The following is a 71669-nucleotide window of genomic DNA, read 5'->3' as shown; positions in this document are numbered from 1 at the left end:
TTCTTGTGGATGCACATTTTTTTTGGAAAACCACAACTCTGCTTTTCACGAAATCAAATCTATGCCTTCATGATAAACACATATATGATCCCCGTGGACGTCCATATTTTTTTCTTTTTGATGTGCTTCTCATGGAAGCATAATCTTTTTCTTATGCAAAAATATATATCCAAAAAACTCCAAAACTTAGGAACAACTATAGGAAAATAGAAAAAACCAAACACACTATCTAAAACATGAAAATGCGTACAAGTAAAAACAAGATTTAGAAAGAGGGCCCAACACATGACATGTGGCCAGACACACCACTTGGCGTGTTTCCACAGCATCAAAAGTGACCATTGTGTAAAGACTTAGAGGTCACTTAGAAGGGGGGATATGCGCTTTGAAATAATTATGGTTTAGGCTTGGACAATTGCAGAATTAAACTAGCATTTAATTAGCAAGTATAAAACCTAAAATAGTTAGATTCACCTATATGCACCAATAGCTTATGCTAAGCAAGCTAAACAACTAAGTGATATCAAGAGATATAACATGAAATACTATGGCTCTCATAAAGTAAAGTGTATAAGTAAAGGGCTTAGGTAAGAGATAACCGAGGCACACATGGACGATGATGTATCCCGAAGTTCACACCCTTAAGGATGGTAATCTTCGTTTGAAACAGTGTGGAGACACAATGCTCCCCAAAATACCACCAGGGTCACCACAATCTCCTCACGCCCTCACACAATGCAAAATGTCGTGATTCCACTAATGGACACTTGATAACGGTCACCGGACCCGTACAAATGGCGACCCTTGGGGGTGGTCACAAAATCCGTAAAATTGGAAATCCATGGGGTGGTTACTAAACCTGTACAAATCGCTCATGGTGATCTCCACAGCTTAATTGGGACCTGAAAGCTTTGTCGAGAGATTTAAACCACAATGATTAAGCTCCAAGACACCATCAACCACCTAGGACACGCAAGAACCGAATAGGCACACGCTCTAGGGTGCCCAAACATCCAAGAGTAGTATGCTTCTCAATTTTTCACTTCCACTTATCACCCCGAAGAATTCAAACTGATGCAACTAATGTAATGACAAGAACATACGAAGTGCTCAAATCCATCACTCTCAAATCCCATCATAACAACAAAATCTATGAAGGACTATGTGAGGAAGAACAAGGAGAACGCAAAAAACTTCAATGTCTAGATCTAAGGGGTTCCCCTCACATAGAGCAGAAGTGACTGATGAAAATTTGGATCTAGATCTCCTCTCTCTTTTCCCTCAAGAAGAAGTAATCGTTGGAGAGACTGATAGATAGCAAGCTCAAAGAGGGTCAATAATGGTAGGGAAACACGAGATCAAAGATGAGATCCATTGGGGAAGAAGACCCCCTTTTAGAGTGGGACAAAAGTCCAACCGTTATCTGCTCAACCCGTAATAAAGCGGTACTACAGCTCCTATGACGGGTACTACCGCTTAAGGCGATAGTTCTTGAAGTAGCACAGTGAGCACGTGAAGTGCTGGTGTGGTAGTGCCATCGGAGCGGTACTACCATCCATCTATCAACAATATTACCATTTAGGATCACCTGATACAGAGGAACAACGATGCAGAGAGGAGCCAGAGCGGAAGTACCGCATGAAGCGGTACTACCGTCCTAGTACCTCTATAGTACCGTAAAAGATACAAAGGGCAATAGAATCCCCAAAATAAGAAATAGTGGTAGCGGTAGTAGAATGCCGAAGTACCGCAATAAGCGACACTACCGCTCTACTAGCATGCTACTTTTGTGAATTGTGGGAAGGCCTACAGAAGACCCAAAACAAGTGGAAGTGAGAACAATACTGGCCTATGGTAGTACCGCCATAAGAGGTATGACCATGGACCAGCGCGATATTACTGCTTAAGTGCTTCAAAACTATAGAAGCAAAAAACATATGGATGCAAGAAGACCAAAACTACCATAACTTCTGCAAACGAGCTCCGAAATCAACAAACTCAAGCTTGTTGGATAGAAGAGAACAAGTAATATGAACTCCATTTTTGATGAGCTTGACATTGACAAGAAGATGGACACAAACTTTAAATCCTCACATAGAGAAAATCCAAACAAAAACCAAGAAAGATGATGCCAGTGATGCAATGGTTCGAGCCTTTACGAACGATACGATCAAACTACTTGCTCGAGAGCCCCCCTTGATAGTATGACAATCTATCCTATAACTCGGCTTCCCGGCTAACACCATGAGACTGGTAAAATAGAAAACCTATTAAGGACAAAACTTTGCCTTGCGCATAATCCACTTGATCTAGATGATGACGATCTTGACCTTCTCAAGTTGGACCACCTTTCTGGACTGCGTATGCTCGGTGTAGACTTGTAGATTGCTCCACCATAGTTTATACGTATTCAACATATCCATAATTTATATTCATGCCATGTTCACAAAAAAATATGAGTTTGGTCAACTTTTATATGATTTTCATGAACTAACATATTAATCTAGTGCCCCATGTCACTTGTTGTTTTGTGGATGTTTTTGGTCTTCGAGAAAATCGATACCAAAAAAGTCAAACGCGGCAAAACTTTTTAAAGGTTTTTTTCCGGAACATAGGAGACCCACGAAGCTTCGGGGGAATACTAGAAGACCCACAAGGGCCCCACAAGGTAGGGAGCGCTCCTCCCCCTTGTGCGCCCCCTTGGGCACTTCCTGGTGTAATTCTGCCACTGAAAAATTCTTATATATTGTGAAACCCCCAAACGTTAACCTAGAACTTTTACTCCACCACACAAGCCTTTGTCCCGAAACGATCTCATTCAAAGCCTTTTTCCGGCACCCTGACGGAGGGGGAAACCATCACGAGAGTCCATTTTCACCATCCCGACGGTCTTCATGACAAGGAGGGAGCAGTTCACCCTCGGGGCTGAGGGTATATACGAGTAGCTATGTGTGTGAACTCCCCTTCTCTCTTGTGATCTTAATGTACCATGAGCTGTGTTGATATAGTTGAATCATATGGTTTTATTCTCCGTCTATGTTTGTTGTGATGAATTGAGTTCTACTCTTTGAAGTCTTTTGTGTTGGATTGAATATTATGAATATGAAATTGTTTAATGCATATTGAATAATTAACTCGCGGGTAATCATGGTGACATTGGAGTATCTAGGTGAAATTAGAGTTTATTGATGCGTATCATATTGTGTTATTGTTAGTACGATCTCTAGGTCTGTTTGAGACATTTATAGGGATGGCCCAACAAATTGATTGGAAAGATAACTTTGAGGTGGTTTAGCTACCTACAACAGTTTCATATTATGTTCCCCACCATTGATAAGAACTTTGTTATCGTATGTTGAGGGGTTGTTATGTGATTCAATTATGTTAGTGATGTTGAGAGATTGCACTAATAAAAATATGAACCCTAGGCCTTATTTTCAAGCATTACAATATCGTTTGTGCTAACTTTTGTCACTTGTTACCTTGTTGTTTTATTATTTTGGATTACAAAAACCTATATCTACTATCCATACTACACTTGAATCACCATTTCTTCGCCGAACTAATACACCTATACAATTTGCCATTGCATTGGGTGTGTTGGGGAGACAAAATATTTCTTGTACTTGATTGAAGGGTTGTTTGATAGAGACCATCTTCATCCTATACCTCTCGTAGATTGATAAATCTTAGGTCATCCGTTTAAGGGAAATTTTCTATTGTCGTACAAAACTATGCGCTTGGAGGCCCAACATAGTCTACAAGAATAAAATTGTGTAGTAGACATCAATAGTCCATTAGGGTGAGCCTCTCTTAGGCACATCCTCACATGTACATTATCACGAGAATGGAAGGCAAGATTTAAGCATGAACTCTTCATGATGCTCCACTTGAACTTGCACACCGTTGTTAAGCTTCATACACTATCCAACACAACCAAAAGTACGAACTAATGGAAAGAGCTAGGCAATCCACATATACTTCAACACTGCCTATCATGTGTGACGCAGAAACTCAACATGAGTATAGACTGAGAGGTATGGTTCAAGATGCTTATACGTGGACAAAGGGGCAATAACATTTGTTTGGATAAACTTGAAAAGCCACGACCTGAACTCAAGACCCTAGACTCTCATACAATGTTAAGCTTCATGAACTAGCGAACGCAACCAAAAGTCCAAACTGATGAAAAGGGCTAGGCAATCCACATATACACTTCAACAATCGCAACCTTAATGACCATCATTACTTGATCTCATCCTTCATGGTTATATAATATCTTATTTTTGATACATGCCCATGAAAACATACCTAACCCCACAAAAAACTCTCACCTAGACCATGAGTTAGTATACAAAGTGTAATATACAATGATTACCATACCACGGGATCACTTTATACCACTCGGCACAACTTCTATGCTTTGTGTGTTGATCAACATGATTCACTCTTTTGACTTAGTCTTGATCGACCTTGTATCTCATCTTCTCCCTTCATAAAGATGATGTCTTGAAGATAAACATGAATGTTCGCACGATCTTTTTCTTCAAGACATGCTTGCAATAATGTTCTTCGAATAACCTTGAAACCAACAAATGGTCTTCAAGCAAAGCCTATGGACACACCCTTCAAATACGACCCAAGGCAACTATTAGTCCATAGGGATTGTCATCAATTACCAAAATCAAACACGAGGACACCATGCTCTTTCACTATTAGTCCATATTTAATTAGTTGATCATTTATAATGCGTTTAGTTTTGGTCACCATAAGCATTTCCGCGCACTATAATTCTTGATGGGCATAACATTGTAGCTAGTTTTTCTACTAGTTATACCGTTCGGTTTTTAACAATTTTGTTTTGTTTTGTTTTGTCATTTTCTGTTTCTCTCTTGTTTTGTCTGATTCTTTGTTGTTTCTAATGTGGTACTCTAGTTTTCTTTTTCTTTTCATTTTTATTATTTTATTTTTTGTTTGATTTATTTATCATTTTTATCTGTTTTGTTCACATTTTCTGTGATTTTTTACTTTTTCTTTTCCTTTTTCCTTATATTTTGTTTTCTTTTCTTTGATTCTTTCTGGGGTTGTTGAATACATGCCTATTTTTTCACACACTATGTATTTTTACATATACACTAGGAATATATTTTTATACATCTGGAACAATATGCATGTATAACATTTCTTAAATACCTTATTATCATTTTTCAAGTACATGTTTTTGATTTCTACTTTTCTTTCATACAAGCTTTACACTTTTCTATACATTATCAATATTGTTTATACATGTTTCTTATTTTTAAATACATGATTAATATTTTTAATGTAAGTGTTTGATGACTACTTTTTTCATACATATTGTATATTTTTAATACATAAAAAATTATATATGTTTAAAATTTCTCAAATATATGATTAACAGTTTTTTAGAATGCATGCTTATTTTTAACAGTTCTATAATTTATGATTTTTAACTACCTTTTTCAATGCACATTGTACATTGTTCGTATATACCAGTATCTCTTTTTTATACACGTTTAAAATTTTCAAATATATGATTAACATTTTTATGCACAATCCAAATTTTCTTAAATTTTGTTTTCATGTTCATTTTTGTAATATGCACGTTCTACATTTTTAATATGCATCCAAAACATTTTACATTATTATCATTTTTTCAAGTATATGTTTTTATGTCTATTTTTCTTTCATTATCAATATTGTTTGATACATGTTTCTCATTTTTAAATACCTGATTAATATTTTTAGTATAAGTGTTGGATGACTACTTTTTTCATACATATTGTACATTTTTGTATACATAAGAAACATTTTTATATATGTTTATTTTTTCTCAAATATATGATTAACATTTTGTTCAAATGCATTCTTATTTTTAACACTTTTAAAATTTATGATTTGTAACTATGTTTTTCAATTCACGTTGTATATTTTTCGTATATACCAGGATCCCTTTTTATACACGTTTAACTATTTTAAATATACGATTAACATTTTTTATGCACAATAAAAAATTTCTTATTTTTTATGTTTATTTTTTAATATCAACGTTCTACATTTTCAATATACATCCAAAACATTTTTAATACAAGTTTCACATTTTTAATACAGGATTAACATTTTCTCAAATGCATGTTGTGATGACTATTTTTTCATACACATTTTACATTTTTAGTGCACAACATGAACATTCTTCATGCACGTTTAATATTTACTAAATACATCATTCATATTTTTAAATGTGTGGTGAACAATTTAGAAAACTAAAAGGGAAAATGGAAATAAAATATATATTATATATATAAAATAAATAAATATTTGGTGTTATTATGACGTCAATGCTATTGGGCCGACCCTTGAACTGGCTGCCTACACACGAGGTGAGCTACTTCCTCCTACAAGGCGAGATATAATCCTCCCGCTGTCATCCGTCATCATAATATACCGTCTCCACCCATGACGTGTTGCCCACCTAGCCTCGCTGCACCGCACAACCTCCACAAGAACATGACAGGCTCGAACTATGACATATCGCTTGGAAGGATTCCATTTTCCAGTTGTTGGGATGAGCTCCTGGCGTGATGCCCCCGTAATGTCCTACCATGAGTCCATGCGGGGCCTTCATTCCTCGCATGATTTCCCTTGTTTGATCGTAGCGAGGTTTGGTTCTACCGGTGCCTCTTGGAAGAAAACCTCGTGAGTATTTCTCACCATGCTCTTCATTCCATTCAAACATCCATACTAGTATTAACCATTATTGTTCTTTCATAATATATAGTATCACATGGGAAGGCTTGTATAGTTATCCGAGGTATAGGTGTTAGACAATTAGACTTCGAGATTTAGGTTCAAATTGAAGTATCATAATCTAGGGTGGCGAACCCTATTGGAAGGAAACCTAAGGTGAAGCCTCCCACCTTTTGGAAGGACCAGCCTCATCGTGGTGGGAGAACTATCAAGTGATACACCATATTGAACAAGTGTCTTGGCTTTCTTTCAAAGAGGTGTTTCACACAACTCATGTTATAGCATGATCTATGAGCTTTAAGAAGATGAAATTCGAAAACATGCGCCACGGTGGACGCATAATTGCTGGTACGTCGAGGAATTCAACTAGCTTGCATGCTATGCACGAGAGGATGTCAAGATCGATGTAATTCAAAAGGAAAGATTCATGGAAGGATTGAATGACAAATCAAACTACAACTTGGAACTACACACCCACCCACTTACGAGGCATTACTAGAGATGATCACCATCAAAGATGATAAATATCAGCCGGATTGGAACCCACAAGAGGAAATTTACCTAGCGCAAGATTTATACAACACCACAACAAAAGACACTCTTACAACAAGGGAGGTGGAGACTATGGACAAAAATCACTAGAGGGCATGTTCACCACGGAGACCACGAAACACATGCAGTCAGCTCGAGGACATCACAACAACCCTGCACCAATGCCAACCCACGACAAGGAGAATCATAGGCTCGAAGGGACTGAAAGTGGCAATCACAACCCCGCATCGCCCAAGAAAGATATGATTGAGGTATAATGTTTTAAGTGCAGACAGATGGGACACTACACCAACAAATGCCCGAAGAAGAAAGAAGGGGATGATCCGACTCAACCCATTTCAGAAGGCCCATGTCAACCACATGAACATGGAGGAAGTGAACAATGAACCACACAGTGTCATGGGTAAACTTAGACCTAACTTATTCCCAACAATTGTTCTATTTGACTCTAGAGCATCACATTCATTCATTTAGGGAGAATATGTGGAGAAGTATAGAATACCCACCAAAATTCTTAGAAAACCCATTAGAGTGATCTCCTAGGAGAAGACGTAGAGTTCTTAATTGACTTAGCTAGTACCCGGAACATGACCCATAGCCAAGAGACCCTATAAAATGGCAGTATATGACACTCGTGCAGCGACGTCCTATAAAAACGGTTTAAATCCCTTTCCACGATGTAGTTTTAAATCGCCACATTGCGTGTGTGGGTGATAGGGGGGTCCGTCCCACACGACAAAAAAATCATAGGCAATGGTGACCAATGAACACAAACGTTTGGCAAAACTAAGCATATTGAATGTGCACATATGTCACAAACGAGAGTCATCGGCAACCCATTTGAGATATGTCATACTTTCCATACATCCCATCTTTCCTACTTATGTGGGATCACATTTAAATCGCACACGCTATTATGTGGTGCACCGTTTATGATGTGTGTCACATTAATACTTGTGATCTTCATTGGGTTTTCCTTGAAGAGGAATGGGTTATCACAACATAATGTGGGTAAGTATTTCCATTAGTTATGAAACCAAGGTTTATTGAACCAACAGGAATATAAACCACAACTATCTTTAGTGGCTGCACACAAAAGAACAAACAACTTGCACCCAACGCGGACAAGAGGGTTGTTAATCCTCTTGTCTTGTTATTTGCAAGCAAGTGAGGTGTGTAGATAATTGTAGATAGCAAGATAAAATAAAAACAAGTAAATGACATCAAGGTAATGAAGGTTTTATCAGTACATTGTGAATAGACCAGGGGGCCATAGCTTTCCCTAATGGCATCTCTCATGAAAAATAGCATACGGTGGGTAAACAAATTACTGTTGGGCAATTGATAGAAAAGCGGATAGTTGTGCGATATTCACGACAATTATCATGTTTATATAGGCATCACGTCCATAAACAAATAGGCCGACTCCTGCCTGCACCTGTTCTATTACTGCACTCATCGACCGCTATCCAACATGCATCTAGAGTATTAAGTAAACATAGTAATTCATGGAAAACAATGACATGTTGTAGACAAAGTAAACTCAAGCAATATGAATAAACTCCATCATTTTATCCTTAGTACTAGCAACACAAAGACGCATATTGTCCCCTTCTATCACACATATATAGAAATTCACCAGGTTGAACCTACCACAACACACCTCTCTCACCGAAGAAATATCGATCTAGTTGAACAAACGGTTTCGATAGATCACTGAGAATTACGAAGCTATTATAATCATGCACGTAATAATCATATAAGTATTTAGAGGAGACTCAAATATTTATCATTAATAATCTTAACATAAACCCACAATTCATCGGATCACAACAAACGCACCGCACAACATGAGTTACATCGTATGGATCAAAGCGAAGATGCGACGATCATTGTATTGAAGATCAAAAAGAGAGAGATTGCCATCTAGGTACCGGCCATGGACCCATAGGTCTGTGGTGAACTACTCACACATCATCGTGAGGGCAGCAAGGTTGATGAAGAGGCCTTCCTTGATCGATCCCCCCTCTGGCAGGGTGCTGGAATGGAGCTCGAGATGGCCTCCCGTCAGAACAGGGACTTGCGGTAGCGTTTTGAGACTCCCTCTGGTGTTTTTAGGGTAGATGAGAATTTATAAGCCAAAGAACAAAGTTGGGAGGGCCACGAGGGAGGCACAAGCCATCACAACTCCCCCTAGGCCATGCCTTGTTAGCTTGTGGGGCCCTCGTGAGGCCTCAAGCCTTCTTCCGATGCTCGTTGGTCTTATTTTGGTCTAGAAAAAAATGATAAAAAGTTTCAGGGCAATTGGACTTCGTTTGGTATGGAAAACCTGAAAAGTGAAAAACACGCAGAAAATAGCAACTAGCACTCGACACTGTGTCGATAGGTTAGTGCTAAAAATTAATATAAATTGGTGTATAAATACCCTAAAAGTATTCTATAATGATAATATATTAGCACGGAACAATAAAAAATATAGATACGTTGGAGACGTATCAAGCATCCCCAAGCTTAATTCCTGCTCGTCCTCGAGTAGGTAAATGATAAAAACAGAGTTTTGACATGACATGCTATCTATGATGAAACCTTATGCATGTATGCTCACTCAGAAACGATGAACTAACAAATATTAATAGAGCAATACTTCTATGTATAATTAACAAATCATTAATTTTTCAAAGTATACAATCCTCAAAGATTGTTTTACCCCCATCCATCTTTATTATATTAGCAAGGCATGTCTCGATCTTCACCACATTAATACAAATATCAAGCACCACGGTGTCCAAGTCAGGCAATTGGATCCTACTTTTTCAATATGCATCATCTTTTTATTCTTCATGCAACACATGAGCGCAAATCATTTGACATAACATAAAGGTGGAATAGAATATGGTGGTAGGTTTCAAAGTGGTAAAAATGGAGAAGACAGCCTCACATCAACTAGGCGTACCAACGAGCTATGGAGATGCCTGTCGATAGATATCAACGCGAGGAGTAGGGATTGCCATGCAAATGATACACAAGAGCTATAAGTGTATGGAATCTCCTTTGAATCTAAGTGGGATGTGAATCCAACTTGCTTGCTCATGAAGATCTCGGGTATTTGAGAAAGCCCGTCATCAGAATATACAAGATAAGTTTACGAAAAAGTGATTCCCACTAGCATATGAATGATATAACATGAGACTCTCTACATGAAGAACAAGGTGCCACTTTGAGGCACAAGTGTGGTAAAAGATAGTAGCAAATTCCCTTCTCTCTTTTTCTTTCATTCATTTTTTAAATTATGGTGGGATCATTTGGCCTCCCCCATTTTTATTTCCTCACTGGGACAATGCTCTAATAATGATGATCATCACACTTCTGTTTACTTACAACTCAATATGAAAACAGATAGGATGACATGACTCTGAATAAATGCCTATGGCAGTGTACTAGGATGTGCAAAGATCTAGCGTGACATGTATAAAAAATATGATGAATGGTGGCTTTGCCACAAATACTATGTCAGCTCTATATGATCATGCAAAGCATTATGATGATGAACGAACTAGTCATGTGAAGTGACGATGGCATTTGCATGGCAATATATCTCGGAATGACTATGGAAATGCCATGACAGGTAGGTATGGTGGCTGTTTTGAGGAGGATATAAAAAGGTTTAAGTGCAACAGAGCGTGTCATGTTATGGGGTTTGGATGCACCAGCGAAAGCTGCACCGATCCCCACGGTGAGAACGGGTGATGCATGGTACCGAAGAGGCTAGAAAATATGAGGTGGTGAGAGTGCGTATGTCCATGGTGTCATAGTAGTCATGAATAACTCATATACTTATTGCAAAGTTTTATTAATTTTATCACAAATCAAACACTACTCACATGCCCCGAGGGGGAGGGTTGGTAGGAGTTAACCATCACACGACTCCGACTCAAAACAACACTAAGATTTCAACAAGGAATAGAAATGCTCACACATCATCACCATGCCTTTTTAATTTTTTAAATGAACAAGAAGTTAAACATCTCTTAATATCGACACCTATCTGAATTATTAATAATTTCCTCACACCTTTTTCATCTCACCACATCAATATCATTAACCGACAATTTCTCTATATGTGCTAGATGATGGTTTTAATTATGACTTATTGAATACTCATTATTTTTTTATCTAGTCTTATGACCCATGCAAATTACCGTCACTATTTGTCCAGCTCTCAAACAAATATAAGTGAAGAACGAGAGCATAATATTTCTATAAAATCTACATGCCACCGTGCTAAAAAAATATATAAGTGAAGTACTAGAGCAACTACTATGCTCAAAAGATATAAGTCAAGCACATAGAGCATTCTTACAAATTATAATGATGTGGTATCTCTCTCAAATAGGTATGTCCAGCAAACAATGACCGTGTTAAACTGAAAGTAAAAGCAAACAAAATCAAACGACGCTCCAAGCAAAACTTATATCATGTGATGAATACAAATATAGCTCCAAGTAACATACCGATGGATTGAGACGAAAAGAGGGGATGCCTTTTGGGGCATCCCTGCTACGGCAACAAAAGTCCTTCCCCGGCAACGCCAGGAATTCTTCTTGCTACTTCTCTTGCTTGCGTTGGTTTTTCCCTTGAAGAGGAAAGGGTGATGCAGCACAGGAGCAGTAAGTATTTCCCTCAGTTTGAGAACCAAGGTATCAATCTAGTAGGAGAATATCGTCAAATCCAGAGTACCTGCACAAACACGAAGAGCTTGCACCCAAGGCTATAAAGGGGTTGTCAATCCCTTCAAGATTGATTGCAAAGTGAGATCTGAAGGCGGAAAGTGCAACAAAGAAAAAGTGTAAGGCTGAAAATATGGTGTGGAGTAGACCCCTGGGCCATAGTGTTCACTAGAGGCTTCTCTCAAAATAGCAAATATTACGGTGGGTGAACAAATTACTGTCAAGCAATTGATAGAACCGCGCAAAGTCATGACGATATCTAAGGCAATGATCATACATATAGGCATCACGTCCGAGACAAGTAGACCGATACTTTTTGCATCTACTACTATTACTCCACACATTGACCGCTATCCAACATGCATCTAGTGTATTGAGTTCATGACGAACAGAGTAACGCCTTAAGCAAGATGACATGATGTAGAGGGATAATCTCAAACCAATGATGAAAACCCCATCTTTTTACCCTTGATGGCAACAACACGATGCGTGCCTCGCTACCCCTTCTGTCACTGGGTGAGGTCACCGCACGGTATGAACCCAAAACCAAGCACTTCTCTCATTGCAAGAATCATAGATCTAGTTGGCCAGACAAAACCCACAACTTGAAGAGAATTACAAGGATATGAAATCATGCATAAGAGAGATAAGAAGAAACTCAAATAAGATTCATAGATAATCTGATCATAAATCCACAATTCATCGGATCTCGAGAAACACACCGCAAAAGAAGATTACATCGGATAGATCTCCATGAAGATCATGGAGAACTTTGTATTGAAGATCCAAGAGAGAGAAGAAGCCATCTAGCTACTAGCTATGGACCCATAGGTCTATAGTGAACTACTCACGCATCATCAAAGAGGTCATGGTGTTGATGAAGAAGCCCTCCATGTCTGAATCCCCCCTCCGGCAGGGCACCAGAACGTGCCCTAGATGGGATCCTGCAGAGACAGAAGCTTGCGGCCGCAGAAAAGTACTTTCGATAATCTCCTGATTTTTTCTAGAATTTTAGGGAATATATAGGCGCAAAACCTAGGGTAGAGGTGGCCCAGGTAGCCCACAAGCCAGGGAGGCGTGCCCCCTAGCCGCGGCTAGGGGGCTTGTGGGGTCCCTGCAGGCCCCCTGCCCTGATTCTCCGGCTTCCCGATCTTTTTGTGTTTCAGAAAAAATCTTTTTGGCAGTTTCGTTCCGTTTGGACTCCATTCAAAATCCTCCTCTGAAAGGGGTAAAAAACATGGAAAAAACAGGAACTAGCACTTGGCACTGAGTTAATAAGTTAGTCCCAAAAAATATATAAAAGGCATGCAAAACATCCAAAGTTTGACAAGATAATAGCATGAAACCATCAAAAATTATAGATACGTTGGAGACATATCAATCCCCAACCTTAGCGCTTGAGTCTTACTATAATATTACCTTGGAGTGCCTTGGGAATCCCTGAGCTTAGGCTTTTGCTGCTCCTCAATCCCTTGTCCATCGGGAAATACCAAAAATTTGAAAACTTCAATCACATAAAACTCAACAAAACTTCGTGAGATGCGTTAGTGTAAGCAACATGTCAAATACTTTCAGGTGTTGTTACAAGTTGATTCTTATTTTATTTTAGCATAGGGTACTGTATCTTAACTCCTCCATGGCTTATACCCCCGATACAATCCATAGCATCATCAAAACAAGCAAACTACATATGCAAAAACAGAATCTGACTGAAATAGAATAGTTTGTAGTAATCGATAATGAACCTATACTTCCATACATCCAAGAATTCTTAAAAATTAGGATGACCTGAGGAATTTGTATGGAAATAAGGTTTAAAAAATTCAGCTTAAAAAGTTCCAGTAAAATCAAAAAAATTCTGCATTGGAAGTCAAAGTTTGTGTTTTTGCATCGTATCAATTCTACTCATCATGCAAATCATCCCAAAGGATTTACTTGGGACAAACACTAATATAAAACATAAAACATAGTCATTACAAAGTAAACAATAATGTTATCACAAAATAACAAAAAGTAATGTGCAAAAATAAATATAACTATTGGGTTGCCTCCCAACAAGCGCCATTGTTTTACGCCCCTAGCTAGGCATATTGCATAGTTTCAAGTGTTGGATCCCATTATATCTTTGCACCCTTGTCCAAACTAGTTTAAGCATTCAAGTACTCAATATTTATACAATCATTGCTAATATAACTATCACCTAAGGGTTTTTCATATAAGGCATGGATTTCATCACTAATAGGTTCCCTAATAGTGTTTTCTTGCTAATCTTCACTAAACCCTTCATTAATTCCTTTAGGAATCCATTCAAATTTATCACAAGTGTTGATAAACAAAGATTGTGTTAACTCTTCGGGAAGCACACTCATCCTCATATTTATATCAAATCCGTGATAGTCATTAGATTCCAACCTACGCATAGCATCTTTATTATGGAGGATAGATTCTATGGGAGGATGTTCAGATTTATTCATAGAAGTTAAAAATTTCCTTTGCTAAACGCAAAATATAATCAAATTCATCAATAAGGACGGTGGTGGCAAATTCTTTAATCTCGGGATCATGCAAGCTAGGGAGTCCCAAGAATATCTTTTGAAGCATAGGATGGATATGCACAAATTTTCTTTCCAATTTCAAAATAAGCATAGTGATAGCATCCACACAACATTTTTTTCATCAAGTCTAGATCCTTTAACGAGAGGGGAAGCTAACGAATACACAAATAATTTTTGGGTGACGTTCTTTCCAATAATGTGCCCACTACCCACATGATAATTTTTAGAATTTAGGGTTGTGTGAGTGTTAATAGCAGGGACTTGATCTATAGGAGGGTCATGAGTGGGATCAAATTTTAATCCCGCTTCATCCAAGTCACTAGTGCTATCTTCAGTAGCACTTTCTGAAAGTGCATCATTGCCCTTAATTATTTTTGACATTTATGACAATTTAATTTGTGTTTTTAACCACATGCTCTAGTGTAAACAACATCGTAAAAATTAAAGTGAAGCATGGATGGTTACTTCCCCTCTACTCGGAAAAAGGAAAAAGGCAGAGTGGCATGATTGTTTTTCTTTCCTTTTTGAGTCCATAGGGCAGCCGCACTATTAAGAGGGGATGCATCATGAAATGATGTGGTAATCAACTCCACATACACATGTGATCTGGCAAAATCATTTCTCAAAGTTGGTGAAAATTGACGGTGCAATGTTTCTGTCTCGGCCGGAGCTTCCGGGATGGCCGAAACTTCCGAGGACCAGAAGGTCCGGGAAGCTCCCGGGCCACCCAAAGAAACTACCCTTTCGTGCAATCTTTCTGTGTAGGTCGGAACCTTGACGGACCCTGGTCGGAACTTCCGTCCCCCGGAACTTTCGGGAGCCGGAACTTCCGTCCTTCTTGTGGCAGCTTCCGGGGTACTCTAGAGAGGATGCAAACACTCTGTGTAAACCGGAACCTAGCTCACCTTTCGGTGTCCGTAACCTCTAGGCTTCCCCGGAACTTCCGGGCTTGGCAGGAATCTGGCCCCAACGACTGGATTTCATCCCCACCTATAAATAGTCTTCTTCTTCCCCACGAAGAAGGTGACGACTCCATTTCTCTCTCCACCATTTTCAGACCTCTATTTCTTGGAGTTCTACCTCCTTAGACAACCAAAGATCTTCATCTATTGAGAAGTGAAGGAGGAGTGCCCGCTCTACACATCCACCAAAGCAAAAGTTGATTCCCCCTTGTTTTCACGGTGCATCTTGTTACTCTTGGAGGTTGGAGACTCCTCGGCGGTAGGAGTACCCCGACGAGGAATCGTTCATTGTGATTACCCCTGGAAAATTTGTGAGGGTTTGGAGACCACCCCAAGGTCTACCACTAGTGGCTAAGAATCGCCTTCATGGTGTTGTCTCAAGGAGAGAATAAGGTGAGCCTTCGTGGCGTTGGTGTGCCTTCGTGGCAACATCCACCTCTCTAAATGGTGACGTAGCTTCCCTCCAAGGAAGTGAACATCGACATACATCATCGTCTCTCGGAGTTGTGGTTATCCCTAACCCCAACTCTCTACTTGTGGTTATTTGTCTTTGTGGTATTTCTTATATTACTTGTATTACATGTGCTTAACTATCTACTTATTTGTTGCCTTGCTCAGTACCCATAACACGACTATCATCTTTGCAATTGTTAGGCTCACTTTCATATTCTGCAATATTGACTAAATTTTGAAGTAACAAATAAAATTTGTAATTGTACCTATTCACCCCCCCTATAGGTTCATCTCCATCCTTTCAATTGGTATCAGAGCCTCATGCTCTAATCATGTGGCTTAACCGCCCTAGAGCGAGATGGATAAGGATGGGAACCCGCTGACTGCTCCTCCCCTTGAAAGTGGAGCTTCATCCACGGATGAAAGATATCCTTCACTTCTGAAGATCTCGAACGAGCCATTGCTAAGAAGAAAGAGGAGCATGATGCTTCTATTGAGGCTTTGGTCAAAATGATGTTGGATGCATTGGGTGTAAAAAATACACCACCGGAGAACCGAAATGGTGTGATAAAACAAGCAACTGCATCTCTCCCTAGTTTGGGCCAACAACCTCCAACTGACAACAACACCGGTGTTCCATGGCTATATGAAAAACCTACAGTGGATAAACCTAAGTATAATGCTAGGGGAAACCCTCGTTTACTTGATGACACTTCTAATTTTTCTTTGTGGAGAGTTGGTATGCAGGATCATCTTAGGTTTGCCAACAATGAGATGTCGGAGATCTTGGAGAAAGGTTACAACCCTGTGAACCCCAAGGACCTCACGCCGGGAGAAGTATATGACAAACACCTCAATGACACCACGATCATGCTCATAAGAAAGGGCATGTCCGACAAGGAGAAAGGCCTTACATTCACCTATCAAATGCAAAAGAACTCTGGATAGCATTATGATGACCAAGAAGGGAACATCCTCTCTTCGTCTTGCACAATATGAGATTGCGAAAGGGGCACTAAAATATTTATGCATGGAGAAAGGAGATAACGCCAAGCATCTTCTTGAAAGATTGATGAAACTTGCTGCCGACATAGAATCATATAATTGTGACAAGAGTCAAGATGGATTCAATATGATGAAATGGATTCTTGTGGATAAACTCCTAAATTCTCTTGCTCCATACCACCATCAAATGGTATGGGACATAAGGAGAGAACATGGTTTTAAGGACATGTCTCCCGACGATCATCTCAACCTTCCAATTATTCGAAGAATCAAAGGCCAATGCTACAAGGCGTTGCTACCTCTTGAGCTTGCGTTGGTTTTCCCTTGAAGAGGAAAGGGTGATGTAGCGAAGTAGATAAGTATTTTCCTCAGTTTGTTGAGAACCAAGGTATCAATCAAGTAGGAGGAACAAGCAAGGCCCCAATAGTAGTACCTACACAAATAATCAAACACTTGCACCCAACGCTATAAAGGGGTTGTCAATCCCTTCAGATTTATTTGCAAGGATGAGATTTGATAGAGATAGATATAAAAAATTGAGGAAACAAAAGTAAATAAATTGCAGCACAATATTTTTGGTATTTTTGGTTTATAGATCTGAAAATATAATATGAAAAATAGACCTGGGGGCCATAGGTTTCACTAGAGGCTTCTCTCATAAAGGAAAATAACACGGTGGGTGAACAAATTAATGTCGAGCAATTGATAGAAAAGCAAATAATTATGAAGATATCTAAGGCAATGATTATGCATATAGGCATCACGCTCGTATCAAGTAGACCGAAACAATTCTGCATCTACTACTATTACTCCACACATCTACTGACTCCTGCGTGCATCTAAAGTATTAAGTTCATGAAGAACAGAGTAACACATTAAGTAAAGTGACATGATGTAAAGGAATAAACTCAAGCAATATGATGAAAACCCCATCTTTTTATCCTTGATGGCAACAATAAAACACGTGCCTCGCTACCCCTACTTTGTCACTGGGTGAGGACACCGAAAGATTGAACCCAAAACTAAGCACTTCTCCCATTGCAAGAATTACCAATCTAGTTGGCCAAAGCAAACCAATAATTCAAAGAGACTTGCAAAGATATGAAATCATGCATATAAGAGTTCAGAAGAGACTCAAATAATATTCATAGATAATCTGAACATAAACTCAAAATTCATCGGATCTTGACAAATACACTGCAAAAGAGTATTACATCGTATAGATCTCCATGAAGATCATGAAGAACATGGTATTGAAGATCAAAGAGAGAGAAGAAGCCATCTAGCTACTAGCTATGGACCCGTAGGTCTGTGGTGAGCTACTAGCTACGTTAGTATAAGAAAAATAAATCACCACTTTAGGTACTGTTATGAACTCATTCTTTATTTATATTGATGTAATATTTACTGTATTCCAACTTCTCCATGGTTCATACCCCCCGATACAACCCATAGATTCATCAGAATAAGCAAACAACACAAAGAAAACAGAATCTGTCAAAAACAGAATAGTCTGTAGTAATATGTTTACTTTGAATACTTATGTAACTCCAAAAATTCTGAAAAATTAGGAAGATATGGGTAATTTGTAATCCAATCTTGTGTAAAAATACATATCAAAATCACGTTCCAGTGAATTTAAAAAATTCCTGGACTAAGAGCGAAAGTTTCTATTTTTCAACAAAATCAACTTGCAAACACCGTAGACCATCCCAAAGGTCTTACTTGGCTCAAGCACTAATTAAAACAAGAAAATAAAATTATTACAGAGGTAATAATGTGTGCAACACTCAAAAACAGAAGAAAAAACAAAAGCAAAACAAATAAAATTTGGTTGCCTCCCAACAAGCGCTATTGTTTAACGCCACTAGCTAGGCATAATGCAAAAGATCTAGGTATTGTCATAGTAGTAAGGGAGCTTATCAATGTTATTATCATACTCCCTTATTTCAGCAGAAAGTTTCCTTTGTGACAGGCAAAAGTAATGAAAAGGGCTGAATTTAATAGGATAAGGATAATTAAAATCAAGTGCGGGAGGAATAGGTTCCTCCTTCGGCCCTCTATAGTGTATGATCAATTCATCATTGTAGGATTTCCTTTGACGGAAGGTCATAAGTCTATCCCTTAATATGAACTCTAATCCATTATTTTGTATAGCGAAATCATCATTGAGTTCAGAAATCTTATCAACCAAAACCTCAATAGGAACCGTTTTTCTCAAATTTTCGTTATAAGCCACATAATCCGGGGACTACAATCTCATTATTTCTTGTTGGTTAAAAAGGATCTCCTCAATGGGGACATCCTCCATTAATTTTATAATGCGCAAAAATTTCACTAGCCTCTTTCATAATGAATCTAAACTCGTGGGCTAGAAATATAGTGGCGACACGCTTAACAGAAGCAAGCTGAATATTAGAGAACTCAAGAAAAATCCTTTATATGCAAGGGTGCATATGAACAAATTGTCTCTCAAGTTCAATTATTAGTAGTGTTATGGCGTCCGCAAGAATATTAGTTTTATTGAGGATAGACCCTCCTAAAGTAGGTAGCGTACTAGCACAATTAAGAAATCTTGAATAACACCTTTTCCAATGATATTGCCACTACCTATGCGGAGTTTTTTTGTATGAATGATAGTAGGTTCTCTATGGGAATCATTATTTTATTTAAAAATATTACTATCATTTTCAATGTAAACCTCCCCAGATCAGACATGGTGGCAACGGATAGATCTGGCACACAAGCGAGCGAACAAAAAGACGAACGGAAAATGGCGAATAAAAAGGAAAATCTTTTTGGTATTTTCTGAAAATCATTTTAGAAGTGGGGGGAGAGGAAAACGAGAAGCAAATGGAAAATAAAGTAAATGTAAAAGATGAGTTTGTGATGGGTACTTGGTAGGTGTGATCTTGCTATGTATCCTTCGTGGCAACAATGCCAGATATCCTTCTTGCTACCTCTTGAGCTTGCGTTGGTTTTCCCTTGAAGAGGAAAGGGTGATGCAGCAAAGTAGATAAGTATTTCCCTCAGTTTGTTGAGAACCAAGGTATCAATCCAATAGGAGGAACAAGCAAGGCCCCAATAGTAGTACCTACGCAAATAATCAAACACTTGCACCCAACGCTATAATGGGGTTGTCAATCCCTTCACAGTTATTTGCAAGAATGAGATCTGATAGAGATAGATATAAAAGATTGCGGAAACAAAAGTAAATAAATTGCAGCAAAGTATTTTTGGTATTTTTGGTTTATAGATCTGAAAATATAATATGGAAAATAGACCCGGGGCCATAGGTTTCACTAGAGGCTTCTCTCATAAAGGAAAATAATACGGTGGGTGAACAAATTACTGTCGAGCAATTGATAGAAAAGCAAATAATTATGAAGATATCTAAGTCAATGATTATGACCTTTACATTGTGTATGTTATTGTTGTAGAGTATTTATTACTTGCTTTAGTGGTTATAGTTGGTAGCATCATATAGGTTGCTCACCTAGTTGTCATTTTAGAGAACCTTTTTGTTGCTAACCCTAACTTGTGAAGAATAGCTAAAATTTGGTAGTTGCCTATTCACACACACACACACACCTCTAGTCCACCATATTGATCCTTTCAATTGGTATCAGAACCACGTCTCTTTATTAAGGGTTTCACCACCCGAAGAGTATGGATGATGAAGAGGGGGGAGTCCATGGACCACCCGAGGTTGTGGCCTTGACTTCGGTCACAAGGGACGACTTGAATGCAGCTATGACCAACCTTAGGACGTCCTTGACGAATGAAGTCAAGACCATGCTTAAAGAGTTAATTGAGGGGATTAAAAGTTCTCCCGAACCGGCGTTGGTGGTAAACCCGCCAACACGGATTCAGAGGCCAATTCCTCCAAGGAAGCGGCTAAAGGTATGCAACCTTCTTCCCCTCTCGACAATAATGGGACTGGAACCTATGCCTCAGTTCCACCTCCCCTCGTCTATGGAGAACCGGTTCCTACACCGCGTATTAATCATGTTGGTCCTCCTCCTAAGCTTGTTAAGGGTTTGCTAACTGGGTGTTTTCCATTAAGTCTCATTTGAATCACAGCTCAAAAAATTTATGGATAATAATTGAGCAAGGCTACTATCCGCATGACCCAAGCAACCTCACTCCAAGAGAACAAGAGGACAATCAATATAATCACTCCGCATTATTCATTCTCCAGTCCGCTGTGCCTCCTGAATATCTTCCTCACTTGCGCCCCTTCACTCTAGATAAGGACTGTTGGGAGCACATTATGGTGTTGTACAAGGGAAGCTCAAGCATTCAACGGTCCAACTATGAAGTGGTTCTTGATGAGGCCGATGAGTTTGTGATGAAGGAAGATGAGGACCCTCGAGATCTCTATCGAAGGGTGACTGCTATTGATGTTGCCCTCAAGGATCATGGAAGCAAGGATGTGGATGACACATGGATCAAGCGCAAGTTTCTCAAGTCCATCATGCCATTCAACAAAGCCATGTCATCCGTCATTCGCCAATGGCCGGATTTCCACTCCTTGTCCTCCAGTGAGGTGTTGGACGAATTCATTGCAATGTCAATCATGAACAAGACCGTTGAAAATGCTCTTGCTCGCGTTCGGTCAAAGACAGCTTCACCCAACCTTGCCTTAAAAGAAAAGGTTGCTTCTGAAGAAGAAGAGGAGGAGGAGGAAGAGGAAGGCTGCCCTGAAGACACTAAGTATGCTTATCACGAGCACATGGCTCTTGCGTCAAGGCAATTCTGGGGCAACAAGAGAAACTCAAGGCCCAATTTCTCCAAGAATAACTCACGTGGGTTCAAGACTAAGCAACGTGTGAGGACATGCTATAACTGCGGCAATGTGAGTCACTTCATGGCAGAGTGTCCCTATGAGAAGAGGGAAGACAACGGGGGCAAGCTCATTCGCAAAGACAAAGCCAAGTCTTTCCCAAACAAGAACAATTTTATCAAGAAACCCCATCCAAAGGGTATGGTGGCACTTGAAGAGTACCCCTCCGGTGATGATGACGATGATTATATGGTGGCAACGACTATTGTAGCCATTGCCACCCCCTCTCCCAAGGTGTCTCTTCGGCGCCCCCAACGATAACTGTTGGGGAACGTCGCATGGGAAACAAAAAATTTCCTACGCGCACGAAGACCTATCATGGTGATGTCCATCTACGAGAGGGGATGAGTGATCTACGTACCCTTGTAGATCATACAGCAGAAGCGTTAGTGAACGCGGTTGATGTAGTGGAACGTCCTCACGTCCCTCGATCCGCCCAGCGAACAATCCCGCGATCAGTCCCACGATCTAGTACCGAACGGACGGCACCTCCGCGTTCAGCACACGTACAGCTCGACGATGATCTCGGTCTTCTTGATCCAGCAAGAGAGACGGAGAGGTAGAAGAGTTCTCCGGCAGCGTGACGGTGCTCCGGAGGTTGGTGATGACCTTGTCTCAGCAGGGCTCCGCCCGAGCTCCACAGAAACGCGATCTAGAGGAAAAACCGTGGAGGTATGTGGTCGGGCTGTCGTGGAAAAGTCGTCTCAAATCAGCCCCAATACCTCCGTGTATATAGGTGGGAGGGAGGGGACCTTGCCTTGGGGCTCAAGGAGCCCCAAGGGGGTCGGCCGAGTCCAAGGGGGGAAGGCTCCCCCCCCCAAACCGAGTTGGACTTGGTTTGGTGGGTGGGAGTCCTTCCCTTCCTTCCCACCTCCCTTTTTTTCTTTCTCTTTGATTTTCCTTTGTATGGCGCATAGGGCCCTTTTGGGCTGTCCCACCAGCCCACTAAGGGCTGGTGCGCCACCCTTATGGCCTATGGGCTTCCTCGGGGTGGGTTCCCCCCCCCCCCCCCCCCGGTGAACTCCCGGAACCCATTCGTCATTCCCGGTACATTCCCGGTAACTCCGAAAACCTTCCGGTAATCAAATGAGGTCATCCTATATATCAATCTTCGTTTCCGGACTATTCCGGAAACCCTCGTGACGTCCGTGATCTCATCCGGGACTCCGAACAACATTCGGTAACCAACCATATAACTCAAATACGCATAAAACAACGTCGAACCTTAAGTGTGCAGACCCTGCGGGTTCGAGAACTATGTAGACATGACCCGAGAGACTCCTCGGTCAATATCCAATAGCGGGACCTGGATGCCCATATTGGATCCTACATATTCTACGAAGATCTTATCGTTTGAACCTCAGTGCCAAGGATTCATATAATCCCGTATATCATTCCCTTTGTCCTTCGGTATGTTACTTGCCCGAGATTCGATCGTCAGTATCCGCATACCTATTTCAATCTCGTTTACCGGCAAGTCTCTTTACTCGTTCCGTAATACAAGATCCCGCAACTTACACTTAGTCACATTGCTTGCAAGGCTTGTGTGTGATGTTGTATTACCGAGTGGGCCCCGAGATACCTCTCCGTCACACGGAGTGACAAATTCCAGTCTTGATCCATACTAACTCAACTAACACCTTCGGAGATACCTGTAGAGCATCTTTATAGTCACCCAGTTACGTTGCGACGTTTGATACACACAAAGTATTCCTCCGGTGTCAGTGAGTTATATGATATCATGGTCATAGGAATAAATACTTGACACGCAGAAAACAGTAGCAATAAAATGACACGATCAACATGCTACGTCTATTAGTTTGGGTCTAGTCCATCACGTGATTCTCCCAATGACGTGATCCAGTTATCAAGCAACAACACTTTGTTCACAATCAGAAGACACTGACTATCTTTGATCAACTGGCTAGCCAACTAGAGGCTTGCTAGGGACGGTGTTTTGTCTATGTATCCACACATGTAAATGAGTCTTCATTCAATACAATTATAGCATGGATAATAAACGATTATCTTGATACAGGAATTATAATAATAACTATATTTATTATTGCCTCTAGGGCATAATTCCAACAATAACCGCATCGCCAAGTGCCTTATGGCCAAAGGTATCGATCAGGTAACACCCAGCATTAAGACCACTATCACTACTGCTCCTTCATTGTTAAACTGTGTTGATGATAGTGATGTGGTGGAACTTAATGAGCATGATTTTGACAGATTTCTGTGTAAAATCAAAGGAGAATCCAAGAAGCACTTTGTTGCTCTTTTGGAACAACTGGATGAGGCTAATGACCTCATCGAGTCTCATGAGGAGACTATCTCTGAGCTGCAAGAACATAGTCGTGACTATGTCGATGAGATTGCTGAATTATCTATTGCTCTAGAAAAAGCGCGCAGTCTTAGTTTGGCTCTTGAGGAGTCACACAATGATGATTGTGCTAAATTACAAAAGGAGCTAGATCACGCTATTGTCCTTACATGTGTGCTTAAGTCTGAAAAGGCTGCACTTGGGGTTGGCCATGACAGACTCAAGGAGGAGTTTGATACACTTGACAAGGCTCACAAGGTCTTGAAAGGTGCTCATTTCTCCCTGAAAGAGTCTCATGATCAACTCCAAGCAAAGCTTACCAAGGAGGTCTCTACCTGTCCTCCTTTTGTTATAATTGATAATGCTTGTACAACTAACCCTTGTCGTGAGCATGTACATCTTGTGGAGGAAAATGCTAAGTTGAAGGATCAACTTGAGAAGGGCCTTATGTCATGCATCCAAGGCGAGAAGAACCTAAACGACCTTTCGAGTAATCAAAAGGGAGTTGTAGGAAAGGAGGGACTTGGACTTACATCCAAGTCGAAAAGGAAAAGGAAGAACAAGAACAAGCGATCTCCTACCCTCATAGACATCTTTGTCAAAGAGGACGAAGGGACTCAGAAGTAGAACATGAACAAGGTGGAGAATGGTAGCGTCAAGAAGGGCAAAACCATTCCTACAGCGCGTGCTCGAGCATGTCATGGGCCGGTGGGGTGAGGGGAGAGAGAGTGCAGTGCTTGGCTTCGGTGTGGCATAGTTCGAAAAGATTTTGTTTTCTTTTCTTTATTTAAAACGGGGTAAGGACCCGCTAAGCTCCTACTTTTTCATGTTTACAATCTGGTCCCTCCGATTACTATAGAGATGAACCCAATCCAGAATATGAACCATAAAAGTCACAAAAGGAAACTAAAAAAGGAGAACAAATAAAACTTCTACATAGGCATATAATATATAAAAATGATGAGGACAATAACTCATACAACATGAACTATTTTTGAGAGCCAAATAAAATAGTTAACTTTTTTTTGCAATAACTTCAAACTGGATTTGGATATGATTTTCAAATATTTTTCCAATAGACTTTCTATTTTATTTTTCACAAAAAGTTTGTAAATTCCCTCTGACTTTTTGAAGGGTCATATTCCTTCTTTCTTTATTTCTTTATCAAAACATTTTGAAAAGTTTTAAACCAATTTTTTAAATAGGGTTCAAATGGAAAATGGAAAGTTTCTTAGAGAAAATTTGAAAGTGCTTCCGACTGAAAGTTAAAAGCCTTCAAAATGAAAAGTCAAAAGTTCACAAAATGCAAGAATGAAAATTGGGGAAGTCCTTTTATTCCCTCTCATTTGATATATCTTTTTTAAAAAGTTTCAAATTCCACTCAATTTTACACAATCAACCACATAACAATCAAAGAAACAATAATTATTATTCGCTTAATATAACATTTCAAAAGTTAAGAATTTGGAATGTTACATTCAAGAACTATTTCGTGATCGCATATAATCACCTCCTGTGTTGTCCAACTTTACAAGATGAAAGCATTCCTATATAACGTTTGCAGACTACAAGGAATGACATGCAAGCCTTCCTAATAATCCCGTAAAACCATTTTTAAGGTAAGATTTTTACATGAGGTAATGGAGTTGCTCTTTGCCTGTTTGATTTGCACCATATACATTGGCCCAAAATCATCACTACTTGAGCTGTTCTTAGCATATTTGATTCGCGCCATATATATTGGCCCACCAAATGCAAGTGCAGACAAAAACAAGAACACTTAATCGTTAACTGAGTTAGTGACATTTTTGCATTTTTGAATGTTTATCACACTTAAGCAACTATATATATGATGGATGTTTATCACATTTAAGCAACTAACGAGTTAGTGACATTTTTGCAATAATCACCTTGCTGCTTTTGATAGACAGAAGAGAATGGGAAAATATAACAGTTCCCATATGGCAAGAACTGCAAGTGTAATCGATAACTGAGACACAGGCAAACATTAATTTCCACCTCAATATTTTGCAAACAGAAGCGATTATGGAGGCCAAATCACTAGCTTCAATAAGAAGCCAGCCAGCAGCAGTTAAACTGAATTGCAGGAAAGAGAAAAGAAAAAGGAAAACAAAACAAATAAGGAACGAATTCCCCTGACATTTGACATCTCTATACAGGTTCGTTTTGCAACAAAAACTGCCAGCAACACACAAGGGTTTGTTCACCAATGCTTATTTCTTCTCAATATCTCATCGTGTTAGAAGAAGATCGCTCATCTTCATCTTCAGGTTGGCGACCTATGGGAGTGTAGCTCTCAACTCCTTTCTGTCTGCGCCAAATGACTGCATCATCAAGAAGTGCGTGTTACAACTGGTTCATCAATCTCCTTGAATGTTAAAAGTGCAGCCATGGTTCAACCAGTACATAATCTATTATAGCACAATACAGAAGAAAACATGCTTCCAAGAAGCGGCGAAAATTGTCAGTTCTGACAAAAATCATAAAATTTTAGTACTCCATCTCGTTACTGTGCAACGGCAGTTATGATTCAATCCCTTGCGAGAACCTAAACTACTATAGTACAAAATGAGCAGAAACAAGACATTAGACTAAAATGCAAGTTGACAAGATAAAAGCGAGACCATCAGCTTGGCAAGTCCAGAATCACTTCAGACAGGATTAAAATGGTGAATTCACTTCGGAATAGCCTACATAAATTACTTCAGACATTAACTGACCTCAACGCCGAAACCCTTGACGTAGACATTTGTAAAGAGCTCAGAAGCATCAGGCATAGGACTTTCCTGGAGATATTAATAGATGTATATGTAAGTGGTAAGCACGAATAATTTAGAGTGCAGAAAAAGAGTATATCCAAATGCAATGGTAACCTTAGCTTTAGCAATCGCAGCATCGACTTCTTTCCTAATTTCTTTCTCCATGTCCTGAGATGAAAACATATTCATAGTAAGAATTAGAACATTCCTCTTATTTAAATGGTAATTCTGTATCTATGATTGTCACTTGCTATTTATATAGTAAGCATAACTGACATTTTTTAATACAATCTCATACATACCTTGAGCTCAGCAGGGGTTGCTAGGTCATGAGCCAAGATCAACTTTCTAACCCTTTCAATTGGATCACGCTCCTGTTGGTAGCACAAAACAAATTAACAGTCTGAAGTAGAAACATTTGGCATGAAACAGCGTTCAAACTAAAAGGTCACAACATTCCAACCTGTCTTACACCCGAGATTTCATCCCTGGTGCGGTAAGTGCTTCCTGGATCTGACATAGAGTGACCGTGGTACCTATAGGTGTCCATTTCAAGAACCTAAATAATGGGGAAAATGTTAGTAACTAGCATCACCTACTAACAAAATAACTCGACTCTACAGAACTATTATTTAGGTTCAGCAAATTATTAATGCCAGGCCAAATTCTTGGAGACACATCCAGCAAATTATTAATGTCAGCCATCAAGCAATAGACTGACAAGCAAGGCCTAATTCTTGGAGACACATCCAGCAAATTATTAATGTCAGGCAACATGTGACACCTGTGCTAGGCATAGCAGATGATCATTTTTCTGGAGAAAATGTGAGCGAATCAAGGAATTACAGTCTTAAGCATTTATCCTTTCTAAGAACCTAAGCAAGAAATATAAACATACGGCTAACAGCACCACAGAACTAGGACAACCCCTAACAAGCTATCAAACACTACACTGGTATGCATACACTTAAGTTATAGAAGAAACAAAAATTGTTGTACTCACAATTGGGCCATTTGCAATGGCATGCTCCTTCGCAAATTTGCATGCCTGCTTCACAGCAAGAACATCCATTCCATCGACCTACACCAAACATAATGCAAGGATGTTAACAGGACATAAACATGTAATGCAAGCTTATGATATCACCTCACATTCAAAGGGGTAACTGGCTCACAAATGCAAGGAAAAAGAAAGACATGCTTTGAAGTGTACCCATAGACAATAAGCTAGGAAAGATGAGGTTCTACTCCTAAGTATACGGTGTAACTCACATAGTAACTTACACCAATTTAACGCTGCCATCATAAATAGTGTAGCTCCTATACAAACATACTACTACTTCCTGTACATGCTGGAACAGCTAAGCATGCGTTAAAATACCATACTGAACCAATTATATATCCTTCGACCAAGGAAGGCCCTCTTCTGTAACTCAAAAACAGATACAGGGAATCTATGAGGTCAACCCTCCATTTAAAACACATCAAAAGCAATCAGACATACCACGCAGAGTAATAAAATTCACGTTGCTAATCAACCCTCATCAATCCAAGCACAATGATGAGCAAAATCAACCAAGAGGGATTTGAAATTACCTTCAATCCAGGCACATAGTCACCACGCTTGTAGTAGGAGGGGCTCTTGGCCGCCCTCCACTCAGCCGTTCCCATCCCATCTGCATAACGGAAATGGCGTCCAGATCGCGTCACGTCAGATGAACCAAACAGGTATCCAGATGCAATCCCAATTCCCTACGATCGGCGGACGAACTTACAATGGTTGTTCTCGCAGACCAGTATGGCAGGCAGCTTCCAGAGGGCCGAGATGTTGAGCGCCTCAAAGAGCTGGCCCTGGTTCGCGGCGCCGTCGCCGTAGAGCGAGAAGGAGACGGTGTCCTCCTTCCTGTACTTCTGCGCGAAGGCGAGGCCGCAGCCGAGGGGCACCTGGGCACCGACGATCCCGTGGCCTCCGTAGAAATTGGCGTCCTTCTTGTAGAAATGCATGGATCCGCCCTTGCCGCGGGAGCATCCGACCTGGCGGCCCATGAGCTCGGCGAAGGCGGTGACGAGGTCGCCGCCGCGGGAGAGGAAGATGCAGTGGTCGCGGTAGGCGGTGATGATGGAGTCCTTGCGGGTGATGGCGGCCTCCATGCCGGCGCAGACGGCCTCCTGGCCGTCGTAGAGGTGGCAGAATCCGCGGATGAGCTTGGCCTTGTAGAGCGAGTCGGCGGCGATCTCCATGCGGCGCATGAGGGACATGTCGTGGAAGAAGGCGACGAGCTCGGCGGGGGTGGTGGCGACGTCGCGGGAGGGCGGGTCGACGATGTGGGCCGTGAAAGGCATCGAGGTCTCGATGGTGAGCGGCGCCGTGGAGTCGGAGATCGCGCGCGCCGCCGCCATGAGCGGGGGGCGCGCGGCCGGGAGGCGGCGGAGGAGCGCGGCCGCGGCCATGGCTGGCTGGCTAGGGTTCCGGGGGGAGTCGGAGGCGAGGCGGGGCGGGGGCGGGGGGTGGGGGTGGGTGGGATGTGGGGGAGATAAAGGGAAGGAGGCGATTTTTCTTGTTGCCTCCTTATTAAGGGGAGGAGATGGTTGCAGCCTTGCAGGGGAGAAGGGGAAGGGAGAGGTTGGTGGCTGGCGGGCTGGCGGGCCGGCGGCGCAGCGCACAGGGCTCACGTCACGTCTAAAAAAAAACGTACAGCCTTGCTCGTGCGACGTGATCTTATTGGTTAGGGCCAGTTTGACTGCCACATAAGATAATGATAAATCTTGCAACATTGGTTAAGCTCCTCTAGAAAAATGACAATAATACGACGACTGGGACAGGATTTCTGTAGGGTTCTATTTTCTTTAGTTTAAGCACGATTGTTTCAGATTGATCTCGCATGGAATCTGATCTTCCTCCTAGTTTATTGGGGTGGTTGGCACTTGGCAGTATAATATTTGAAGGCCATTGTATGTTTTTGTCCTGGCGTTAATCCATTTTTATTATTAGTATGAACAAACTGGTAGTACGATGAGTAATAATTTATTTATTTTGCGGGGACGATGAGTAATAATTTTAATTAGAAGTTCATAATTGATGATTACGACTGGCGTAGCAATTTCGGTGTATCACTTGGTTGTCCCTGTAGCCACCAGAATTGTTTTATTCTCCATCACGAAAAAAAATTGTTCTTTTATTCTCCACCACGAAATAAAAAAAAGTTATACTCTACGTTCAACCAAAAAGATACTAGTTATTAAATGTAGTGCCGCTGTCATGACGCTGGGAATATTTGGTTAGTTAGTTATTATGAGGACAAAGCCAAGCCAACCAATCCTCTTGATCATAAACAAGTGAAACAACCCTGGCAATGTCCAGGGGCCACTTGGCTCAATCAACCATCCCTTTCGTACGCCGCTCCGTAATCTAGACCGAGCATTCTCACAATACTTAATCTTTTTTATTACTGTAATATTGTCAAAATAAAAAAAAAAAAAGTACAAGTGTTTTTTTAGAAAAAAAAAATGTAATGCTCAAACTAGGGATATAAACAGCTTCCTGTTTAAGCCCTATTAAATCCATTTATCGGTCAAACAGTTCAAAGAGAAAAAAAATTCTCAGGAAAATGAACTACCGAGCTAACAAAACGAGCCATGCGGCGCCGCTTATTGTGACATTTACATCCTAAGCTAAAACAAGTGCGAGTTTCAGCCCAGGCGTATGCAAATTTCCTAGCATAGCACACCCTGAAAATGTTATGATGTTTGCTTGAATTGAAAAATTACCAGTCCGGATGGAACTTGAGGCTTCGACTAGGTTTGCATTTGAATGAATTGTACAGCTAAAATGAGACCATCCAGGTTGTTGTATCATAAAAAAGGATACAACTCTGTCTGAACAATAGTGTTTTTGTGCCAGTTGATTGTCGCCAAAAGATATGCGCAAGAATGCAGAGGTAAGCACACTTGTAGGCGCAAGAATGAACAGCAGACAAGTTACACATTGACAGTGAGAAAATGTTCCCACTTGTGTTGGACTAGAAAAGCCTAACGATTTCCTGGATTGAGTAAATACAATGAACCCTAGGCCAAGCTGTCTATCTGTCTCCCCTCTTTTTCTATTTTGACAAATTGTACAGGTAAAACTTGTAGTTTGCCTACAAAAATCGGTTATTAACAGAGCTGCCCAGGTGTTGTTGCATAATGCTGCTACCTTGAGAAAATTCAGAGTACCACGACTTCCACGCATCCACGTAATGGGCAAAAAGGTCACCAAGTGCTGCATTCAGAAAAAATGGGGGAAGAAACTGTCAGTTCTTTTACATTGTATAATGAAGGAGATTCAGTGTCTCATAATGATCCAATGCTTGGAAGTTCAAGCAACAAAAACACATCAAAATGTGAAACTACAAGCTTGTTTCATTGAGAAATTCTCCAAAGAGGTCAGAGCTCTGCAATTGATGTAAATAATAGAATTGGCCAGTAAATACTAGTCTAACAAACAATTAACTTTTTTCCAGTCTATGAATCTAACATGATTTCCAAAATCACATAGATATGCATATTCATATATTATGGAGCTATGTGCATCTTCTTTCATGCTGGAAATTATTCAGAGAACTAACACTTGCATAGACCGAGTCTACTAACACACACCAACTAAAATATTACAGATACCAAATTATTAGCAGCCATGAAATCTAGTATGAGTCTAGCAACTGTAATAGTATTTCGTACATCTTACAGATAAGCATCCCGTACTACAAATACAGCATGATTAGTTTCATTTGGAAGGTTGATTCTGAATAACATGATTCACTTTATATGGCATATTTCTGCTCCTCAAGTACGCATAACAAATAAGAAGCATAGCAACCAAAGGCCTGTCAGGGAAGAATCAGTAGGCCTCATGCTGTAACTTCAGCTAGATTGCCAGTCATACTGCAACTACTATTTCCAGCATAATCAAACGACAAGTATTTTCCTATTAGAAATTAACATCTGCAGTGACAAAGTGATGGACTTCTCATCATCTAAAAAAGTAAGCAACTTTCTACAAGGAATAAAACCAGACCAAAGAAGTGCTGATAAATACCAACCTGGGTTCTGGTACTGTGGTCGAAATGAATCGGCAAGGCTCTCCCAATCATGGGGAGTCGCCCTTTGTCCAACATTATTACATTCATCAGGCTCCTGTTTTCTTGCACAAGAAGGGTGGAAAGGCCCATAAACAAAACCACTCTTGTTAACCTGCTCGGGCTGCTTCTGCGCGGCCACGTTGTAGCTCTTCAAGATATCAGCACCGCCCTGTGCCAGCTTCGGTTTCTTCTGGATTGTTGATTCCAGCTTGCTTCTATTTATACCAATGTTAGTGAGTTCAGTTCCAAAGACTCTCTTGTTTGACAGAATGCTCTTCCTTGCTGGGGATGCAACAACTGTGACACCATTTTCTGCTTTTGGTTTCCCCGCCATGCCTAACCACCGGAATGCAGGCTTCCTTGTGTCCACTTGTGTCTGCATGAAAAGATTCAAGAACAGATTCAGGAACATCGCTTATCATTTGTCATGCAACTAACTTTTCAAGACCATGCAAGAGAGAGCTGCATGTATAGATGTTGAGTGCAGCTATTTATTTTGTAACAGCGTACCTTCTCAATGAGCTTCAGTGAAGACAACACATTAGCAATGTCATATAATCTCCGGACTTTAGCTGTAGCACAAACATAAGAAATACTATTAGCCCTTGTTTCGATTGGTATTCATGCTCAGACAGCTGAAGGATTACGTAGAGGAAATAGTGCAAATACTAACTTCTCATATTGGACTCCTCATGGCCTTCTCCAAGGAGGAACTTTGCAGCTTCATCAAGTGAGATCATGCTAACCTGCTCGATGTACAGATTTCACACCCATCAACAACAGTTCCACAACTATAAACCTTCAAAACAGAAACAAAGAAATGCAGAATTTCCCACCTCCATGGTGAGGAACAGCTTCACAAAATTTTGAGTGAGCAACCCAAGAGACTTCTCCTTCCTATGATCTGAAAATGTGCCAACCAAAATTCTAAGCCTGGCACGACAAAAGTGAGACTAAAACCAGATAGCAAGCCAGCGTTAGAGCAGATAAGCAATCATACCAGATCTAAGCTGGCAGGGAGGTGCATCAGGCATGTCGGAGGGATTGTCAACTGTCTGGCTCAGCTTCTCGCCCTCAGTTTCAGCCTCCGGATCACCCAGCTTACCATCGTCTTCGTCGTCAGACATCTTTATTACATCAAATATAACAAGGGACAACATAGTCAGGAACTACATTGTTCACCAGTACCATGTGAGTAGATTCAAAGGCGAGACAACAAATCATACATTGGCAGCAGATATCTCCTCCACCGGCAGAGGAGCCAAGCCGGACTTCTCTCTCAATGCCCTTTCCTGATGAGCAAATACAGGCAGACAAAAGAACAGAATTGAGACGGATCACACTGACGGTTCTCGGCCGAAAGATGGCATGGAAATGCAGATGCAAACCTTGAGCTCTCGCAGCGCCATCGGGACCCCTCCGAAGCCTATCCAGGAGTAGCGGTTCTTGGCCTTCCTCGCAAGGATCTAGTCGCAGGGGGTTGATCCAAAGCAGAACTCAGGACCCCGTGAATGAAGATGGGCGGGCCTCGCCAAGAAGTCTATCCGGGAACAGGCAGAAGAAGAGGAGGAGGAGGAGCTCACCCCGACGCTCTCGAGCACGTTGACGATGTCGTAGATCCGGCGCCTCTCGACGCCGAGGCGGCTGGACGCGTCGTCCAGCCCGATGGACTCCACGCCGTCCCGGTCGTACAGGGCTACGAAGCTGCACAGGCACGCGCGCAAGAATTGGGTAAGGGGGACGCGGATCTCCGGATAAGGCCGCGGGGGGGAGAGAAGGGTGGCGGGGCACTCACTTGGAGCAGAGCAGGCCGAGCGACTTCTGCTTGCGGCTGTAGGCGTGGTGGCGCAGCCTGACGCCCCCGCCCTCCCCGAACACCGGCAGCGGCAGCGTGTTCGGAAGCCGCGGTACGGGCGCCGTCGTCGTCGTCTCCACGGCCGCGGGCGCGGAGGAGGGGGGCGCGGCCATCGTCGTCGCCGCCGCCGATCCGCGCGCGTGCGAGCGTGCGGGGAGGGGCAGGATCCGTGTCGCGTGGTGGGTGGTGGTATCGGATCGGAGGAGGGAATTGTGGCGGTGTTATTATAGATGGATGGATGGATGGATGGATGGATGGAGAAAAGATGGGTAGATCTGCGGGCGCGGGGGTGGGGGAGGGGGGCGCCGGCCGTTGAAAGGAATCCGGTGTGTGTGTGCTCGAACGAATTGGCGCGGCGGGTGGCGGCCTCCCCCCGCTTTTGAAATTTTCTCTTTCCGTTCGGTTCGGTGCGGCTGCGGCTGCGGCTCGTAGGGGAGGAGGAGGAGGAGGCGAGGAGCTGGCTCGCGTCGCCCCCGGTTTGAAATTTAAGCGGCCGTCGCGCGCCCGAGGGGCGACGGGGTGGGTGCTCTCCCCGTTTCCTGGCCGTCCGATCTGGCTGGGTCACGCCGCACTGGGCTTTGGAGATCGGCGCGCCCTGGGCTTGTGATTGGGCGGCTCAGGAGGGCGAGCGTGACGACACGTGCGTGCGGTGGGAGGGAGGGAGCGGAGGCGCGGCGCGTGATTGGCGCGCGCCCTCCGTGCCGTGGAGTCATGTGATGGCACCGCACCGCACCGCACCGCACCGCACACGAGAGCCTGACTACTGGCTATGCTTGCGCCCTGCTATGGCTTTACTTTGGACTCCTGGGTCAGTCAGGATGAGTGTATGTACTTATATATGTTGGTTATGTTGTGTTAAAAAAAACACGACAGAGTCCCAGCTAAATAGCGCGACGTCACACACGCGCATTGTCATTTTGTATATGGATAGAGACCGACTGATCCAAGTTCAGAACATCTATTTTTACAGTACAAAAGAAAACTCCGATGCGGCCGTTCCCGCCTACCCATGATCTGAAGCTCCGACTAAACAAAGATTGATTTGCGGTGCAAGATTAGACGCCAGGCATGAACAAAATCCAGTTCGTGGCTGTGGCCGTGGCTGTGGCCGACGAAGCGCAAGGCTTCATCTTCACGGTAGAGAGGTTGGGACTTGGGAGGATATATACAGCGTTGAAATGCAAAAGTGCTTTTCATGCTTCAAGCCTAAGAAGAAGGTGGCATCCAAGGCGAACGCTTCAGGCCTTGAATGGTTGTGAGCGAGCGCCACCGCCTCAATGCATTCTGGAGCGCCCCTCGAGGAATCTGGTACAACCGTGGAGTCTGCTCCTGGCACTGCTAGGAACAAAGAGGAAATCAATGTGTTATGCATTTATTTAAACTGCTAGCATAAGCAAGGTTGATTAGGCTGCTCATAATGGGGAGTAACTAGGAGTAGTAACATAATGTTGTTACTACTCTATGTTACTACCTCCATAGTGGGGAGTAACATACATGTGGTGTCATGCAAACTAGCATTTATTAGGTTATAGACACATAATGCATTGAAATATGTGATGTGATGGTAACTAGCTATGTTACTACCACCATCTCTCTCCGCATTAATTACTTGCCACGTCAGATTTTTTACCTACGCGGCGTTGATGTTACTACTTAGTTACTTCCCACTATGGCTAGTCTTAGAGGGTGCTTGGATCCAAGGGACTAAAACTAGTCTGACTAAAACTAGCCTCTTTAAGAGGCTAAAGTTCCAAGCACCCCTGACTAAAGAGAGGCTAAAACTAGTCTTGAGGCTAAAATCTTTTAGTCAGGGGTACCCCTACTAAAATGTGCATTAGTCCTCTCTCTCCTCATTTAACTCCTCATGCAAGTTCCGGATTGGAGGGTTTGGAGGATAATAAATGCTCATTAACTTGATTTTAGTCTCTTTAGTACTTGGATCCAAGCATGGGTGAGACTAGCAAGTTTTAGTCTCATTACTTTTAGTCATGGGACTAAAACGTATCCAAGCACCCTCTTAGCAGCAATGCCAGAGCACACAATGACACACACAATCAGCCAGCCACAAGCAAGAACATGATACTATTATTATTTTGTAGATGGGCATTTGTAGTTAAGTAGGCACAAAATGGGAACTTCACTTAATGAATGCGAAAACTCACCTCACGAAAAGTGGAATGAGCCATCATCCGTGTCTCCAAAACACCAACAATCATCAGAAATAACAGCAGATAGTGAACCTGCAGAAACTTCTGCCATGGCCAAAAGTGCAAAGGCATTCAAATTCCGTGAGCTAGCGACAGCCACCACGAACTTCCGTCTTGACTGCCTTCTTGTTCTGGGAGATGGTGTCTGGACAGGGTCAACAAGGGCCACCATGAAAATGGCCGGGTATACAATAACGCCTTGATGATAAACATCCTTCAGATAGTCTTGCTGGCTTGCTGCTTGCAACAAATTGCTCACTGCTTCAATTGTTATTTTTTATTCATAGCTTGTGGCTGTGAAGCAACTAGACCTTAACTGATTATAAGGCTACAGAGTTCCCAGTCAAGATCTTGATGTTCGGCCTCTTGTGCCATCCAAACTTGGTGAGCTTAGCAGGATACTGCGCAGAGGATCAAAGCCTACTGGTGTATCATTTATGATACAAGTACAAGAAATTATAAGTTGAACTGAAGTCATTGTTGATTACAATTCTGCTCCAATACCACTCAGCTGCATATCAGGATGAAGATAGGCCACATAACTGCTAGGGGGGTGGTCAAACACCGCCATGAGAAGATGAACTAGCTGGTCATCTACCGAGGTTTCAAGTCGCCCAACATCCTTGATGAGAAATACAACCATAAACTCCCAGGCTTTGGGCTCGCAAAGCTCGGACCGGTTTGGGAGAAGAGAAGACATAGTACATCTCAACTCGACTGATGGGCACATGTGGGTACTGCGCTGCAAAAATATACTCCCCTCTAAAGAATGCTTTGTTAGATTTTATTTGAAAATATGCTGGACAATATTTCTTTCCGACTGCTAAGCTAAATTCATGATTGATCAACAGACAAAGCCCTAGATCAAGGATAGGAGGAGGTACCGTGAGTTAGTAGGCCCTCTTCTTAGAGATGAACACCCAGAGGGAGATTTAAGACGGGCTATGGGCGTGCAGCAATGTGCCTACAGGAGGAAGCCTCTATTTTTAGATCCTACACAATACTCACCTCCTCTAGTTAGAAATATGGAGCCAACACCTGACTGCCAAAAGAATAGTTTCAGTCCTCTTTGAAGAGCTAATTGCCATTCTTCTGATCTCACTACAGTGCCAGCTCTAACCTCAAACGGTTTGCATCTTTCAGGAAAAGACCAGTTGGGTACTTATTTATGTATCCATTGCCTGCCATAAGGGAAGGTTTAAGATTAACTAGGGGATCAAAAAAGATGCATACTGCAACTCATTATGTCTTAAGAAGTTACAGATAGTAAATCATTTTAGACTGCTTGGATGACACAAGTGCATAATGTAGCAAGAACTTTTCCCAAGGAAGATAAAATGAGAGTGCTAGGATGATACAAAGTGCATAATGTAACAAGAATTTGCCTAGGGAAGATAAAATAAGAGTGCTTGGATGACACAAATGCAAAATTTGAGAAGTCAACTGTTATCTGTCCAAATATGGGCGGCATTCTACGGTACTTGATCGAATTTCAAATAAATATAATTAATAAAAAGGAACAACATACGCGACAAATTCATATGGAATGGACTGAAGGTCTTTATATCAAGTACCACTTGAGTTGTGCTATCAGCAGAGAAGAAAATGTGAAATTTGCTGGCCATATTGCTCCCTCTAGCGAAAATAAGGAAAACAACATCAAGGCATGCCTGCAAGAGCTCTTTCCAGATTAAGATCATACTCCCTCCGTCCCAAAAAATTTGTCTTATGTTTGTTTAGAAATGGATGTATCTAAATACTAAAACGTGGCTAGATACATTCATATTTAGACAAACCTAAGACAAGAATTTTAGGACGGAGGGAGTACATCATAACATAAATATCTGCACCAAGAAAATGTATCAAAAATATGACGGTATCTAGTTCATGAACTCATACAGTTTTTCTGGTGTATAATTACACATGCATCAAACTATAAACATGAAGATCTCAAAACAGCAACCAGAAATAAAATAGAAAAGGCCCTGGGGTACTAACACCCCTGGCATATTCTTAAGAGGAAGAGAGGATGCGGACCTTGTGGATGGAAATGACATGCAGATTAGGGGCGATGTCCATAGGATGCACGCCCAGCAGCCACATGCATCGGGCCAAAACGCTATGGTGGCACCAACACACAGCTCGATCTTGTGAGCGCATGGAAGAGAACTCATGTTGACATCATTGATAGGGAGCTCCAAACCATGCCAATGTTTATCTGCCTAATCCGGTGCATCAACTGACTCCGTTGAAAAAATGGTAATTTACAGGGAGCAAACTGATTTGTTGCCGATATTTCCCTTTACTTGAAAAGAGACACATCAACAGCGAAGTAGTTGAAGCTTCAAGTGAGATGCTCCTGCCATCAACTTTAGACATATACTTTCCAGCCTTGACAACGTCACCATTTTCCAATAATATTCTGATGATATTATTTATAAGACGAGAGTCTGGAGCACAACCACTCTTCTCCATTAATGAGAACATATTTTCAGCTTCTTCCACTGATCCTTCTTTTAGAAGATTTCCTATCATTACGTTGTAGGTAGAAGCATTAGGTACCATCCCACTGGCTGATATTGCAACAAACAAACCATTAGCTTCTTCTCTTCTTCGAACCTTGAACATGGCATTGATCATGGTATTGAGTATTTTAATATCAAACTTCACATTCATTGCTCCTAATTTCTGAAAGAGGGTGATCGCTTCGTCAGAACAATTATTCCTACAAAGTCCTCCAAGGATTATACTGTATGTGGAAATGCTCACTGTTACTCCCCTTTCGGTCATCTCATGGAATATTTTCTTTGCAGCAAATGTTCTCCCAGCACGAAATAACCCGTCCATTATGATGTTATACGTAATTGTTGTGGGTTTAGGTTTCTTATGCAACATTTCTCTGAATAGAATCAACCCATCATCAATCCTTCCACATCTACAATAGCCAGCAGCAAGTGTATTATATGTAAAAACATCAGCCTCAATGCCAGCTGATACCATGGAATCAAGTACTCCAAATGCTTTCTCCATATCACTGATTAAGCAATATCCATCAATCAGCGTATTAAACGTAATGATGTTAGGTTTCTCACCTATGTCTGTAACCAAGTTGAAGATATCATGTGCATCCATAACCCTTCCTTCTTTGCATAGACCGTCCATTATAGAAGTGAAGAATGCAATGTTTGGACAAGGAATACCTTTGTTCGTCATTTCATAAACCAACTCCTTGGCTTTCCTCAAATCACCATGTATAGAGAAACCCTGAATTAGGGAGTGATAAACAACTGTGTTCGGTTGTACTCCCTTACCAATCATCTGACTGAAGTTATCCATAGCATCAGCCAGTCTACCCATTCTGCAAAGTGCAGATATTAGAGTTGAATATGTCCATACATCCGGACACACTCCTTGTCCCTGCATTCCAGTAAATATGCGCATAGCTTCATCCATCATTCCGCGTTTAGCATGTGCATCAATTAAAATGTTCAAAACCTGACGATCGGGTACAATACCTTTGGTTGCCATTGAATTAAAGAGATTAATCATATCAGCATAGCATCCTTCGGTTGCATACCCATGGAGCAGAACATGATACATGACCAAATCAGGCTTGTGGCCCTTGGCAATCATGGAAACAAAAAAATCGGCAGCTTCTTTGGTTCTTCCATGCTTACAGAGAGAGGCCATGTACGAGGTCCAAGTAACAATATCTGGTACGAGACCCTGTCTTGTCATTTCTCTGAACATTTTACGCGCTTCTTTCCACTGGCCCAGAGTGGAATATCCATGGATCATGACATTATATGTCACATTGTTCGGTCGAACACCTTTATCAATCATTTGCCGGAGGAACAACTCTGCGTTGTCCATAGCTCTGGCCTTGCACAGCGCATCAATAATCAAGCTATATGTCACCACATTAGGCACAACCCCTTGCTGCACCATTTCATGGAATAGATTGCATGCCTTGCTTACTTCACCTTCCTTAAAGAATCCGCCGATGACCGTGTTATACGTCACTACGTTGGGAGAGCAGACACCTCGTTCTTTCTCCCACATCTGGAGCAGGTCGAGTGCTCGCTGGCTCCTGCTATCATCACATAAGCTCTTCAGAACAATGTTGTATGAGAAGGCATCAGCCACGCACCCGAGCTCGGACATCCGATGTAGCAGGATGTTCACAGCCTCATCTGTCCGTTTGGCGCCGCAGAGGCATTTGAGAACAGTGCTGACGACCACCACATTTGTCTTCAGGCCCATCCTGAGGACACGCCCGAATAAGGCAAGCCCAAGTTCCGGACGACGCGTGCGGCAGCAGCAGTTCATGAGGATGCCGTAGGTGAAGATTGTGGACGACACCACCCGGGAGACGGCCTCTTCTCTGCGGATGCGGTTGAAGAGGGCGAGGGCGAGGGCGGGGCCGTCTCTGCAGGATTCAGTGTCCGGCGCACGGGAGAGGGCCGTAAGTAAGCCGTTCAGGGAGCGCGCGGGGACCGGAGTGGCCTGCCGTAGCAATTTGTCGAACAGGTGGTGTGCGTCTTCCGGGGTGAGCGCCCCAGCCCGGGCGCGCTCTGTGGCAGCGGCAAAGGCGGCATGGGGATACCATGAGCGTGATGGCGGCGAGGTGGAGATGGAGGAGGAGCGGAGGTGGGGCACCGGCGCGATGGAGGTGGAGTGGCGGAGGCGGAGGCGGAGGCGGGACATCGGCTGCTGGAGGGGAGGATGCAAGTGTCAATTCAGCAAGACGGTGGCGGCTCCCCAAGTGGTCCTTCATTTTAATTATTAGTAAGTTTGCACGTGCACGAATAACCATACACAGAAAATTATCTGCTCATAATTAGCAAAAATCACATATCCAAGGCAATCAACATGATGAATTTCTCCGTAAAGAACATATGGAATATTTATTGTCTGTATACTCCCTTCATGCCTAAATATATGTCTTTTTGAAAAATTCTATGCACTAGATACGTATGCATATAGACATTTTTAGAGTGTAGATTTACTAATTTTGATCCATATATGATTTATATTCGAAAATTTAAAAAGATTTATAATTAGGAATGGAGGGAGTAGTTAAAATAGAATCAAATATTCCATAATGTTTCTTTTCTCTAATGCAAACTTCATAGGACTCATTAGAATTCAAAAAACTTACACGTCTCATTAGAATTCAAAAAATGAATTCCTAAATCTCACAGTTTCAATCTACAATATTTACAATCATGCATGTGGAATTATTTTGAAGTGCATCCATTTACTCCTTGAGTTTAAATCTTGTTGACTTATCCTTTTCTTAAACAAACGATGGGTATGTAATCGTGTACGTACAAACACACGTACTAATATATGCTATTTATGTGATTATAGAAGTACTAATTATGTATAAAGATCAACAGAGGTTCATAGAGCTCGCGTGTGGATCTGAAACCTCCATGCTCTATCCTTCTATAATATACAACTAAAAATAATATATATTTACGAAGACAAGAGAAAAGTCGGAAAAAGAAGAAAAATTCCCTTCTCTGATGACACAAACAGGTCAAGGTCAGACTACCATTTAGTGAGCAAGAAAGATTGATAGCATGACCAAAAATGATAGTTTGCAGACGGCAATTGAAGATATGATCTCAAGGGTCCATGCACAAAAGACTAACATTAAAGGTGAATAACAATGTATGATAAGAAGTGGTAGTAAATCTTAGGTCAAGAAAATTACCCAAGAGAAAATATGTACCGATTGTCGAAAGAGCCTGACCAGCAGCAAACATCCATGGGAGATTTTACCACTAAAGAAGCTGCTCCATTTGATATGCTCTAAAAAGACTAATGAAATTATGAATCACTCCTCCGCAACTTTGGAGATTTAGGTATACACACTGATTTTACAATGTGTCAGATATGTGACAAAAAAGCATAACCTACTGGAATAATGGAAGTACAAGTAAGTTATATGCATGAATAAAACAAAACCTACAAGAACATAGGGGCAAAAATTCAGAACACGGAAAATTTACATATGCCTAGAAGGTCACTGACCAAAGATTGAGATAAATGGTCAAGGATTCTTCTTAGTTGACCGGCGCTCGCTTTCTAGCTCACCCACCCGATCATGTGCTTGCCGGAGTTCCAACTGGAGGTTAGCAACATAAGATGCATCTTGCTGCTCATCCAGAAGATTTAGTTGGCTGGCTATCAAATAGGCATCATGTGATTCCATTCTTTTCATGTTATCAGGCTTCCATTTTGTTGCTTTCTCCATAGTGGTAACATGTAGCCTAGGTGAAGCACAATGAAACTGTACCTGCAGAATTAAATCCGTCAGTTCTTACAAAAAAAGTTGCATACCACTACATGTGAAATAGTCAAGATTATAGTTGACTTCTGACTCACCTTGTGAAGCTCTTCACTCTTTCGATCCAAAACAGAAATTGGGCTTGAAATCTCATTCTTAAGATTCTGGTGATGACCCAACGTATCTTGTTTAAGAAGCTGGACTTGTAGATGCCTCGGGATATGCTGTCGTATAGCAAATACAACCATTATAAGTCACGAGGAGAAGCTGGACTTGTAAATTTACATATGCCTAGAAGGTCACTGACCAAAGATTGAGATAAATGGTCAAGGATTCCCATCATTTAATTCCGTGAAAAATCCAAAAATATATCACTGAGGAAATCAAGTTTCATTGACCAAAAATATAGAAAAAAACACATTGCAAGATTGCATAGATAATTGTGTTCAGGAACTAATTAATAGTACTCCCTCTGTAAAGAAATATATAGTGATCTAAACGCTCATACATTCCTTTACAGAGGGAGTATATATACAAAGCATCATTGGAGAACTTCCAATCATATGTGATTTCTTTGCATCACTCAACAATGTAGTATGCAAACGACAATCTTCATTAGTAAATTCAGTGAGCAAAATATAGTAGTGTCATAGACCCACAATTTATAGGCATTGCCCTTGGCAGGTTTGAAACAAAAAATAATTAGTTGTGCATGGAAATTAAACTAACAAGTGAAATACAATCCAATATGACAAGACCGCGGGGCATGTTGAAACCCCATAACCAATTGCGCGACGGAGAAATCAAAATCTCCCATCCAAAACCCCTTTGGTATCGTCTCAATTGGTCATCCTTCATAAAACCTTATTAAAAGACACTGGAACAATATCAAAACAGTACATCTGAGTTGCATCAATCAATACCTTGTTGCGTGGATCACTTGTTTGTAGGAAAATTACACCAGAACTTCATGTGCCCATGACATTAAAGGTTCAAAGCTCACCCTAAGAGTAGTTTGAGAATCAATTAGGGAGAAGGATTTCAGAGTGATTTTGTCTGCATCTGTAGCTAAACCTGGACGCAACATTCAAAGAATTTGTGATTCATGTATAAATAAGTTAGACATGTCAGGTGCAACACATTAGTAACGAAACAATTTTGTGAAAGAATCAGCAAAGTAGAACTTATGAGGTTTTATTATGTACCTCCAAACAAATTCTCTAAAACAATTTTCCAGCTCTTGGTGGTTCTCTCGGGACTTGGTGGACGACCTTGTAACAAGAGCACAACCATAGATGAATCAATTAATAGAACAATAGGAAGATAAAAAATTATATCAAATAGCAAAGAACATGTAAGTTAACATGAAAGTAGGACGCCTTTCTAAATCATTACAATGTATCACTATATATAAATCAAATTAAGTGCTCCAAATTCTAAACCTGTAAAAGATAGTCAAATATTATTTATACAACAGGAACCATGTTAGGTTTCACCTCAATTTTCTCTACTAGTATGTATTCAACTCTACCGAAATCCAACATAATTTAGCATTAATTTTCAATCTCGTTTTTCACATCATGCACATCAAAGTGAGAAAATGTCCAATATCTTCTCCCCTCCAACTTCCCATAATTCCCTTTCTTTAAGTTGAGAACTCCATAGCACTGTATTTGTATTTCTTATAGGCTGAGAAACAATATATATAATTAGCATATGGACTATATGTAATCAAGTGGTCAATAACTCACATATATTGTGTAGATATCTTCAATACCCTTCGTGTATGACACATCAGACCCAGTAGAGTTTAAAAAGCTGAGAACTGATCCGATTAACACAAAGAATCAAACTAAATCTAGATTGATTTCTAAAGTGAAAAGGATAAGAGCAAGAGAGCATACAAACGATGTATGTTGCTTCCGTCTACTGCAGCATGCCTCAGCTGCACTTTGGTCTGTGGATTCGTGGAGCCGTGCGTCTGCGTCTGCGCCAGCGACTGTGTGGTGAACAATGTACGTGGGCTGCTCTGGCAAAACTTGAGGGATCGATCGCTAGCCTGCAACAAATTAGCTTCACCCTGATGCACCGCTACTTGTATTACCTCATGCAGATGCAGATTATAGCTCCTAGTTAGCACTAAACAAAATTATTTACTCTGATGCATGTGCATCAGGGAGTCACCAAGTACCTCTGGCCCGGACTGGCAGTGTGCGCTACCATCCTAAAAAACATAGACTGATGGATCGATCTCACACACTATATGCTATTTAACAGTTTAACAACATAAAATCTGCAAGCGTCTAATTTTGGGACGGAGGAAGTACTAATTATGTATAAAGATACAACCATACAAAACTACTGCAGTTTTATGATTTACAGGTCTGGCACAAGGGAAATATGTATGCTATTTAACAGTTTAACAATATCACTATGCAGTTTTCGCCTTTTGGGCCGAACATTAGTTATGAAGAACAAAGTTGAAACATGTAGCAGAAAATCAGGGGTAATAGACGCTCCTCATTTAGTGTAACATGCAGCAATGGTGGGAGATTGTCAGTTACATATCCAGAAGCTAACAACACCAGCATTATTACTAATTAGTATTGCAAAAGGCCATCACCTGTTGTGCCCATAGGCTCTTATCCTTGTCGACGGCCCCCTGTTCTTTCACCATTCGCTGCCTGGAGACCATCTTGGGGTAGAATGGATACCCCGCCGCGTTGGGCACCTCCCTCGTCTCCGCCGCCACAGGGTCGCTCCACGTCACCTGCCCCTTGTTGCCGCCCACCGCAGAGCTCGACTCCCCGCCTCCGAAGGCCCCGGCTTTTAGTGTCGTGGCGTAGTCGAGGGAAGGGGTGGAGGAGCTGCTGCTGCCTGCAGAGCTTGGAGGGGAAGGAATGACCTTGGGGGGCAGCATCCCCTTGCCCTTCCGGTTGAACCCAGTAGAGGAGGAGCTCGACCCATCGGAGTAGCCCCTGTTGGATCAATTCTAGTAACAGTGAACATGACAATTCAGAGCCACCAGGTAGAAATGATGCCCTGTGAACAGGACAATCCTCAACGAATATGCTCTGGATCTTGGGGTTTCTCTTACCGTCCATCTAGAAAAATCTCAGACGTTTATCCAGGCCTGCATCAAGCATCAGCAGTCCATTCTTGTGAAACTGCACGAAATTGATAGGTCCACTGGATGGCTCCTGCGCATTACCATCAAGCATCAACAAGCCTTGAGAAGTCCAATATGCCAGGCAGAAGCTTAGCAGTACTTTGACAACAAGCACATCGAAGAATATTGTCGACTCCGCTGTCCTCACCGGATTCATCATCGTACACCCCAGGGAGAGGAGCTTTACGGTCCATATATTCCCAGCCAGTGAAGGGGTTCAACTTGGCATGGTGACCGTGCAACCTAGCTTCACACTCTCTGCGCGAGATCACACGCTCATCAGCCTCCTTTCTCAACTTCCTCAATCTTGCAACCTTTAGGATGTCCACCACAGTCTGCTCCTCCTCGTCATCTACCCACGCAGGCTTCCTCCCCTAATTGACCATCTCATTTTCATCGACTTCACTGCAGAAGCTCTCCTCATGATCACCGTTACCGGCAGACCGATTCATGAAGAACAAAGGACCATCCCTGCCATGATCCGACGGCATAGCCCCAAATTTATTGCCAGACTTCAGTGGCGCATAGATCGGCCCAAACAACAAAACTTGTACATAGAAATCAACAACAAAACTTGTACAAAGGCATATGCTTACACGAGTAGTTTCTCAGAAGAATGGCTCATCATGTACAAGCAGAATAACAATCTTGATAATTAGGACGCAAGTATATGATACAAGATATTAAGAACACTGCTAATTAAATAAAAAAGTTTAAGAAAGGCAAGAAATAAAGGTACCTGGATGGCCGAGCGGGGCGAGCGGGGAGCGGCACGGCGGCGGCGGCGAAGCGGGGCGCGGCGTGGGGAGAGCACAGCGGGGCGCGGCACGGCGTGGGGAGAGCGGGGTGCGACGCGGGGCGAGCGGGATCAGCGCTGAGAGGAGGGCGGTGGTGGCGCGGCAGGGGGGCGGTGGCCAAGCGGGGCGCGGCGCGGGGCGGGGAGAGCGGGGTGCGACGCGGGGCGAGCGCAGCGGGGCGCGGGGAGCGGCGCGGGGCGAGCGGAAGCGGAGGGCGACGATGGTAGGGCGGGAGAGGAGGGCGGCGGTGGCGCGGGGCCAACGGTGGCGGTACTCGGCGATGGGAGAGGAGGGTCGCGGCGGCGGGTCGGGAGAGGAGGGCGGCTCGGGGGAGGGGAGCGGGGGGAGGGGTCGCGGCAGCTGGGCGAGCGGGAGCGGCGCGCGGGGGCGAGTAGGAGCGGCGGGCGATCGGGGTGAGCGGGGCGAGGGCTTGCGGGAGTAGTTCCAGATCGGGGTGAGGGGGAGGCGGACGGCGAGGGGGAGGAGGAGGCGGACGGGGAGGGGGAGTTTCGTTGGTGGAGTATGTTCAGCCAATTGTAATTGCTAAGTACACCCAGCAGACAGTGGATTAACGAGGGCTGTTAGATTAAGATCTGTGGGATTAATCGTGGGGTGCTGATTGGTTGTGGTTTTTTGTGGGGCGTTTGATGGGGTGTCTGTAGTGTAATTCTTGTTGGATTGTTTAATAGTAGTATAGAAGAGCATCCATCGTATATCATTCGCTGCGATCGGATGCACGATTAAAAACATACACGCGTTTAAAATATGTCTAATTTCTGAAATTGCTAAATCACAGAAAACTTAAAAGGAAAACCTATTCAGGCTGAATCCATTTATTGGGCTCAACGGTGCATGCGCCTAAATAATATGCAGCGCCTAGAACGCGAAATAGAGGCGGCAGGGGCTCACCTCGCGGCCATGGGTCGGCCTGGTGGGGAGGTGGAGCTGGGTCGTGGCCTGGCTGGAGGAGAGAGGGCGACGGGCCGCATTGGGCTGCTGGAGCTGGGCCGCTGAGGCCGGCTCGGGGCCCAGGCTGGCGAGGCCGGTCAACGGGCAGCTCAGATCCGATCGGGATTGAGCTCCCGACGGGAACTGGCGGCGGTTGGCGACGGCTGACGACGAGAGGCGGCGACCGGCGGGAGCTGGGGCTGGGGGCGCCGGGATCTAGCAAGGCTACTCCGGGCGACGACTCCTGTTGCGGCGAGGAGCTCCGGCAGCGGATGCACGGCAGCAACGCAGGTCGCCGGCGGGGCTGCAGCAAGCGGCATCAGGCGAGCGACGGCGCTAGGGCCACGCTATGGTTCTGGCGCGGGGCGACAGCAGGGCGCGGCGCTATCCCGCGAGGCTCCGGCGACTGCAGCGCGGGGCTGCAACACGGGAACTCGGGCATCTGCGGGGAGCTCGCGAGGAACGGGGCAACGACTGATCGATTCGGGCCCGACGGGCCTCAGATGGGCTCGTGCGGGCCCGCGACGGCTGGAGGCTGAGGAGAGAGGAGGCTGCTAGGGTTTGGGCACGGGAAACGAGGGGAGATTAGGGTTGGCTGCCTATTTATAGACAAACAGGGCTAGGGTTTGCCGCTTTCGTCCAAATTCAGACCACAGGATCGCGATCGGACGGCTCCGGTCATGAGCTCAGGCTAGGTTAGGTCTTAGTGGCTGTGTAGAGTGGCTAGATGGGGATAAGAGGGAAATAGTGCGGCCCGGCAACGATATTTTAAAACCGAAAAACGTTCGACGTAATACCGATGATGGTGCCGCTACGGACGACCGTTCGGGTACCAGACGGACTCTGATTACGACAAAAATTGGCAGACGGCCTACCTATATCTAAATAAGACCGCACGACAAGTTTCAACCAAATCCGAGAATATTTTATACACACTTTTAAAAACAATAATTTAACGATGTCGCGGGCGCGTGCGTGTGTGGTTGGTCTCAAAACGGTCAATGACGAACACGAAGAGAACCGGCAACTAATAACGGATGCAAGTTTTGAAAAATGACGGCAATGGAGTGCCGATGCAATGCGGATGATGCGAATGATGCGATGATGAATGCGACAAAAAATCTAATCGCACGGCGGCAACCAAATAAGAGGGGAATCTTCTGGAGCTTCGATCTCGGGCTATCACAAGTACCGCTCCCAAGAATGGTGGTACCGCTTATGCATTACTTGGGGGGTCTTCTTCCCCAGGTTGACCTACCTCTTTTGCCCCAAGCTCCATTTTTGCTCCTAAGCTTATTTTCGCCCGATCTCTCTCCCTAGCCATCGAATTTTGTTGATGCTCTAGGGTTTGGAGGAGAAGGCCTCGATCTACACTTTCACCAAGAGAAATTTGATTCCCCCCACTAATTCCTTGCGGATCTTGTTACTCTTGGGTGTTTAAGCACCCTAGATGGAAGAGGTCACCTCGAAGCAACAATCCATTATGGTGAAGCTTCATGGTGGTGTTGGGATCCTCCAATTAAGTTGTGGAGATTGCCGAACCTTGTTTGTAAAGGTTCGATCACCTCCATCAAGGGCACCACTAGTGGAATCACTACATCTCGCATTGTGTGAGGGCATGAGGAGAATACGGTAGCCCTAGTGGCTCCTTGGGGAGCATTGTGCCTCCACACCGCTCCAACGGAGACGTACTTCCTCGCAAAGGGAAAAAACTTCGGTAACATGTCTTCATCTCCATCGGTTCCAATTGTGGATACTTCTTACCTTTCCTTTGTGCAAGTATTTATTATGTTGTATCCTTTGCTTGCTTGCTACTGTTGTTGTTAGCATCATATGTTATTCACCTAGTTGCATATCTAGACAATCTTTTTGTTGCTAACCCTAATTTGTTTGAAATAGCTAAAAATTACTAGTTGCCTATTCACCCCCACCCCCCCCCCTCTAGTCAACCGTATCGATCCTTTCAGCAACCCTTCACTCCAACGACATGTCTTCCCTTGTCCGTTAGCCCGTTTGTCATACTGGCAGGAGTCTTGGAGGAATGTGCTTCACCGAGAGCGAAAGAAGATCCTTCATCTTCTCTTTGTTCTGTAGTGCCACTCATGGTAGGTCAACTTCCATGAAGCACGGGTTGCGGCAAGTTTTTGCGGCGGGGGCACCGATGATGTCTACTACGCAACCTTCTCCTTGTAGACGTTGTTGGGCCTCCAAGTGCAGAGGGTTGTAGGACAGTAGCAATTTTCCCTCAAGTGGGTGACCAAAGGTATGAAGATGCTCTTACCCCTCTCTCGTTGCTGGTCTCTCCATAGGAAGATCTGAATATGCGTAGGAAAATTTTGAATTTATGCTACGTTACCCAACAGTGGTATCAGAGCCAGGTTTTCTATGCGTAGATTCTATGCACGAGTAGAACACAAAAGTTGTGGGCGAGGGTTTGTCAATTTGCTTGCCGTTACTAGTCTTATTCTTTTCGGCGGTATTGTGGGATGAAGCGGCCCGGACTGACCTTACACGTACGCTTACGTGAGACTGGTTCCACCGACAGACATGCACATCGTGCATAAAGGTGGCTAGCGGGTGTCTGTCTCTCCTACTCTAGTCGGATTGGATTTGATGAAAAGGGTCCTTATGAAGGGTAAATAGCTTTGGCATATCATCGTTGTGGCTGTCACGTAGGTAAGAAGACTTTCTTGCTAGAAACTCAAATCAGCCACGTAAAACTTGCAACAACAATTAGAGGACGTCTAACTTGTTTTTGCAGGGTTTTGACATGTGATGTGATATGGCCAAAGTTGTGATGTTGCATGTATGATGTATGAGATGATCATGTTATTGTAATAGGTTTCACGACTTGCATGTCGATGAGTATGACAACCGGCAGGAGCCATAGGAGTTGTCTTAATTTATTGTATGAGATGCAACGCCATGTGCTTACTACTTTTACTTCATTGCTAACGGTTAGCCATAGTAGTAGTGATAGTAGTAGTTGGCGTGACGACTTCACGGAGACACGATGATGGAGATCATGGTGTCACGCCGGTGATGATGATGATCATGCGATGCCTGAAGATGGAGATCAAAAGAGCAAAGATGATAATGGCCATATCATGTCACTATATGATTGCATTGTGATGTTTATCATGTTTTACATCTTATTGCTTAAAACGACGGTAGCATAATAAGATGTTCCCTCTTAAAATTTCAAGAACGTATTCCCCTAAGTGTGCACCGTTGCGAAGGTTCGTTGTCTCGAAGCACCACGTGATGATCGGGTGTGATAGATTCTAACGTTCGCATACAACGGGTGTAAGCCAGATTTACACACGCGAAACACCTAGGTTGACTCGACGAGCTTAGCATGTACAGACATGACCTCGAATACAAGAGACCGAAAGGTCGAACATGAGTCGTATGGTTGAATACGATCAGCATGAAGTTGCTCACCATGGTGACTAGTCCGTCTCACGTGATGATCGGACACGGGTTAGTCAACATGGATCATGTAACACTTAGATGACTAGAGGGATGTCGATTTAAGTGGGAGTTCATACTTAATTTGATTAAATGAACTTAATTGTCATGAACTTAGTCTAAAAGTTGTCTTTATAAATATTGTAGATGTCCAACGTCAACCTCAACTTCAACGCATTCCTAGAGAAAAACAAGCTGAAAGATGATGGTAGCAACTATGCGGACTGGGTTCGCAACCTGAAGCTCATCCTTGAAGCAGCTAAAAAGGCTTATGTCCTTAATGCTCCGCTAGGTGAACCTCCCGCTCCCGCAGCAGCTCAGGACATTCTGAACGTCTGGCAAGCGCGGAGTGATGACTACTCTCTGGTCAGGTGTGGCATGTTATACAGTTTAGAAACGGGGCTCCAAAGGCGTTTTGAGCAACACGGGGCATATGAGATGTTCCAGGAGCTGAAGCTAGTTTTTCAAGCTCATGCCCGTGTCGAGAGATATGAAGTCTCCGACAAGTTCTTCAGCTGTAAGATGGAGGAGAACAGTTCTGTCAGTGAGCACATACTCAAAATGTCTGGGTTACACGGTCGTCTGACTTCACTTGGAGTCGAACTTCTGGATGATGCTATCATTGACAGAATCCTCCAGTCTCTCCCACCAAGCTACAAAGGCTTTGTGCTTAACTACAACATGCAAGGGATGGAGAAGACCATTCCCGAGTTGTACTCGATGCTCAAGTCTGCAGAAGTAGAAATCAAGAAGGAGCATCAAGTGTTGATGGTCAACAAGACCACTAGTTTCAAGAAAGGCAGGGGTAAGAAGAACTTCAAGAAAGACGGCAAAGCTGTTGCCGCGCCCGGTAAGCCAGATGCCGGGAAGAAGAAAAAGAACGGACCCAAGCCTGAGACTGAGTGCTTCTACTGCAAGGGAAAGGGTCACTGGAAGCGGAACTGCCCCAAATACTTAGCGGACAAGAAGGCCGGCAACGTTAAAGGTATATGTGATATACATGTTATTGATGTGTACCTTACCAGCGCTCGTAGTAGCTCCTGGGTATTTGATACCGGTGCTGTTGCTCACATTTGCAACTCAAAGCAGGAACTGCGGAATAAGCGGAGACTGGCCAAGGACGAGGTGACGATGCGCGTCGGGAATGGTTCAAAGGTCGATGTGATCGCCGTCGGCACGCTACCTCTACATCTACCGTCGGGATTAGTTTTAAACCTTAATAATTGTTATTTAGTACCAGCTTTAAGCATGAACATTGTATCAGGGTCTTGCTTAATGCGAGACGGCTACTCATTTAAGTCAGAGAATAATGGTTGTTCTATTTATATGAGTGATATGTTTTATGGTCATGCTCCGCTGGTGAATGGTTTATTCTTGATGAATCTCGATCGAGATGTTACACATATTCATAGTTTGAGTACCAAAAGATGCAAAGTTGATAATGATAATCCCACATACTTGTGGCACTGCCGCCTTGGTCATATCGGCGTTAAGCGCATGAAGAAGCTCCATACTGATGGGCTATTAGAGTCTCTTGACTTTGAATCATTTGACACATGCGAACCGTGCCTCATGGGCAAGATGACTAAGACTCCATTCTCAGGAATAATGGGGAGAGCAACCGACTTATTGGAAATAATACATACTGATGTGTGTGGTCCAATGAACGTTGAAGCTCGCGGTGGTTATCGTTATGTTCTCACTCTCACCGATGATTTGAGTAGGTATGGGTATATCTACTTGATGAAGCACAAGTCTGAGACGTTTGAAAAGTTCAAGGAATTTCAGAGTGAGGTTGAGAATCAACGTGACAGAAAAATTAAATGTCTACGATCTGATCGTGGAGGAGAATATTTGAGTCACGAGTTTGGCACACACCTAAGGAAGTGTGGAATCGTTTCACAACTGACGCCGCCTGGCACACCGCAGCGCAACAGAGTGTCTGAACGCCGTAATCGCACTTTATTAGATATGGTACGATCTATGATGTCTCTCACTGACTTACCGCTATCATTTTGGGGATACGCATTAGAAACCGCAGCATTCACTTTAAATAGGGCACCGTCTAAATCCGTTGAGACGACACCATATGAACTATGGTTTGGCAAGAAACCTAAGTTGTCGTTTCTTAAAGTTTGGGGCTGCGATGCTTATGTGAAGAAACTTCAACCAGAAAAGCTCGAACCCAAAGCGGAGAAATGCGTATTAATAGGATACCCTAAGGAAACTATTGGGTATACCTTCTATCTTAGATCCGAAGGTAAAACCTTTGTTGCCAAGAACGGATCCTTTCTAGAGAAAGAGTTTCTCTCGAAAGAAGTAAGTGGGAGGAAGGTAGAACTTGATGAGGTGATTACACCCCCTCTCGAACAGGAAAGTAGCGCAGCGCAAGAAGTTGTTCCTGTGGTGCCTACACCGGCTGAAGAGGAAGTTAATGATGATGTTCATGAAGCTTCGGATCAAGTTACTACTGAACCGCGAAGGTCCACAAGGGTACGCTCCGCACCAGAGTGGTATCGCAACCCTGTGATGGAAATCATGTTGTTAGACAACGATGAACCTTCGAACTATGAAGAAGCGATGGCGGGCCCGGATTCCAACAAATGGCTTGAGGCCATGAAATCTGAGATAGGATCCATGTATGAGAACAAAGTATGGACTTTGGTGGACTTGCCCGATGACCGGCGAGCCATAGAAAATAAATGGATCTTCAAGAAGAAGACTGATGCAAACGGTAATGTAACCGTTTACAAAGCTCGACTTGTCGCAAAGGGTTTTCGACAAATTCAAGGAGTTGACTACGAAGAGACTTTCTCTCCCGTAGCGAAGCTGAAATCAATCCGAATCATGTTAGCAATTGCCGCCTTTTACAATTATGAAATTTGGCAAATGGACGTCAAAACAGCGTTCCTTAACGGGAACCTTAAGGAAGAGTTGTATATGATGCAACCAGAAGGTTTTGTCGACCCTAAGGGTGCTAACAAAGTGTGCAAGCTCCAGCGCTCCATCTATGGGCTGGTGCAAGCATCTCGGAGTTGGAACATTCGCTTTAATGAGGTAATTAAAGCGTTTGGGTTCATACAGGTTTACGGAGAAGCCTGTCTGTACAAGAAATTGAGTGGGAGCTCTATAACTTTCCTCGTATTATATGTAGATGACATATTATTGATGGGGAATAATATAGAGATGTTGGAGAGCATAAAGGCCTATTTGAACAAGAGTTTTTCAATGAAGGACCTTGGAGAAGCTCCATACATATTAGGCATCAAGATCTATAGAGATAGATCGAGACGCCTCATAGGTCTTTCGCAAAGTACATACCTTGACAAGATATTGAAGAAGTTCAATATGGAAAACTCGAAGAAAGGGTTCTTGCCAGTTTTGCAAGGTATGAGATTGAGTAAGACTCAGTCGCCGACCACGGCAGCATATAGAGAGAAGATGAGTTCTGTCCCCTACGCTTCAGCCGTGGGCTCTCTAATGTATGCCATGCTGTGTACCAGACCTGATATAAACCTTGCCATAAGTTTGGTTGGGAGGTACCAAAGTGATCCCAGTACGGAACACTGGACAACGGTCAAGAATATCCTTAAGTACCTGAAAAGGACTAAGGAAATGTTTCTCGTTTATGGAGGTGACGAAGAGCTCGTCGTAAAGGGTTACGTCGACGCTAGCTTCAACACAGATCCGGATGACTCTAAGTCACGGACCGGATACGTATATGTGTTGAATGGTGGGGCAGTGAGCTGGTGCAGCAGCAAGCAAGAAGTCGTGGCAGCATCTACATGTGAAGCGGAGTACATAGCTGCTTCAGAAGCGGCTCATGAAGGAATTTGGATGAAGGAGCTCATCACCGACCTTGGAGTGGTTCCAAGCGCGTCGGGTCCTATGACACTCTTCTGTGATAACACTGGAGCCATTGCCATAGCCAAGGAGCCCAGGTTTCACCGGAAGACGAAGCACATCAAGCGCCGCTACAACTCCGTCCAGGACCATGTCCAGAGTGGAGTGATAGATATTTGTAAAGTACACACGGATCTGAATATTGCAGACCCGTTGACTAAACCTCTTCCACAAGCAAAACATGATCAACACCATAATGCTATGGGTGTTCGATACATCACAATGTAACTAGATTATTGACTCTAGTGCAAGTGGGAGACTGTTGGAAATATGCCCTAGAGGCAATAATAAAATGGTTATTATCATATTTCCTTGTTCATGATAATCGTCTATTGTTCATGCTATAATTGTATTAACAGGAAACAGTAATACATGTGTGAATGAATAGATCACAATGTGTCCCTAGCAAGCCTCTAGTTAGCTAGCTCGTTAGTCAATAGATGATCATGGTTTCCTGATCATGGGCATTAGATGTCATTGATAACGGGATCACATCATTGGGAGAATGATGTGATGGACAAGACCCAATCCTAAGCCTAGCACTAGATCGTATTGTTCGTATGCTAATGTTTTTCTAATGTCAAGTATCTTTTCCTTCGACCGTGAGATTGTGCAACTCCCGGATACCGTAGGAGTGCTTTGGGTGTATCAAACGTCACAACGTAACTGGGTGACTATAAAGGTGCACTACGGGTACCTCCGAAAGTGTCTGTTGGGTTGGTACGAATCGAGATCGGGATTTGTCACTCCGTGTGACGGAGAGGTATCTCTGGGCCCACTCGGTAGAACATCATCATGAGCTCAATGTGACTAAGGAGTTAGTCACACGATGACGTGCTACGGAACGAGTAAAGAGACTTACCGGTAACGAGATTGAACAAGGTATAGGTATACCGACGATCGAATCTCGGGCAAGTTCTATACCGACAAACAAAGGGAATCGTATACGGGATTGATTGAATCCTTGACATCGTGGTTCATCCGATGAGATCATCGTGGAGCTAGTGGGAGCCACCATGGGTATCCAGACCCCGCTGATGGTTATTGACCAGAGAGGTGTCTCGGTCATGTCTGCCTGTCTCCCGAACCCGTAGGGTCTACACACTTAAGGTTCGATGACGCTAGGGTTATAGGGAATTGTTGTACGAGGTTACCGAAAGTTGTTCGGAGTCCCGGACGTCACGAGGAGCTCCGGAATGGTCCGGAGGTAAAGATTGATATATAGGACGGATGGTTTTGGACATCGGAAGTGTTTCGGGCGTCACCGGTAATGTACCGGGACCACCGGGACCACCGAAGGGGGGCAACGACCCCGGGAGGCTAGATGGGCTAAGTGGGGAAGGGAACCAGCCCCTAGGTGGGCTGGTGCGCCCCCCACCCAGCCCATGCGCACCAGAGAAAAGGGGGAAGGGGGAACCCTAGCATAGGTGGGCCTAAGGCCCACCAGAGGGGTGCGCCACCCCTCCTCCCTGCCCTGGCCGCCGCCCCCTCTCCCATCTGGGGCTGCCGCACCCCTTGGGGGTGGGAACCCTAAGGGCTGCGCCCCCTCCCTCTCCCCCTATATATAGATGAGGGTTCGGGGCTGTTTGACACACGGTTTCATCTCTCTCTCGGCGCAACCCTGCTCCTCTCCCTCCTCCTCTCTGCCGGCGCTTGGCGAAGCCCTGCCGGGAGACCTCGTCTCTCCACCGACACCACGCCATCGTGTTGCTGGACTTCTTCCCCAACCTCTCCCTCCTCCTTGCTGGATCAAGGTGCGGGAGACGTCACCGGGCTGCACGTGTGTTGAACGCGGAGGTGCCGTTGTTCGGCACTAGATCGGAATCGCCGCGAGTACGACTCCATCAACCGCGTTCTAGCAACGCTTCCGCTTAGCAATCTTCAAAGGTATGAAGATGCTCTTACCCCTCTCTCGTTGTTGGTCTCTCCATAGGAAGATCTGAATATGCGTAGGAAAATTTTGAATTTATGCTACGTTACCCAACAATAACAAAGAGTCTCTTGTGTCTCCAACACACCCAATACAATGATAAGTTGTATAGGTGCACTAGTTCGGCAAAGAGATGGTGAAACAAGTGCAATATGGATGGTAGATATAGGTTTTTGTAATCTGAAATTACAAAAACAGCAAGGTAACAAATGGTAAAAGTGAGCACGAACGGTATTGCAATGCGTGGAAACAAGGCCTAGGGTTCATACTTTCACTAGTGAAGTTCTCTCAACAATGATAACATAATTGGATCATATAACTAGCCCTCAACATGCAACAAAGAGACACTCCAAAGTCACTAATAGCGGTGAACAAACAAAGAGACTATTGTCGGGTACGAAACCACCACAAAGTTATTCTTTCTGATCGATCTATTCAAGAGTCCGTAGTAAAATAACACGAAGCTATTCTTTCCGTTCGATCCATCATAGAGTTCGTACTAGAATAACACCTTAAGATACATATCAACCAAGACCCTAATATCACCTAGATACTCCATTGTCACCTCAAGTATCCGTGGGCATGATTATACGATATGCATCACATAATCTCAGAATCATCTATTCAACCAACACATAGAACTTCAAAGAGTGCCCCAAAGTTTCTACCACAGAGTCAAAACGTGTGCCAACCCCTGTGCATAGGTTCCCAATGTCACGAACCCGCAAGTTGATCACCAAAACATACATCAAGTACTCACATGAATCCACGTGTGCCAACCCATATGCATAGGTTTCCAATTGTCACAAACCCGCAAGTTGATCACAACAGATAGACACGTGCAAGACATATATCAAGTGTTCTCAAAGACTCAATCCGATAAGATAACTCCAAAGAGGAAACTCAATTCATTACAAGAAGGAGAGGGGGAAGAACATCATAATATCCAACTATAGTAGCAAAGCCCATGGTACATCGAGATCAAGACATCTCAAGAACACGAGAGAGAGAGATCAAACACATAGCTACTTGTACATACCCTCAGCCCCGAGGGATAACTACTCCCTCCTAGTCATGGAGATCGCCGGGATGATGAAGATGGTCACCGGAGATGGATTCCCCCTCCAGCAGGGTGCTGGAACGGGCTCCAGATTGGTTTTTGGTGGCTACAGAGGCTTGCGGCGGCGGAACTACCGATCTAGGTTTCTTTTTGGGGGTTTCTGAATTTATAGGAATTTATGGCGGTGGAATTGCGTCAGTTGGGCCCACGAGGAGGTCACAAGCCTGCTCGCCACCACCGGGGGTGGTGGTGGCGGCGTGAGGGCTTGTGACTCCCTCGTGGCCCATCTGGCCTTCTCCCAAAGCTTCGAGGGTCTCTTTTGGTCCAAAAAATAATCGTAAAGTTTCATTCCATTTGGACTCCGTCTGAAAATGGGCCAAAAACACGAAAAAAACAGAAACTGGCACTTGACACTGAGTTAATAGGTTAGTCCCAAAAAAGATATAAAATAGCATATTCATGCATATAAAACATCCAAAGTTGAGAAGATAATAGCATGGAACCATAAAAAATTATAGATACGTTGGAGACGTATCAACCGACTCTGGACGTTGGCGACGCGCCGGTCGTGGCCTTCCTGTGACCCAACCGACGACGGCTTCTCATGTTTTACTTTTCCACGTTGTTGGCGGGCGCCGCGAACGTGGTGGCCGCCACCTTGTCGATCTACGCATAGCCGTCTTCTTTCTCCGCTGGCATGGCATGGTTTCGCATATGTTGATGGTGGATGGAGCGATAGTGAGCACGGGAGGAGCGGACCTCGTCCACGGCAGCAACTCGCCACTCCTCCGCGGGCTGGCTTGAAGCACGAGTTGTTGAACCAATTGCTCCTCATGGAGCGGCAAGGGAGGTGGAGCAGCGAGTTGCCTGGCTTGTATCGGCAGGTTCGACGGTAACCCAGTCAGCTTCAATGTTGCTTTGGTGATGTTCATGGCTTCAGTGTTGGTATCAACGTTCCTTTGGTCGTTGGTATCTGATTTCCTTCATGTCCCCTCCAACAGTTCCTTGTGTGTTGCTCTAATTTGCAAGAGGTCCTTTTGTTCTTATCCGGTTCTGAATGCCATGTGATGAAGCAGGAGAAATCGAGAGAGTTGGCATGTGTTGTTTGGGTTCCAGCTCATTGGCAATGACGTTTGCAACGAGATCATCACTTCATTATCATTTCTTCTGGGCGAAGGGCGGCTACATATCTTTCTCCGAGGCAATGTGCAAAAAAGGAGGCAGCTCGGTTCCAGTTCAGGGTCCATGGCTTATATTCGCGAAGTGGGTTGCCGGGGACGAACCAGTGGAGGCCTTGGGATCTTGGAATCCCAAGTGGCCTCATCTCCTGCGGTGGCAAGGTTAATTTTGTGCAAGAGTTGTATGTGACGTGGACACATCTTTCATTCTCCGTTTAGGGTTCTTTTTGCATAACTTGGGGATTGGTTTGTACTACTTTAATGATCTAAGCGGTTGTATATTATTTACAAAAAGAGTAATATCTTAGCTTTTCTGGGTACAGTCGTAATCTGCAATGTACTTAGGCCCTGTTTGGAACCACCCAGATTATATAATCCAGTTTTTATAATCTATTCAGTCTTCAAACATGACAGTTTATGATGTAGATTATAAAAACTAGATGGATAGATTATTAAAAACTCATAATCTACTCTACACCAGCTAAAATCAGATTATGGATTGCTAATGACCCATTATCCTTGTAAAGTTGAAGATAATTACATTCCTACCAGCACCACTCTCCTCTTTTTTTAAAAAAAAGAGGGCAGACGGGTCATTATGCAATGTAAGACCTGGATTACAGTTTATATAATCTGGCCTCCAAACATGTTCACCTAGATTATTTCTATAAACCAGATTATATAATCTATCTTCATAATCCAGATTATCATAATCTATTATGGTTTCAAACAGGGCCTTATGCTTTATGTTTACCATGCAGTTGTTGATCCTCCCAGGCCCTTCTCGTTCAAAAAAGGAAAATATTGTGTAGAAGCATGCTCCTCCTGCCTCTTCGCACTTCGCAGAGTATCATCTCTCTTCTTGTCGGCCTATTTCTTTGAAATGGCAGAATTTGGCCGATTAGCCTATTTTATTAAAGTTAATCTTGTTTTCCGAAATCAAAATTGTCGAGTTGATTATAGCTAACTGGATGAAAACCCTCACAACCGCTGAGCGGCACACATAAGATACCCCACGTACGCCACTCCTAAGAATGCCTCGTTGAGACAGCACACACGTGTTATTATCATCACTCCTCCCCTAAAGACGTCATCGTCATTCCTAAACCCTGAGCAAACAACTCCGACTTCGATATACGCGATCGTCAACCCGACCCACATTATAGAGGTCGTGTGAAGGTGTCCCAAGATCGGCACGAGAACTTAGCCTATAAGAGCATCTGCAGCCGGACGTCTCAAATGATCCCTCATATGCCCGTGGACGCGCCCGTTAAGTGATCGGACAAGATAGAGAAGGAAAAATGACCAAAACGGACCCCTCGTATCATTCCTATATGTCCGTATTGTCCGCGAACCCTCATATCCATCTTAAATATAGGAAGGATATGAGATTTCGCGGACGGAACCTCACCCCGAATCACCTTTTAGTTTTCTTTTTTCATTCTTTTCTTTCTCTTTCTTCCTTTCTACCAAACGCGTGCAAGTGACCGGACATACGAGAGAGAAAATGAAAAGTGTGTTGCATGGACGGACAAATAATGAACACGTCCAGTCACTGACCGGGCGCCTTGTGGGCGTTTAGGGGGTCATATTTGCTATGTCCGGCTGTAGATGCTCTAAGAGCATTTACTGTCGGACCCTTTAAACGCCCACGGACGCGCCCGCTGATCGGACGCGCATTATTTTTTGCCTTCCACATCCGCATTCCTCATTTCCGAACCCTCATATCCATACAACGCATGCAACGTTGCGTAAAACCAGAGATATCATCTTCCATCAGATCGGATTGCTTCGCCGACCAAAAGGATCATAGTTCATCGGCAAATTCATACTACAAAGTACTTAAGCATAATTAAAATATGAACCAAACGTGGAAGGGCGGAGGAAAACACCATTTCCTCGCTGCCCCCTTCCCCTTCCGGTCATCCACGCCATTGTGCCCCTCCTTCGTGTAGGCGTCGGCGTGCGGTGGAGCGTCGGCGTGCGGTGGAACGTCGTCGTCATCATCATCGGAGCCGGACGTGGTGGAGACGTCGCTATCGTCCTCGTCCTTCGCGTGGCGGGTTGCTTTCGCCTTCGCCTTCGCCTCTTTCACTACCTCGCGCTCCGATAACTGGATGGCCAATCGGAGCGCTTCGGCGGCGCGGATCCGTCTCTGTCGTTGTCAGTGAGCGACGAAGGACGTCCGCGAGGAGCGTGTCCTCAGGGTCGACCGATGTGCTCGAGGTCGAACGCCGCGCGGCCAGCGCCTCCCCCCGTCCCTAGCCCGCTGCCGCTCGCGATGGGCTGCACACGCCTCGGATTCTGGCGTTCTCATGTGCCCCGTCCCCGACGCAGGCACGAGGACCCAGCAGTGGCCGGGCATCGCTTTCGAAGCAGAAGGTGGTGGAGGTGGGCGGCGTACCTGATCTAGAGCGGACCTCCCGGAGCGGGAGCTGCCGAAGTTGTGCGCCTGGCGAGAAGGGCCCGTGACATCGTCGGCGGACAACGGGCCTGGAGGATGCAGATCCACCGCCGTCGGCGCTCCGTTGGCGTGCGACGGCCCAAAGAATGCAGATCCACCACCACCGGGGCCTCCTTGGACCTGCATCGACCGGGCGCAACGCGATGCGGAGGGCCACCTCCTCCTCATCGACGTCCGACCCGTCGGAGCTGCTTCCATCGCCGGCCACTAAATCGGAGCGTGGGACGGACAGTGAACTGTCGAATGTCTAGGGTTTTCTCGATTCGGGTATTTAATGGGGTCGGTGGTGAGCCCGACTGACGGGTTCGGGTATTTAATGGGGTCGGTGGTGAGCCCGACTGACGGGTCGATGGTGGGCCAGGCAGTCGTGCACGGGCGCCCGGGTCCTCCACTCTACTCACAATGCTAATTGGAGGCAGCGGGTACCGATGCCACGCTAGGGAGTTCAGAGAGTACACGGAGGCAGTGAAGCAGCATTGATAACAAGTAACACAACCAAAATCACTGGGTGTGACACTGCCATCTCCTGAAGCTGTAAAACACACCTGAAACAACGGTGGATCACGGCCAAGCCAAGCTGTTTTATTATCCAAAAACTATATACATCCATAAGTTCCTTACGGTGATACATTGTGACTGAATTCTTACACCGAAATAGCCGTTCCGGAGTAGGGCAAGTAGTCTGGAGTGGAACGGAAATAAGACAACAGTCGTTCTCATCTCATGCCCCACCTCCTCGGAGACAGGTTTTGGTTAATAGAGGAGCTTCAGCCACTGTATCTTCAACCCCAAGTGAGGATGCAGCTCAAGAAGCCGAGTTCTACTTCAGACATAATGCCCAGCTCAGTGACTTTGACATTGCAAGCAGGATCTCTGTGATTCATGTACGCCACATGCTTTGAGCTGCGATAGAGGAGAAAAAACCCTCCAAAAGTCGCAGCAGAAGATGGAAATTTTACCTGCCTCGATGGTTATATGCTCTAACTGGAGCGGTTCATACATCAAACGAAATATCTTCATCTCACCTAACCAACCCTGAAATTATTTGGAGAAATAGAGAAATTAGTTGTCAAGTAGTTGGACAGAGAAGAATAATGCCAGGCAAATATAGAGATTTAAGCGTTGTTTGGTAGGAAATGATAAGGAAACCCCAGCAGTCTCGTAAAGGAAAGTTTCACCAATATGCATTGCGCACATAATATTGAGATGGCACCATAATTGGACTACCTAATAATAATCATCTTAATGTATTATATTATATGTATACAAAAGTACAGCTTTTGCTTTGATGTGTAATTGTCGGTTCGCAATTTGTCATATAAGGAAATCTGATTGTCCCAACCACCATTTTGATGTACTATATTATAAGTATATAAGAGAGGTACAACTTTTACGCTGATGTGTAATTGTCGGTTCGTAATTTGTCATATAGATAAAACTGATTGCTCCAACCACCATATCAGATCCCACTGACTAAATCGCAGACAGGTAGATAATCAGTCATGATTAGCACAAGAAAACAAATACCTTGACTTCTGTAAAGCCAAATCCTTCCTTCTGCCTTCTTGAGTAACCGCAGTTCTCCCAACAGAAGAAATATTTGGCTCGGCTAACGGGTTGGTGACAAATCCACCCTGAACTCCAAATTTCTGCCTTTCCCACTTGTAAGAAGTTCTGCTCCCCTCCGAGCTGTTTGGAACACTGGAGGCAGAAAATCTGGAGGAGTTTCTAACACCATCATGCCTTCTCCAGAATTTTGGGCTCAGAATGCAACAGGTGTTCACACGGGGTTCACTGCTTGACATCCTTTCTGAAGAAACTGCTAGGTCACGTGATATCTCATCCAATGCCATCTCTAGGCCATGGACCCTTGTCTCCAAAGAGTTCATGCCATTCTCAGATTTCCCCATAAATTTCTGATGAATAAGATGAATAAAATGTGTCAGATAAGCTTCCAACACACATGTAATGTATCAGAAGCATGCCAGGTGAGTTACTGCTTATAAGGCCCATGGCTACTAATTACGTAGGAGTACAAAGACTTGCAATTTGACATATCAAGTGATGGATGGCAGATGCAGATAAAATCAGCAAAATAAATAAATAAAATTGTACTTTTTTGCAAGGCCAGATTCAAATTGATGATAATTGCAGATTAAGACATTGTTTTTTTTTTTTGAGGAATCACCGCCGGGGGGGGGGGGGGGGGGAGTTCCCCCACCTGAATATATTGCTCAAAGGTAATGCAGCCGCGGCTGATTAAGACATTGTCATATAGCATAAGTCATGTTCCTGGCCAGGTTGCCTCTGTAATATGAAATTGTCAATGTCACAACTTGACTAGTGTCACGTAGACATATTCAAGTCATTTATACTGAAAGATAAGTGTACCTCTTCACACGACCAACACAAATATTTCAATTGAATATCTCAACTAGAGCCAGTTTAGGCCTAACTTAGCTTTCCTGAAGTTCATCACACTTGTAAAATAGCCAATGCCAATGAGGATCTTTTTTACTTACTAATTTCTGCAGACATTTTTCATGGTTACAAAACCTATAACCCTTGCAGAGAATGCCATATTGCCATGCATAAAGTTCTGGAGTTATTCAAAGGCCCAAAGATCGAGCGTACTGACCACCAGCCACTACCCACTTTTTAAAAGCAACTGTACATTCTTGCTAATAAATATGAGCCGACCAAACCCTAAGAACATGCTAAACCTGCTTGAACAGCTAGTACTGTCTGTTTTTTTTTTTTTGCCCTTAACACGAAATTTATGGTCCTAGTTGAATAGAATTGTAAATTATAATGTCCAACACACACAAAAGAAAATACCTGGAGAAGATCAAGCAAACCACTCTGCTGTTTCTCAATCTGAAGCAGCTGTGTCCTGATCTCTGACAAGCCCTCGTCTTTGAGGCCTGACTGAGCCCTCTCTGAACCACCTTCAACCTCAGAAATCTCTTCCAAGTTACCACCACATTCATACGGAACAACTCGCGAACCAGCCTTCGCTTCATTGCCCTGGAAAAGCGCCCTCCTTGTTTCCAGCCTAGATCTCAGATTGCCTCCTTTCAGAAGCTTCTCCTCCGTCACCTCTTTGATCGGGGTAGCATCAGGTGCAATTGCAGTGTCAGCCTTGTAGTCGCAATTCTTCGCTTGGCCTACCTTGCGGTTTGAAGGCGGTGACAGCCTCTTGTTTCTGATGGATGAGGGGCTGTTCTTTCTTGTGACACCAGGTAACACATCAGGAGGAGGCGACCTGCTCGTAGGTAATCTATTCTTCCTCGTCGCTGACTGGACGGAGTTTGAGCCCAAGGAAGCAGCTGGATATCTCCCATCACTTACACTCCCTGCTTGATCACAAGATGATTTGTGTCAAAAAAGAAAGAAACAGCAGAGCCCCAACAGTTCAGAGTTTTATTGGGAAATCAAATACAGTTAGTACAACACATGATTTTCCTATTCATAAATAAATCCACAATAATATGGCTCTTTTCTGTTAGCAGTATACTCGCTCCGTTCCTAAATATAGTTCTCTTTAGAGATTGCACTGCAGACTACATACAGAATAAAATAAATAAATCTACGCTCTAAAATATGTCTATATAGTCCGTAGTGAAATCTCTTTAAAAGACTTATATTTAGGAACGGAGGGAGTATAAACGACTACTTGAGCCAACCGTAAATTTATCAGATCTGCACAAGTAGCAACCAAAACTTGACATGTTCCACGTCAGGTGCATCACCTGCGAGAGAAGATCTTCGTTGTGAAAGTGACGCCGGCGCCGTACATGAGGATAATTCTTCCTCTTCGATGTCTGGTATCTCTTTCCACGCCTCGATCATCCTGCTCATCGAGTCCCGCACAATCTTGACCTACATTGAACACCGAAACGAAAATCTAAGCGTCGAACCACAGATCCAGAAAAACATGTCACACCACGCAGATCCAAGCAGACAGAGGACCAACCTTGTCAAACCTCCTAGCCTCGAAATAGGCGAGGCAAGAGGATTTGTGGGTCATGAGAAGATCCTTGTACTCTAGGGCAAATGCGGCAAGCGCCTCGGCCGCGGCCTTCCTCGCCGCCCAGTCGTCGCTGGCGATTGCGTCGCGGAGGCACGGGATGGAAGCGGTCACCTGGGCGTCGCCGGCCACGGCCGCGGAGGCGCCGATGAGGCTGATGAGGGCGGGCTTGGCCTTGAAGGCATTGCTGCGGAGGAGCTTGAGGAGGCGGGGTTGGAGCTTGTGGAGGTAGGAGGCGAGGTCGGCGGTGAGCGGGGATGCCTCGACGGCGGCGACGGTGGCGAGCGCGGCCGCGAGCTGCGCGCACTGGTCCTGCTCGTGGAGGAGCGCGTCCGCGAGCGGCCCGAGCGCGGCGGCGGCAGACGCGGACGCGGCCGCCGCGGCGCGGGCGGCGTCGACGAGCGCGCCGCGCACGGACGAGTCCTGGTCGCGGACGCGGCGGAGCGCGGCGGCGAGGATGCGCGGGACCAGGGGCGCGACGGCGTCGCGCGGGTGCGACGCGGCGACGAGCGCGAGGAGGCGGAGCGAGTGGCGCCGGAGCGGGGTCTTGTCGGTGGGGCGCGCGTCGGAGACGGCGGCGACGAAGGCCGCGAGCTCGTCGGCCGCCAGGGCGCGCGCGACGGCGTCGAGCTCGGCCGCCGCCATGGCCTCGGTGTCGCGGTCCGAGAGCCGGAGGAGGCAGCGGTTGACGCGCTGCTTCAGCGGCTCGGGGGCGCCGCGCGGGCGCGCGGCGGTGCCCATGGCGCGGGCGCGAACTCGAGCAGCACCTGGCGCGCGGTGGAGTGGCTCGGCGAGGAGCCAAGAAGTGGCGCCGGGTTATATTAATGGCGCGTGCGGTGCGGGGCGAGGGTGGTTAGGGGGGAGGAGGAGGCGGCACCGAGGAGTGGCATGGAAGCCAGCCACTGAGGAGCGACGCCGAATAGGTGGCGGGCGGTATCGTGGTAGGGGTAGAGGAAGGGGAGATCCAGGACGGATGGCGGGATGTATTTATGCTTTTCTTTTGTTTTTTATCCCTTTTAAGCCCTTTTCTTCTCCTGCTTTCTTCCCTTTGTATGCACCCAAGAGCAGCTTTGTCTGCCCATCAACCCGCCGGCATTGAGTAGAAATCTGTCCATGTCATCGTTAAGAGCAATTCACGTAATTAGACCCAAATAGGAAGATGCACCTTAGGGCATCTACAATGCATAACCTCAGAATGATGCCTCGTATGTCATGTAGGACCGAATGTTAAAAAAAAGGTTTGGATAAGTAATCAGGATTCTATGCAGGAGGTGAGTGTTTAAACAGAAAAGATGTAGTCCGATGTAAAAGGTTGAAAAAGTTAAAGTGAAAAGTAGATATGCATGTGTATTAGAATCTTAGATGAGACACCACGATGATAGCTTGCATTGAAGAGGAAAAGTTAATATAGATACCTCAAACTACTTTTTATGATGGGGCATCTATATCCATATGCCACTATTGTACATGCCTTTAGACCAAGTCAATAGAAAGAGTTAACATATACTCCTAGGGTACAACTCTCTTTTCAAAAACTTGTAAATGTATTTTGATTTGTTAAAAGAAGCAATGCCAAACATCGAAATCCAACACATCGGCTTGAAAGGAATAGAAGCATCTACGTTGGATCTGTCTCACCCACCATCTTCACAACCTACTACCACAAACACTATGACTCTCGATCATAATACATCAGTCGAACAACTTGTGACCTAATAAAGTACAAAAGACGACAAGACAACGTCTTCGAGAAGGAGTCACTACTCAAATGCCAACGCTGTCATGGTACAACCAAAAGGTTAAACATGGGGGGCTATCACCCTCCAAACACCAAACACCTTAAACAAGGAAACGTTGTGCAAATGTCGGTGTTTCCTAATGTAGCTACAAGGCTAGATAATAAGTTCTTGTCCGAAGGAGATACATGCGTGATATCAGTCCCGCTAATGCCGCCATCCACCCTCTTTATGAGCCTACTCACATAGATTACTCTTAGAAGGCTCTCGAAGCTGAAAAGCCTTACCATTGTCATTGAGTCTGAGAGACTGGAAGTGAGGAATCCCACGGTTGAAGGACCCATACGCTTAGATCCATGAAGCCTCGCGAGACCCGTGTGAGCTCTACTTGCCAAATCAATCCGAGAACATTGCCCACACGGCTCAAGTCGCGAAAACCACAAAAGCTATGTTGATGGGCACCCAATATGCGTTAAATGTCGGCCATGAATGTTGGATCCACATTGCCATGAATTTGAGCGTCATCATTAGGAATGGTCGTGGAAGAATCCCATCCCATTGCAAATCATTGGCCATTATCGAGCATGGGCCGAAAGCCCCACCAAGGGCCACTAGTCACTTCACCTCCACACCCCGTCGGGAACACGCATCGCAAGGTCTTCCGCTCCACTTCAGCGCCGCTTCACTAGAGGCAAGCATTTGTGGCAGCAAGGGGCACTAAAGATGGTGTGCTAGCAGCGAATGCGTGGAGGCGCCACCGCCCTCGAACAACAAAGGGACAATCCCATTTCGTCATGACTCTGGTTCGCCAAACATTAAAGCATCTAATTCTTTTTAACTAGGAGTTTTTTTCTCGCACCTACGCCAACAATAATCTTGCATAGTAGAACAACAAGTAGAGTCCATACTACTCTCCACACCGCCCACCACTACATGAAAAATAAAGAACACACATATTCCCAACGTAAGTTATGTTTTGTAGGGAGTTGATACAGTTTTCAAGTTTGATCTTCTACGCAAACATGTTGTCTAGTATAAAATAACTGTCAACTTTAAAAGCATATTTTTTAGTAAGTTAGAGCACATACAATGAGGGCGCTATCACTAGGCGCTAGGGTCTATTTGTCGCCCATTTTTCTCTATTCTCGGTCGAGCCTCGGAGTTTTGTTTGCGTCGACGCCTGATCTATCGCCGGGTGCTCCAGGTATTCCGTAAATTTGTTTTGAATGGTTAGACATCCATATGCTCCTTCTAGCATTGGATACACGGACTCTTACCCAGCTCTTAGCACAAAATATTTTTTTCTTCATTTGCTCGAGCGCCTATAGAAGTGTCTTCCCATAGAGAGTTAATTGCACAAAACCACCACATTGAAGCGGAGGATTGCAGAAAACACTTGTATGCATTCATTGCAGAAAACACACAAAGTGCGCCTAATTTTTTGCAAAAAACACTGACCCGTCTGTTGGAGCATTTAAAGCACGATTATGACATGTATGGCCCATTTCTGGTGATGTGGCGTCACAAACACGCACTAACACCGTTGAACATTGCCTCTAGCTGCGTCGACGCGCTGGCTCGGTCAAATACGAATCCAATCGAGACTCAGTCACTCTCTATCCTCGGTCTCTCGCTCATCGCCCTCTCTCTGTTCTTCTCTTTCACCGCCGCTCCATCCATCGGACGCTGACCGCTTCTTCGCCCCGCCATGGTTTCATGGAATGATGGCGAGACCAATGAGGATTCGACCCTGAACATGTGCTCCTCCTGCGATAGCATCATCAAGGTCCGTTGCATATAGCCAGAGCTAAGGTTAGGTTTTGCGAATTGGGGATTTTGTGAAACAGCTCGATCTGAAGCTTGGTTTGCTCCCGCTGCTTCCTCCTACTATGCACGATCCAAATTTCAATGGGACTGATGCAGATGTGAATGTGTTGTGCGAACACGGTAAGCCGACAGAGAGATTTGTTGCATTTGAAGGGATGCACACGGGCAGGAGCTTTCTAAGGTGTGGTGAGAATGTCTACATCTAAACATGTGTAGTGCAAGTTGTTAGTGGGCTCTCTTTACCTCCTGCTTTGCATTTATTTAATTTGGGTCACTGCATAATGCTTTGTTTATCATGATGCTTAGTTGTGCTAAGTGTTTGGTAGTAGAGAATGGTACTCATTGTTTAATGCAGTCATTCTTAAATGCCCTGTTTAGTGATGCCATTGTTTAATGGCATGTTAACTTGGTCATTGTTTAATAGAGTACTGTTGTTTAATGCTATGTTAACTTAACATTTTGCTTGTTCCTAGTTAACATGCCCTGTATCTACTGTCTATCTCATGTACTTTTTGTTTGTTTAATAGGAAGGCATAAATTGTGGAGTAGTTCAGTGGATTGTCTTTGAATGACCCGACTCAATGGAGAAGGCATTGGCCAAATTATGGGATATGTATGAGGAGAGTAAGGCGGCTAGGACCACTGAAAATCTTGAGAGTTCCTTTTTAATTCACAACCTCACAGAAGAGAAGAAGAAACTAGAGGAAAACTATGAAAAATTGAATGGTGATGTGAATGATCTCTTGGATCAACAACACAGGTGTTGGAGCATATATATCCATATGTGGTTTTGGTACTTGATGACAATTCCTATGGACTAATGGTTGCCTTAAGTTACATTTATAGGATTTGTCCATAGGCACTTCTTGAAGTCCATCTGTTGGGTTCAAGGAGTTTATATGATGACCAAGATGGTATTCAAGGTATTATCCAAAGAATGGTCATAAAGACACATGGTTGATCAAGATCTCAGACAAAGAGTAAATCAAGATGATCAACACACAAAGCGTACAAGATGTACCGAGAGGGATCAAGTGATCCCATGGTATGGTAAGCATTGTCCATTACGTGTTTGTGTACTAACCCATGGTCTTCGTGAGAGTTCTATGTGGGGGTTAGGTGTGTTTACATGGGCTTGCGTCAAAGGGAAGATCTCATACAACCCATGGAGTATGACGTCAAGTTGTGATCATCATCAATGGTTGATCAAGATCTCAGACAAAGAGTAAATCAAGATGATCAACACACAAAGCGTACAAGATGTACCGAGAGGGATCAAGTGATCCCATGGTATGGTAAGCATTGTCCATTACGTGTTTGTGTACTAACCCATGGTCCTCGTGAGAGTTCTATGTGGGGGTTAGGTGTGTTTCCATGGGCTTGCGTCAAAGGGAAGATCTCATACAACCCATGGAGTATGACGTCAAGTTGTGATCGTCATCAAGATTGCGGTGTGCAAGTTCAAGTGGATCAGCATGAAGATAGCATGCTTGAAGCTTGCCGTCCATTGTGGTGGCAATGGACTTGTGAAGATATGCTGAAGAGTGGCTCACCCATAGTGAGTATGGGGGAGCAATCAACTAGTCTTCATCAAACCAACACAATCAAGAAAGGTGGTCCATCTTGAGGAAGCCAAGATCGTCATCATCTAGCTCAAGAGGACGAGGTGCAAGGTATAGGTTTGCCCTTGATAGGTTTTCTGGTTAGGATAGTTTGCTGTTCTATCAAGGGGGGCTCTCAAGTGAGTAGCTTGATCGTATCGTTCGTTGAGAGCTCAAACCATTTGCATCCTTGCATCATACTTCTTGGTTCTTGTTTGGTGATTCTCTTTGTGAGTTTTAGAGCTTATGGTCATCTTCGTGACAAGCTCGAGTTCATCGAAAACGGAGTCCATATGCATCTACTATGATGTTTTCGATGTTGGAGTTTTTGCCGGTTCTTCATTCATAGAGATCTCACATCTCTATATCTTTGGCATATTCATAACCGCATGGTCTTAAGATTTCCAGTCGCTGTTTGGATAGCCCTTGTCGTCCTGAATCCAACAAGCTTGGGTTTGCTCGATTCGGAGCTCGTATACGAAAGGTATGGCTGTTTCAGTGGCGAGCGGTAGTACCGCTGGACCTAGCGGTAGTACCGCTGAACCTAGCGGTAGTACCGCTAGAGTTGGCGGTAGTACCGCTGGCCCTAGCGGTAGTACCGCTGGCTGGCGGTAGTACCGCCCCTGGTCAGCGGTAGTACCGCTCCAGGAAGCTTAGTACCGCCTGCCTAGCGGTTGTTCGTGGACGGACCTTTTTGCGAAGACTTTCTTGGCGGTGGTAGTGTCGTTGCACTACCAGGGGCCCAGCGGTAGTACCGCTGGAGTGCCAGCGGTAGTACCGCTGCAGCCAGCGGTAGTACCGCTGGAGCTCGGGCAGAAAGTGGGGGTAACGGTCTGATTCCTTCCCCCACTATATAAAGGGGGTCTTCTTCCCCTTTGGCCTCATTGTGACGCCCTCGGCTTAATCGTACGCTAATCATACACGCAAATGCGTACGATCAAACCCAAGGACTCACGGAGAGATATCACAACACAACTCTAGACACAAATAAAATAACATCAGCTTCATATTACAAGCCAGGGGCCTCGAGGGCTAGAATACGAAAGCTCGATAAACACACGAGTCAGCGGAAGCAACAAATATCTGAGTACAGACATAAAA

At 44.0% G+C, this 71669-nt stretch overlaps 4 protein-coding genes across 8 annotated transcripts; all 4 read right to left on the bottom strand.

Annotated features, from left to right (window-relative positions):
- Positions 1-26185: 26185 nt before the first annotated feature.
- LOC123401669 (pyruvate dehydrogenase E1 component subunit alpha-1, mitochondrial) lies at positions 26186-29507 on the bottom strand. The gene is made up of 8 exons (XM_045095514.1): positions 28750-29507; positions 28571-28650; positions 27978-28055; positions 27438-27533; positions 27277-27348; positions 27089-27142; positions 26936-27001; positions 26186-26539 (listed from the first exon to the last, which is right to left on the bottom strand). The coding sequence occupies exons 1-8, from the start codon at positions 29423-29425 to the stop codon at positions 26495-26497; spliced, it is 1167 nt and encodes a 388-aa protein (XP_044951449.1). The 5' UTR covers positions 29426-29507; the 3' UTR covers positions 26186-26494.
- Positions 29508-30895: 1388 nt separating this feature from the next.
- Positions 30896-34077, bottom strand: LOC123403693 (E2F transcription factor-like E2FE). The gene is made up of 10 exons (XM_045097606.1): positions 33890-34077; positions 33678-33798; positions 33483-33560; positions 33321-33386; positions 33095-33221; positions 32931-32998; positions 32768-32840; positions 32605-32666; positions 32056-32470; positions 30896-31235 (listed from the first exon to the last, which is right to left on the bottom strand). The coding sequence occupies exons 1-10, from the start codon at positions 34060-34062 to the stop codon at positions 31114-31116; spliced, it is 1305 nt and encodes a 434-aa protein (XP_044953541.1). The 5' UTR covers positions 34063-34077; the 3' UTR covers positions 30896-31113.
- Positions 34078-34831: 754 nt separating this feature from the next.
- Positions 34832-40891, bottom strand: LOC123404608 (protein Rf1, mitochondrial-like). 5 transcript variants are annotated; one of them, XM_045098547.1, is made up of 4 exons: positions 38194-40891; positions 37731-37826; positions 36112-37337; positions 34832-35284 (listed from the first exon to the last, which is right to left on the bottom strand). In XM_045098547.1, the coding sequence occupies exon 1, from the start codon at positions 40861-40863 to the stop codon at positions 38392-38394; it is 2472 nt and encodes an 823-aa protein (XP_044954482.1). In that variant the 5' UTR covers positions 40864-40891; the 3' UTR covers positions 34832-35284; positions 36112-37337; positions 37731-37826; positions 38194-38391. The 5 variants fall into 5 exon arrangements, with proteins under 5 accessions (XP_044954482.1, XP_044954483.1, XP_044954484.1 ...); XM_045098548.1 differs by having other exon boundaries at positions 37731-37791; XM_045098549.1 differs by lacking the exon at positions 37731-37826 and having other exon boundaries at positions 36112-36918; positions 37041-37337.
- A 21042-nt stretch (positions 40892-61933) lies between these two features.
- On the bottom strand, positions 61934-66354 carry LOC123401462 (TORTIFOLIA1-like protein 3). Its single transcript, XM_045095287.1, has 5 exons — positions 65351-66354; positions 65127-65256; positions 64213-64730; positions 62902-63290; positions 61934-62409 (listed from the first exon to the last, which is right to left on the bottom strand). Exons 1-5 carry the CDS (start codon positions 66143-66145, stop codon positions 62400-62402), a joined length of 1842 nt encoding a protein of 613 aa, XP_044951222.1. The 5' UTR covers positions 66146-66354; the 3' UTR covers positions 61934-62399.
- Between the last annotated feature and the right edge of the window lie 5315 nt (positions 66355-71669).

Source organism: Hordeum vulgare, chromosome 6H, assembly GCF_904849725.1.
Source record: "Hordeum vulgare subsp. vulgare chromosome 6H, MorexV3_pseudomolecules_assembly, whole genome shotgun sequence".
Classification (NCBI taxonomy): domain Eukaryota; kingdom Viridiplantae; phylum Streptophyta; class Magnoliopsida; order Poales; family Poaceae; genus Hordeum; species Hordeum vulgare.
The sequence above is the reverse complement of the archived record's forward strand: the minus strand, read 5'-3'. Positions and strand labels throughout refer to the sequence as shown.

What these genes read in the sequence shown, in the direction of transcription:
- LOC123401669 (XM_045095514.1), bottom strand. Translation starts at nt 29,425, where the DNA reads ATGGCCGCGGCCGCGCTCCTCCGCCGCCTCCCGGCCGCGCGCCCCCCG. An exon ending in CTGCGATTGCTAAAGCTAAG is followed by an intron (nt 27,002 to 27,088) that starts GTTACCATTGCA and finishes TAATATCTCCAG; the next exon opens with GAAAGTCCTATGCCTGATGC. An exon ending in TCAAGGGTTTCGGCGTTGAG is followed by an intron (nt 26,540 to 26,935) that starts GTCAGTTAATGT and finishes TTGATGATGCAG; the next exon opens with TCATTTGGCGCAGACAGAAA.
- LOC123404608 (XM_045098547.1), bottom strand. Translation starts at nt 40,863, where the DNA reads ATGTCCCGCCTCCGCCTCCGCCTCCGCCACTCCACCTCCATCGCGCCG.
- LOC123403693 (XM_045097606.1), bottom strand. Translation starts at nt 34,062, where the DNA reads ATGGCCGCGCCCCCCTCCTCCGCGCCCGCGGCCGTGGAGACGACGACG. An exon ending in ACGTGCTCGAGAGCGTCGGG is followed by an intron (nt 33,561 to 33,677) that starts GTGAGCTCCTCC and finishes CCCTGCGACTAG; the next exon opens with ATCCTTGCGAGGAAGGCCAA. An exon ending in TGGCGCTGCGAGAGCTCAAG is followed by an intron (nt 33,387 to 33,482) that starts GTTTGCATCTGC and finishes TTTGCTCATCAG; the next exon opens with GAAAGGGCATTGAGAGAGAA.
- LOC123401462 (XM_045095287.1), bottom strand. Translation starts at nt 66,145, where the DNA reads ATGGGCACCGCCGCGCGCCCGCGCGGCGCCCCCGAGCCGCTGAAGCAG. An exon ending in AGGCTAGGAGGTTTGACAAG is followed by an intron (nt 65,257 to 65,350) that starts GTTGGTCCTCTG and finishes TGTTCAATGTAG; the next exon opens with GTCAAGATTGTGCGGGACTC. An exon ending in GTTTGCTTGATCTTCTCCAG is followed by an intron (nt 63,291 to 64,212) that starts GTATTTTCTTTT and finishes CTTATTCATCAG; the next exon opens with AAATTTATGGGGAAATCTGA.